General features: G+C 40.8%; 2 protein-coding genes across 2 annotated transcripts; one reads left to right on the top strand and one right to left on the bottom strand.

Moving 5' to 3' along the window:
* Positions 1-804: 804 nt before the first annotated feature.
* RPF1 (ribosome production factor 1 homolog) lies at positions 805-17,667 on the top strand. Its single transcript, XM_066268786.1, has 9 exons — positions 805-1,054; positions 2,463-2,519; positions 4,599-4,679; positions 12,014-12,109; positions 12,895-13,048; positions 15,425-15,507; positions 15,909-16,090; positions 16,277-16,403; positions 17,434-17,667. The coding sequence occupies exons 1-9, from the start codon at positions 839-841 to the stop codon at positions 17,473-17,475; spliced, it is 1,038 nt and encodes a 345-aa protein (XP_066124883.1). The 5' UTR covers positions 805-838; the 3' UTR covers positions 17,476-17,667.
* Positions 17,668-19,046: 1,379 nt separating this feature from the next.
* GNG5 (G protein subunit gamma 5) lies at positions 19,047-25,637 on the bottom strand. The gene is made up of 3 exons (XM_066268787.1): positions 25,420-25,637; positions 21,766-21,909; positions 19,047-19,360 (listed from the first exon to the last, which is right to left on the bottom strand). Exons 1-2 carry the CDS (start codon positions 25,498-25,500, stop codon positions 21,784-21,786), a joined length of 207 nt encoding a protein of 68 aa, XP_066124884.1. The 5' UTR covers positions 25,501-25,637; the 3' UTR covers positions 19,047-19,360; positions 21,766-21,783.
* Between the last annotated feature and the right edge of the window lie 35,311 nt (positions 25,638-60,948).

The raw sequence follows: 60,948 nt of genomic DNA, 5'->3' as shown, positions 1-60,948 counted from the left end.
ACATTGTCATTTCCCCCCCTCCTTTGCTTTGTCTCCCTTCAAGACTATTCTCAAAAGAAAAGTTTGAGTGAGGCTTTTTAAATGTAAGTCAGGTCATGTAATTCTTTTCCTGATCTCCTCCATGAGATCTGCATCTCAAATAAAATAAAAACCAAAGTCTTTACAAAACCCAACACAATCTGTCACTCCTAACCTCTTCCCCCACTCGCCTTTCTCATCTGACTCCTGGCCTCCATGGTGTTTCCCAAACAAGCCAGGCTTGCCACTGACCAAGCGCCTTGGAGCAGTGTGTTTCCTTTGCCTGGACAGCTTTTCTCAGATTAGCAGCTCCCCACCCCTCATAATTGCATAAGATAGTTTACTCTATTATCTCCTTCAAATATTTGCTGAACGTAAATTTCAACAAAGCCGAAATGATTTCCTATTTAAAAGCTGTACCATGTCCTTCTACTCTGACATCTTCTTTTATTCAGTTTTATTTTTTTTGATACCGTGTGTTACTTAACAGCTCACCACACTATTTGTGAGCTCATTTTAGGTCTCTAGTAGAGTGTAAACTCCCTACGGCAAAGATTTTGCCCCAATGTTTTGAGGGCTCGGCACATAGAAAACACTCAATAAAGAATTGCACTAACTCAACATCTTATGTCCATAGAGCTGGGCAACCCTCTTAACTTTGCTCAAATCTAAGTTTCAGCACCGTCTTAAACCGCGAAAGCTCTCGCTGCATTTACTTTTTTTTTCCTCTAACAACTTTCCGCCCCCGGAAGTAAAAGCCGAAGAGGGTGAGAGGAAGGAGCTACTTCCGGTTCCGTACACTCGCTAGGGAGCCAACACCATGGAGAAGACCGGCGGCAGAAGAAAGAAAGGCCTGAAACGCAAGGGCGCCACCGAAGAACCTCAGGAGGCTGCAGCCGTTGAAGATGGGGCGACGGAAAGCGGAGTCCAACCCCCGAAAAGGTCTGCCTTTCCTCCAGGCTTCAGCATTTCGGAGATTAAAAACAAACAGCGGCGACATTTAATGTTCACGCGGTGGAAACAGCAGCAGCGGAAGGTATGAGAGGGATGGAGGCGGCAGGGCGCATGTGCAGCATCCGCACGTGAGGTGGGGGCGTGGGTAGTGGTGTTGCACATGCGTGGTCACCCCTGCCTGGGGTCCCGGTTGCGGCGATCAACCCCAAGGGTTAGGCGTCGTAGGTTTTGATTCCCTTCTCCTGCCTTTTGCCTGAGCGTCTGGGATTCCCTTTCTTACCAGCTACTTGCTACTAGGGTCCTTGGCTGAGAATTTAAACAAGAGGTCCTTCTCTCCTGACTTAGGAAGCAAAAGTCTCCCTCTCCGCTTGGTCCCTTCTAGCTGTGGTTGGTTGGTAATTCCTAGAATCTAATGCAGGCAGTACATAAATTCAAAGTGATGCTTCTCTGATTCTTGCAGCAACTCTCACGAAATTAGTACTGTCGTTCCTAGTAATTGTATTTGTTTATTTGGGTTTTTTTTTTTTTACAGCGTTCTCCTCATACTGTTCTGGAAGGTAAACGAGTATGGGGAGATGAAGCCGAAAGTCACAGTGCTCATTTGTGATTAAGTTGCAATTAGAAGCAAGCGTTTGCTTATCAGTGTCAAAGTTCGCATACATAATACTGTATTTATGTACCTGCTTCCTCTTACTAAACTTTTTGAGGCCCTGGACTGAGTTTTCCTCCTTTTAAGTGCAAACGTCCTATTGGAGTACACAGAAGGAGTATCTAACCCATTCTGCTGTGCGAGTATGGGAGAAGGGTGTCCTAGAAGACTTCGTGAGACCTGATTAGGTTGAGGGTTAATGAACGCTGGGGTGGGGGTGGTGTTTTCAATTGTGTGTCAAGCATTCTGTTCAGAAATCTACAGAAGAGACATATTCACGGGTCAAACAATCTTAACCCACCTTGCAAGTTTTTAATAATTTTACTGGTATATTTTGATTATAAAATATATGGATAGCTAGTGATGCTTTTATTGGAAGCAACCTGAACCATAAAATCTCACATTCCCATTTATTTTTAGTATTTTCCCAGGGAAACTACCTGCATAACCATGATTTTCTTTAGGATGCAACTTGTTAGGAATGTAGGAAGAACACAGCAAAAATTTGTTTAGCTATACATTATGCACTTTCACTTGAGATTTTACAGTAAAAGATCAAGTTAGTGGAATTTTAAATATTCAAAAATGGCCGATTTAGACTTTTTTTGGAGAAGCAACTAGATCTTTGTTGCAGAAGTCTTATTGATTGACCAGCTCATTTGTTTTATCTTAACTTAGGTATGAAAATCTATATCAGCATTTTAATTTTAATGCATTTTGAAGATTACTCTGTAAATATTAGCAAATTGCTAAGTATAGCATTAATAATTTGTAGTTTCAGTATGTGTTTGTGATATAACTAATAATTTCTCAATATTGTTCTTTTTTTAAAACCCTTTAGGAAAAGTTGGCAGCTAAGAAAACACTTAAAAAAGAGAGAGAGGCTCTTGGTGATAAGGTAAACAAAATTTTTAGCCATCTTTCTATCTCATATTAAAGAGTGCTTCCTGATATTTTTGTTGAATGACTTTTAAAATTTATTATAATTCAGATCTATATAAAAAATGTAACAAACCCTGTTGTACACTTTTCAAGCTTAAGTAATAATGCATTAGTCAATAATGTTCAAAGCCTTTGTGGCTCCTGATTGCTTTTTTCCTCCAAAGATAACCAGTCATGAAATTGCTGTTTATTATTTCCAGGAACTTGATTATCTTTACGATGTATGTTTTTCTTCCAAAAGAAACACAATGTTTTGCATGTTTTAAAAATTTCACATAAATGGTATGTATACTTTGACTTGCTTACTTTACTCAACTTCATATGTGTTTGAGAGGCAGAGACACATCTCGTTGACTTTGGGAATGGAGGAAGCTCCCTAAATTAGGCCTAGAGCCGGAGCTCTTGTGATTTGAAGCAAAGGCAAAGATGTCAGCAGGCAAGGACAGACTCTCTTCTGTTACAGGGTTGGGTGTGTAAGAATGAGAGCTGATAATAGGATATGAATCTGTGAAGACTGAAAATGGGGAATGAAAGGAAGATAAGATTTGGATGGATTATGGCTAAGAAGAAAGCCGAGATAATGTATCAACAGAGCATTTGCCTATTTTTGTGGCATTGATCAGCAGTGAAATCTTTCTGTTGAGGATTTTTTTTTTAAGATTTTATTTATTGATTTTAAGGAGAGGAGAGAAAGGTGGTAGGGGAGTAGCAGGAAGCATCAGCTCTTAGTAGTTGCTTCCTGTATGTGAAGCAGCTTGACCCAGCAGGCCCAGGGTTTCGAACAGTGACCTCAGCATTCCAGGTTGATGCTTTATCCACTGCGCCACCTCAGGTCAGACCTGTTGAGGATTTTAAAAAGAACTAAATACTTCCACATTTTTGCACAGCTAAGTTATTTTCATTTAGTTTTATGACATTTATAGTTAGTTCTAGGTTATAATTTATACTTGCATTTAAAAATTTTAAAAAACATAACTCTTCCCCCTTCCATTTTTTAAAATGAGATACCAATTAAGGATAAGTGTTTTTGAAGAAGGGGAAAATACAGATTATAAATGAAACACTCTGCTTTTTCATGCATTCTCTTAAATAACATGGTTAGGTTAAATAACATGCAATTGCCAATATTAGACTATTTTGACATGCAAATTCTATCAAGCAATGTTAGTCTCTTTTTGGCTCTCAATCAGTCAGTTACAGCAAATTAATATGCTGATCATTGTTCTGTTTTTTGTACTGAAAGATGACTTCCTAGAACTACTTCTTTCAAAAAATTATTTAAAACTTAAGATGTTTGATAGTGTAATAAAAAATAAAATGCTAAATAGTTTGCCAGTTCACATTTCATCTCTTCTAGTGTACATATATTTTGAATTCGTTTTAGTTTATGCTTACAATTCTGTGCTTCTGCTCCTTAACCATTTTATTTACAGTTTTTGCTCTAAGCTGCATGTGCATGATTTATGATTCCAACAGTATCCCACTATGTTGAAGTGCCACAGTAGTTATTACCTTGTTTTTGGACATTTGCCCTATTTACTGTTTATTTCTATTAACAATAGTGATACTGCATCTTTCTTTGTATAAACTGTTCCCCCCTTTCATACCTTACCATAAATCCCCCAAACTAGTTCAGCAGATAGAAACAGATTCATAGCTTTTGTTATATATTTCTAAATAACTTTTTGAAAGTATTGGGGTGAAGCTACATGTATATGTGATTAAATTTTTTCCATTTTGTTTGATACTTTGATTCTTAATGTATAATTATTTTGATCTCAGTTTCTTCTCCTACGTTTGCCTGGTTTTAAGCCATTTCATCCAATGTTGGCAATTCTTTTAGTATGTGTGTGTTTCTGCTCAGAGAGTTTAAAAGCCTTTTAATCAATATTGTTAGAATTGATATAGCAGTGGGTTGAAGTGAGAAACAGATTGAATTTTTGGATTGTTGGCAAATTTGTTATTCTTCCCAACTGCAATGCAAAACTTTCTATGTAAAATGCTTCTGCAACTTTATCTGTTTTATTTTATTTAGGCTCCACCAAAGCCTATACCCAAGACCATTGACAACCAGCGAGTTTATGATGAAACTACAGTAGACCCTAATGATGAAGAGGTAACGTTAGAAGTCTTAAATAAATTTGGATTCCACACTCGATAAATTATCTGTATGTTGATGCTTCATTTAAAGTATTGGCTGGTGAATTTGTATAATGGGTTGGATTTGTATAATGGACTGACTCAGCTATCATGTTGGTATTTGATCTTATTTGCTAGAGATTGTTTAATAAGTAAATTTCCCAGTAATGCTATAGAAAAAGGCAGTGATTTATTTTCTAAAAATGTTTTACATTTTATGCCTAGGAAAACTTTTTCTCATTTTATCTCTTGTATAGTATTTCCTTTTAATATATTATTTTAAAAGTATTTCTTTATACTGTAGAACCTGTTTGTAGTACCTGTTTAACATTTTGTACTTAAGGATAATAATTTTTTGTGTGTGTCCTCATAAAACTCTTGGTTTCAAAATAATCTACTTTTCACATTTCCCCTTTAAATAGTTTGAAACAGTACAGTTGGAGAATAAGGTTTTTTAAATGTTGTATTATTTTGTAAGTTTTTGCACAGAGAACTTGTTTTTGTTATGTTGTTCGCTTTCAGATAATGCTTTTTGTCGCCGTTCTTTCACCTGTCTCCTGGTATAGTCATTCATTCATTCAGTCTTCCACCAGATGTTTACTGATTGTGTACTGTGTATTGGAATTTGTTTTAGAGACTTAGGATCCATTAGTGCACAGTACACTCTCCTGCATAAACACACAAAATTTCTGCCTACCCAGAGCTTACATTCTAGGAGGAGAATCAAACAAGGAACATAAAATAAATAATCGTATGTTAGCCAGTGATAGGTTACTAGAGTTAACAAATAGGGTAAAGGATATTCAGGACTCCTTGGAGTAGAGTTTGCAGTTTCATATGTATAGGAATTTATATGTGTGTATACATTTTATTTATATTGACAATTTCAGGCTTAATAGCAATATAGGAGTTCATATATATCCTTCACCCTGATATTCTAAATTTTAAATTGTACCACCATACTGGTGCAGGACATGACACCAATGGAGGATAAGACACTCAGACAACTTAATTGATAGAGGAAGGAGAATTTATTAGCAGCCGGTGGAGCACATAGGGCTAGTAGCACCGAAGCGTGAACTCCCCAAAGTTATATTTCTTACATATTGTATACCCCTTATAGTGTCCTTGCAAGAGGCACGTGATTCCTTTGTCTGAGGTCATGACTCAAAGTGGGGTGGGGGAGTTTCCATGGGGCAGCAAGGGGGAGGGGTTGCCGGACACCTGGTTCTGTTTATTTACAGATCCTGTTTTTCTTGTGGGTGTTGTAAGAGTCTTCAGGAGATCAGTTAGAAATCTATAGGATGTAAGTAATCTTTAACTAGCTTAGTCAGTCATTCCTGTAGGTCCCTTCTGCATTCATCTGGTTTCTCCCCTCTGACTCCCCTTTTTAAGATTCTAGAAATTACTTTTTTGTGCTGGATTCTCACATTTTTTTTTTTTTTTCAGAGACAGAGTCAGAGAGAGGGATAGACAGGGACAGACAGGAACGGAAGGATAAGAAGCATCAATCATTAGTTTTTCATTGCACATTGCAACACCTTAGTTGTTCATTGATTGCTTTCTCATATGTGCCTTTACCTCGGACCTTCAGCAGACCGAGTAACCCCTTGCTCGAGCCAGTGACCTTGGGTCCAAGCTGGTGAGCTTTTGCTCAAACCAGATGAGCCCGCGCTCAAGCTGGCAACCTCAGGGTCTTGAACCTGGGTCCTCAGCATCCCAGTCCAGCACTCTATCCACTGTGCCACTGCCTGGTCAGGCGGATTCTCACATTTTTTGTCTAACTCCTCTGGGCTTTCTTGATAGTAGTGGGTAAAGTATATATGGGCCGTAATTTGTTGCTGTACTGTGGCTTTTATCGTGCTCTTTAAGCTGTTTGTTAACAGTGGCAGCAAACATGGACCCAACAGGCAGATTCCCAGGAGTAATAAAACTACTCCTATTAAAGTTTTAAACCCACTAAAGACTGAGAACCATCCCCTTAAAAGGCTATTGAGGTCCCATCCTTGCCAAACTTGCACAAGCACACATGCCAATCTTGTCATCTTTTTAACAAGGTCCTCAACTGCCTGGCCCTGGTCATCTATCTGCAGGCAGTAATTGGTGAGATTGAATTTTCCATACACTCCTCCTTCTGCTGCTAATAGTCTAGCGCTAACCTGTTTTGGTAGATGGTATTTCTCATCTGAGGTTGCTGATGTGCAAGGAAGGTTAGGGCTCTCCTAGTCTTATTGGTAATGATTCCTAAGACTGCCTGCAGTTGAATAATCTGGTTTAATGTGTAAATGGGGGTACGGTATCCCCAAGATCCATCCTTTACCCAAGTGGCAGGTCTGTAATATTGGATTATCCATTTTGGGGGCCACTCATCATCTTTCCAGTCTCCTATCTGGAGTTCTCTTTTCACTCATTGTAAGGGCTGTGGGTCTGGGTAACCACGTAGTTCTTCTATTTTCAGAGGCAAGAGGAAGAAAGATGGTTTTATTATACCAATTATACAGCTCTCTTCCCAATTCCTGGGAAGGTGGATATAGGTCCTGTTTCCGCAGATGCGGAAGGAGAATTTAGTAGTAGCCGGCAGAGCACATGGGACTAGTAGCACCAAAGCGTGAACTCCCCAAAGTTAAGACTTTTTACATCTTATATACTTTTTATAGTGTCCATGCAAGAGGCACGTGATTCCTTTGTCTGAGGTTCTATGTGCACCTCATGACTAAATGTGGGGCAGGGGAGTTTTGGCAGGGCAGCAAGGGGGAGGGGTTGCCGGACCCCTGGTTCTATTTATTTACAGATCCTGTTTCTCTTGTGAATATTATTGTAAGAGTCTCCAGGAGATGAGTTAGAAATCTACAGGATGTGGATAATCTTTCACTGGCTGAGGCCGTCATTCCTGCTGGCCCCTTCTGCATTCTTCGGGTTTCTCCCTCTCAGTACTTTGCTTTCATTTATATTCTTTCTGAAATGCTTACAAGTTAGTGGTAGACATGAAGTCTCTTCACTCCTATATACTTTTAGTATGTTTTACCTATAAACAAGTATATTTTTTAAATAAGCACAGTGTACAGTTATTAAAATCAGACAAGTAACATTGATATACAATATTATCTAATCTATACAGCTTATTCAGATGTCACCAGCTGTCCCAGTGATGTCATTTTTAGCAAAAGAAAAAGCCAAGCTCATGCAATTTCATACCACTATAATGATTCTTTAACCTTCATTAATTTGGAACAGTTCCTCAGACATTCTTTGCTTTTAATAACATTAACATTTCTGAAGAGTACAGACCAGATTTTCTTGTAGAATGTCACTGAAAATAAATAAGTTGGAGGTTTGTTCATGGTTATATTCAGTTTATGCACTTTGACAGAAATAGTACAGATGTGATGTTCTTTTCGGTGCCTCTTACCAGGACTCACATACTGTTGCTTTTCCCATTACTGGTATGTTAACTTTTAGTTACCTGGCATAGCATTTTATGCCAGGTTTCTCCCATTTAAGCTACTATATTTCCCTTTGTTTATAATTAATAAGTTTTTTAGGGGGGGGGACATATTTTGAGAATCTATAAATAAATGTTAATCTTCAAACTTTCACTTAAGATTTTGCAATTACAAATTTTTTCCAGTCTGGAAGATGTGAAATTTGTATCTATGTAGTTCTAATTTGTTTATCTTGTTATAAATGAGGTTTGAACATCTTTTCTTTGTAATAAATTATTTGTTCATGTCTCTTGCCCATTTTTCTGTTGGCTTGGGTTGCAATTTCATATACAGTGGTCACAGGAGGCTTCTTTGAGATGACCTTAGAATGGTATGAAGAATTAGCCATCTTTAGGTAAAAAGTACTCCAGGATGGGTGACTCCCGGCTCAAGCCAGCCATCGCAGGGTTCACACTGGTGATGAGTTTCAGAATGGTGATGTTGGTACTCTGAGTCAGTGCTCTATCCATTGTGCCACCGCCAGTCAGGCAGTTCTATATACTTTCTTAGCCTTTCATAATTGTTTATCTTCGTGATAAGATTCCCCACCACTATCCTCATATCCCACTCCTCAGGAGTGTTCTCTTTCTGGATTTCTGATCCTTCATAAAAAATTTTAAATTGCATTAAGCAGATTGGTTTAGGGAGATCCATAAATACTGCTTTATTAGGTCTTTAAATACTGAAATTGGATTTCAGTGAATTTCATAATTTTCTTCATAATAAGTTTTACACATAAATCTTGTTAGAGCTCTTTAATAGTGATCTTTTAACTAGTAGTTTTCTAAATTCATGTCTAATAATTTGTAGGAATAGTGCTTTTATGTTTAGATATATCATTTCTTCAAATAAGTGTTCTTACTTTCAAACCATTAAGTTTCTTTTAATTTTTTTCCTTTTATGCTGAATAGAACCTCCAGCATGTCCAATAAATAGAAAAAGCATTGGTGGCATCCTGATTGTAAAAAGAATACTTCTTTCTATTCTAATGTATCATCATTAATATTTGTGTTAAGGATATCTTCTTATGAATTAATGAAGTTGTTTTGTTATGTTGCTGGGTTTTATCAAAAATGGATATAGAATGTTATCAGATGCTTCTGCAAATATTGAGGTTATGTACTTTTTCTGCCTATAATGAGATGAATATACATGTTTTTCCCTTTATTGCACTAGTGTAGTAAGTGAAATATTTTATAATATTAAACCTAAACATGTTTGCATTCTTCAGGTAAATCTAGCTTATTTATGGTGTTTTGTATTTTTTATACATTATTTTGTTTTTTAATCCTTTGCTTAGAAATGTATATCTATCTTCATGAGTGATACTGCAATACTATCCTCTTTTCATTCCTATATTCCTATTATTTGTTTGGGCTTTCAACCAGAGATGTATCTATTTTTGTATCTCTTTTGTTGTTTTCAAATTACTTTTTTCCTTAAGCTTCCCTGTTGAATCTTGGTATACCATTTGTTTATTTCCTTCTATCCTCTGATTGTATTTTTATTTATTTGATTTTTTTATCCTGTTTTCTAATATTTCAACCAATTTGTGTCTTTGAATTTAAAGTGTCAGACATACTTTGGTTGGATATTGCTTTTTTATTCACTCTGACAGGTAATACTTAATGTTAGTTATTGATGTAGATTTACATCTGCCAGTTAACTTTTTTTCACATCTTATATCTTTATTTTTTATTCTTCCTTCTTACTGCATCCTTTATTAAACAAATATTTTTAGTATGCTATTTTTATTCTTCGTGGTCTTTTAAGCTGTGTGTGTGTAGGGGGGGTTGTTTTAGGAAGTATAGCATGCACCATTATTACACTCTACTGACACAATTCTGGTAAAATACAGCAAATTTGGCAACAGGATAGCTTTATTTCCTCCACTGTTTGTGCTGTGATCATCATATATACTATTTCTGTTTATGTTGTAAACTCTATTGTGATTTGTGCTCAATACAGTTTTTTTTAAGTAATTAAAAGGGTACACACACACTCTTATGTGTTTACCTTCATATTTACCATTTCTTCTTTCCTTACTCTGAGTTTAAGTCGTCTAGTTTGGAAGCAAGCATAACAGCTAATTATCTCCATTTTTATCTATCTGAAAATGTGCTTATTTTACCTTCACTTTTGAAAGATGGTTTTTTAGGATATAGAATTCTTGGTTGACATTTTTTCCCTTTCAGCACTTTGAATATATGCTATTATATTTTGACCTTTATTATTTCTGATGAGAAATCAGCCATTAATCATCAATCCCCTCTACAGGATTTACTTTTCTCTTCAAAGTGTTCTCTGATTTAGCTTTTAGCAGTTTGACTCTGATGTGTTCTTTTCATCCTGTTTGGTGTTTGTTGAGCTTGGAGAGCCATGTTAGTGTTTCATCGTTTTTAGGGTGTTTTCAGCCATTATTCCTTCAAATATTTTTTATCTGCCCATTTCACTCCTCTTTTTGGTACTTTCTAACACTGTCCTTCAAGTTTCTCCTGCTTTGCTCCTTTTTCTGTGATTTGATTTCTGTATTCTTCAGATTAGATATTAATCTTTTTTTTTAGTTCATTGATTTTTCTGCCATCTCAGATCTGTTAAATCTATATATCTATTTAATTCCTTGAATATATTTATTATAGCTTTGAAATGTTTGCTAAATTCAACATTGGGCCCACTCATCATTGATTTTTATTGACTGCTTTTTTCTGATTATAGGTCATACTTTCCTGTTTCTTTGTATATCTCTGACGTTGGTTGAAAACTGGACATATTTTTTTTTTTTTTTTGCAGTAACTCTGGATTGTCTACTTCTCTTTCCCTTCCTCTTCCCCCTCTCTCTCTTCCATTTTCACAGCCAGTGGCTCAGTTGGTCCAAGCGTTTGCCCCAGTCAGGGGTTGTTGGGTAGATCCCGATCAGGGCCAATAAGGGAGTTTATCCATCTCCCATCTACTTTAAAAAAAAAAAGGTTATTAGGTTTTGTGTTGTTTTTTTAGTAACTTGTATAGAGTTAAAATGTGAAATCTGTGTACCTGACAGTTACAATGTGTCTCTACCCAGTTTTATTATTTTTAAATTGACTCTAAGGATTTCCCGATTGTGTGGTCAGCCAATGATTTGAACAGAAGTTAAGATACCTAGAGCCACTATGACATACATACATAGCTTCTGCCAACTAAACTGTGTCTGGGTTAAGGAATGTTTCAAGGTTGCAGGAGTTCTCAAGTCTCCCTTGCCTATCATTGTATGCTGGATTCTCTGGTGTCTTCCGTGTGTAGTTTAGCCATCAGCCAGGAATCTGTGGAGAGACTATGTCAGCCTTTCTATGGCTCTTTCACATCCAGAGTTATTTAAATTCATAGCTTCTTTAAATTTCCACACCTATCCTGAAGTGGGCCTGTAATTTTGGACTGGCAAAGCTGAGGTTTTCACACACACACACATACATACACACTCCTGTCCTGAATTGAGCCCAGCCTTCTGGATTCAAGATTTTTGGTTTTTGCCTACCATCAGACCTAAAGTTGTTAAGTTCCTGTTTTCACTGACCAAGTTGCCATAGGAAGGAATAGCTCTAGAATGTTCCTGATACTTTTGGCTATGGCTGTAGCTATTTTCAAGAATAAACATTTGTTTGTGCACTGAAATTGTTTTTGACAATTGTTTTCCATTTTTTATACTTGTATTTTACAGAGAGGAAATTACCCAACTTCTTTATGCTGTCTTTTCTATCAGCTAGGTAGTCACTATCATAGAATCATTCGAGAACTATTTTTAAATTTTTGGTTCAGTAGAGTATTTGATATAAAATTCTCGTTTTTCTGTTCTTAGGTTGCTTATGATGAAGCTACAGATGAATTTGCTTCTTATTTCAACAGACAAACTTCTCCCAAGATTCTCATTACAACATCAGATAGACCTCATGGGGTAATAAAAATTGATAGTTTTTGAATCCCTAATATTCTTTTTATTTGTGTGTTTTAGAGACAGAGAAACATTGATTTGTTGTTTCTCTTATTTATGCATTCATTGGTTGATTCTTGTTGATTCTTGTGTGTGCCCTGACCAGGTATTGAACCCACCAAGTTGGTATATCAGAATGATGTTCTAACCAACAAAGTTACCCAGCCAGGGTCCTAATTTTCTCTTATTACTTAGACTATTTAAATTGGTTATTTGGTGGTTGCCTTAGATAATGCCTGTGAATGAGCTAAATAAAATGTAATATTGATGATACAGTGCAGGTTCACTAAGCATGGTTCTTCAGGGTAGTTTCTCAACCTCAGCACTATAAACATTTTGGGCTGTATAATTTTTTGTTATGGGGTTGTCGTGCTCATTATAGGATGGTTAGCAGCATCCCTGGCCTCCATCCACTCGATAGCACCAGTACCAGCTACCCCCACCCTATCATAATCACCAGAAATGTTTCCAGGCATTCCTAAAGATCCCCTTCTGGAACAGAATCCACCCCCCATTGAGAACCACTGCTCTAAGATGATCAGCCTTTTTTAAAGGATGAAGACTGTACTTTCAGGGATCATTTCAACAGTTTGTTAAAGGATGCAACACTGGTCATATTTCATTCTTTTCCTAACCTTGCTCTCTATTAATAACATTATTTTATAATATTCATTATACTTTTCCTGATAAATATATATCATGTAAGACTTTTTTTTTCACTTGAGGATTTTTGTTATTTTGTTTTGCAGAGAACAGTACGACTCTGTGAACAGCTCTCCACAGTTATACCAAACTCACATGTTTATTACAGAAGAGGACTGGCTTTGAAAAAAATTATTCCACAGTGCATCTCAAGAGATTTCACAGATCTGATCGTTATTAATGAAGATCGCAAAACACCAAGTATCCTTTGTTTTTTAAGGACAGGCTCATATTTTGCATGGTTTGTGTTCAAGATTAGCAGTAACAAACATTTTTGTGCAGTATAGGTACTTAGGAATTAATATGTTTGGATCTTGTAGTTGGCTTCTGACACAAACTACATTTAGTAGGAATGTTCTAGAAGAGATTCAAGCCTTGATTTAGGTTGCAAGAAATCACCCATTAACTCTGTTAACCCCCTTAAGATTTAATTAATTTTTCAGTGTGCAAATGATACATAAATATCAAAATACTGTGAGTCAGCAAGTTGAACTTGTGGTGAATCTTTGAAAAGAGAATTCAAGCATTTACTGATAATCTGCTATGTGGTCGGCACTAGTGTCAAAAACAGATCTTTCAAGAGCTAATGAATTAGATAATAAGAAAGGCATTTTCATGACTATAACCCAGATAAGTGACAGGTGCTATATAGTGAGTTGAGAACAGATTTAGAGCTTAATTTTGAGCACATAAAAAGAGCTGTCATTTGAAGTGGGCCTTAATGTTTGAGCAAACTAGTGCAGGTATTTGAAAACATGAGTCAAGAAACAACAGAACATGCTAAGTTTTATGTGAGGGTGTGTAAGAGATTGTATCAGTGCCTACCAGTTAGGAAACAGCATGGTGAGACAGTAAGGGGAGGCAGGTTAGAAAGAGTTTGGAGCCACATTATGAGTGCCACAACTGTTTTATTCTGTACATGAACCTATGAGAGTGCCTTGAAATTAATTATAGCTGTCAAGAAGCAAGATATCTTTTTTTTCACATAGCATCTAGAAAACTGGTACAGACGGTGACACAGCTAAGTCCTATAGCTTGTCACTTGGTTTTATAACCAAAGCCTAAGTCCAGACTTGATTTACAGTCTGTATTAGAAGATGTACTTGAAATAGTAAAGATGTCAGACCAACCAAGATACTGTTTTAATAGTCTAGGTCAGTATTTTTCAACTGGCAATCCACCAGAAATTCTGTGCTAGTCCATGAAAGAGTTAATCACCCTGAAATTATATGGAAGATTAAAACACTGATCTAGGTGGGAAATCTCAAGGATGTCAACTAAGACAGTAACAGTAAGGGAGAACAGATGTAGAAGTGAGGCACATAAAACAATAAAATTTGATGGGAGAGCAGGAATGAACAGTAGGAGTGTTGATCATTATAAAAAGGTGATGATGCCTGACCAGGCAGTGGTGCAGTGGATAGAGCGTCGGACTGGGATGCGGAAGGGCCCAGGTTTGAGACTCCGGGGTTGCCAGCTTGAGCGTGGGCTCATCTGGCTTGAGCAGAAAGCTCACTAGCATGGACCCAAGGTCACTGGCTCGAGCAAGGGGTTGGTTGCTCAGTCTGCTGAAGGCCCGCGGTCAAGGCACATATGAGAAAGCAATCAATGAACAACTACAGTGTTGCAACGAAAAACTGATGATTGATGCTTCTCATCTCTCTGTTCCTGTCTGTCTGCCCCTATATATCCTTCTATCTGACTCTCTCTGTTCCTATAAAAAAAAAAATGATGTTTTGTAAAACTAATGTACAAATATTTGAAAACTGATTCTGATCTTTTAAGGTTTAATATTTCAAAGAATCAAGTTGTGATATAGACTAATAATCTATTTTGCTGATTCCAGGACTTTTAAAGTCCCTGTGCTGCTAACTCTGCTGGGTAGGTAGGTGTCTGTTTCATTCTAGTTTAGAGATTTTAGCACTATTCTGTTCATGGCAGACAGATAGTAAATAGTTACTAATTAGTTGGTTATAATTTGTGGTACAGTAACCCCAAAAATAAGAGCTTATCTCTCTCTTTTTTTTAAAAAATAAGAGCTTATCTCTTGAGAAACACTATAACCTTGATTTCAAGAAGAAAGCTTAGGAGTGTCTGGTCTTGTGGGATGATATTCAAAACTGATACCATATCCTAACCTTAAAAACATAAAAGTGTTATTTTTAGGGTTATAAGGCCTTTAATGTGGAGATAAACTTAAATTTTATCTACAATGCAAGAAACTTTAGAATCCCTTCCTGTCTTAACCATTCCTGTTAGTGGACATTAACTAGATATTTCACTTAGTTTGTTGAATACTCAAACACCTTACTGAAAGTAATAATGAACTATTATATTGTGAAAAGAGAAAAGGTAGGACAATAAGTTAATCCATTTTCCTGAAATATTTTGGTGGATGTATGCATCTTTGAGTTAGAGGTATGGTAAGAAAATTTCCATTAATCCAGAGGAATACATGGATGTTACCTATTCACCTTGCTACAGACTTTAGGAACTTTTGGGCATAGAGGACCAATTATTTAAACAGTTCAAGGTTTAAATTATTCGAGTTCACTATGTTCTTAGCTCTATGAACAGATGGATTAATTCTGAGTCACTTGCCAAATGGACCAACTGCTCACTTTAAAATGAGCAGTGTTCGTCTGCGTAAAGAAATTAAGGTAAGTTTTATGCATTCCTTGATTGGCATTGGTCTCATAGTGTATTTGCTGAAGTAGATGCTGTAATAGACCTGATTTTAATAATGGCATTTGCTCTTCTGATTAAAGCTATTGTTTTATCTGACTACTTACAGTTTTCTTGTGAGACGATCGTAATTGAGTTATAGCATGCAGGCAACAATAGCCTTCATTACTCTGAAATGTTACCTTCCTAGAACTTTAGTGCATTCACAGCGTATTAAAATACTTTTAGAACGTCTTGACAGGTTTGGTAAGCCATCTGTGCTTGTCATTAAGATAAATTTTTTAAATTTGTCATGTAAATTATAAAACTTAAAATTGCAATGATAAAGTTTTGCTAATTAACCTAATTCACTGTTATATTTTCATGATTTTTCTAGAGAAGAGGCAAGGACCCCACAGAGCACATACCTGAAATAATTCTTAATAATTTTACAACACGGCTGGGTCATTCTGTTGGACGGATGTTGGCATCTCTCTTTCCCCATAATCCTCAGTTTATTGGAAGGCAGGTTGCCACGTTCCACAATCAACGCGATTATATCTTCTTCAGGTTTCACAGGTGAGGAAGATACCTTAAGTCCTTGGACTTGAATTATGAAATACTCTTTCAGTATAAACTTGTTTTCTAAGGTATTATAACAGGTATTATAGATGACAACTTGTCTCTTGAACCCTGTCATAACATTAAATAACAGTTGGGTTTATGCAGACTTAATTTCCTCAACTGTTTTCTTTTCCTTTGAAGATACATATTCAAGAGTGAAAAGAAAGTGGGAATTCAAGAACTTGGACCACGCTTTACTTTAAAATTAAGATCTCTTCAGAAAGGAACCTTTGATTCTAAATATGGAGAATATGAATGGGTTCATAAGGTATGTGCTTAATTCTTGAAAAACCATTTAGATGATTTTAAGTATGGGATGAGAAGAGAACTATGTACTTTTTAAGTTTTGGGTTTTTATACCTTAAGTTACGCTTATGAATCTCTTCCCTCGTGAGCTAGAAAGACCCATTCTCTAATGTGGTATTTGGGTTTGGTGTAATCCTGGTTCATTTGAAGTATCCTAAAGGTCATTGGTTTTCAGACTAAGACCAGAATCATCACTAGAAACTTTATTAAGAAGGGCAAGTGCTGGGCCACAGACCTGCTGAAATGGGTCTAGCATTGTTTATAAGCCTTGTTACCCTAATTCTGGTGCATGCTTAAGAACTATTGCTATACAGGTTTTGTAGACGTTTGGAAAGTATTGTAATAACCTATACGTGAAAACTTCATTTTAAACGTTTTTTCTATCTAGAAAGCAGTATTTCACTTAAGTGTGATATATTTACTTTAAAATGGTATATATTTTACACATTCATTTATTGGAACTCTTTAACTTCCAACACCTTATATTGGACTGAAAGCCTGATACTTCAGAGAGGTGTTTTTTTTTCCACCATTATTTTCAGTTTTTTTTGTTTTGTTTTTTTCATTTTTTTTCTCAAGCTGGAAACAGGGAGACAGTCAGACAGACTCCCGCATGCTCCCGACCGGGATCTACCCGGCACGCCCACCAGGGGCGATGCTCTGCCCACCAGGGGGCGATGCTCTGCCCATCCTGGGCGTCGCCATGTTGCGACCAGAGCCACTCTAGCGCCTGGGGCAGAGGCCAAGGAGCCATCCCCAGCGCCCGGGCCATCTTTGCTCCAATGGAGCCTTGGCTGCGGGAGGGGAAGAGAGAGAGAGGAAGGCGCGGCGGAGGGGTGGAGAAGCAAATGGGCACTTCTCCTATGTGCCCTGGCCGGGAATCAAACCCGGGTCCTCCACACGCTAGGCCGACGCTCTACCGCTGAGTATTTTCAGTTTTTAAGCAGTGTTACCGATTATTTATTATAAACTTTTTACCCCCTAACTTTCAGCCCCGAGAAATGGATACAAGTAGAAGAAAATTCCATTTATAAAGTACTGAAGGAATAATACTGAACCCTACTGAACAAGCCTATCTTGAATGTATAACAGAAGAATTCCAAATGGCATTTACTGATTTCACGTATCTTCCTTCATGTCTGGACAAATTACCAGTTGCCACGAATTAAGAACTACCACTTGCTGTTTCTGTAAGATATACAAATAAAAGTCATTTTGGGTAAGAATTTAAGAAGTTGTAATTTAGATTTTCTGAAATTTAATTTTTATTTCTGGTAGCTGAATAATTAAATTTCCCATATGCACTTCCATGGAACATGTGGGCTAGAGAAAACTACAGTGCTTGGTAGATGAGTATATCCAACTGACTGGTTTTCTACCAGACTAATCTTGGGTCTGGCACATAGTTTTTAATTGTTTTCTGAATGACTGAGGCCAGGTGTTTGGGATGTTTTAACATTTCCTTAAGTCTTTCAGAAGGTTTTTTTGTGCGCCAGAGACAAAGGACAGATACAGACAGGGAGAGATGAGAAGCATCAGTTCTTCGTTGTGGCTCCTTAGTTGTTCATAGATTACTTTCTCATATGTGCCTTGACGGGGTGGGGAGCTACAGCAGAGTGAGCGACCTTGGGCTCAAGTCAGTGACCATGGGGTCATGTCTATGATCCCACACTCAAGCTGGTGAGCTCTTGCTCAAGCCAGCGACCTTGGGGTTTCAACTGGGATCTCTGCAACCCAGTCCAGCACTTTATCCATTGCACCACTGCCTGGTCAGGTCAGAAGGGTCAATTTTTTAAGCAGAATGGCTTATCAAGGACTTAAAGCAAAGTTGCAAATCACTGAACTCAATCTTCGGTTCCTTTTTTCTTGCTACATTGTACCTCACTGCACTGTATTGTAGTACTCCATTGAGGAATTCTCTCAAGCTCTGAGTTTATATGTTTCTAACAGAATTCTTACACTGTCTTTTTTTCTACTATCCTTAATAGGAGAGCCACCCTTAAGAAGTAAATAACTCCAATGTAATGCTAATAACCCCCATACAAAGGAACTTATTACAAATATTTATTATTAAAACAAAGTTAAACCTCCTGACAAGGTGGTAGTGCAGTGGATAGAGCATCAGCCTGGGATGCAGAGGACCCAGGTTCGAAACCCAAGGTTGCCAGCTTGAGCGCAGGCTTATCTCGCTTGAGCGCAGACGCATCTCGCTTGAGTGCGGGGTTGCAGACTTGAGCATGGGATCATAGACATGACCCCATGGTCGCTGGCTTGAGTGAGAGGCCACTTGCTCTGCTGTAGCCCCCTGGTCAAGGTATATATGAGAAAGCAGTCATTGCAACAAAGAATTGATGCTTCTTGTCTCTCTCCTTTCCTGTCTGTGTGTCCCTATCTGTCGCTCTCTCTGTCTGTCTTGGGGGGGGGGCACAAAAGCAAAAACAGAAAACAAAGTTAACCCTGTAATAACTCATGAATAGCAACTAGTTTTATCAGCAACTTCCTCTTGACTCCTAAAAGAATAGAAGTTTGCAAATTACCTTTATTTCTCTAGAAGTCTTGGAAATGCATGGCACTAGTTATGTGAGAGAAGTTGGTAGAACACTGAAAAAAAAAAACCCATGGTGAAAATGGAAAAATTAGCATTTAGTTGAGGTGCTCAAAAAAAATTAATATAGTATATTACCAATAATTAAGCAAAAAAACTTTTATAGGTATTTTATTTGCTGCTGCCAGTGTATATAAAATAATTACCCTTGTGAAACAGAAATTCGTGAAAATTCAGAGAGGTAGATGTTAAGGACTGACAGAAGCAGAAGTTTTGTGTAGTATGGCACGTGTTACAGGAATAAGCTTTTTGTACAGGCTTCATATTTCGGTCTCTTTGAATATTCTCCAGCCATGAAAAGTGGTTTAGAACACCTGAAATGAGAAAAAACAAATTAGGATAAAATGTCAAAGAACTATTCAATTAAGTAGAATTACCTTACAACCACTGAGCACCTCATTTACAAGTAATACAGTACTTAAGATAATTCATAATTGTTTTTTAAAGAAAATGAATAACTATATACTCTGGATCCTCGTTTTTAAAAAAACATTTCTCTTAAAGGTAAGAGCTAACTGGTTATTTCTAGGTATACTGATCATGGTAATTTGTGTTTTCCCTATACTAACTGTTGATAAATTAACTTGGTCTTTTTTTTTTTAATTATAAAAAACCATATACCGTATTTTTAGCTCCATAAGACGCACCTAGGATTTTAAAGGAGGAAAATAATAAAAAAATATTCTGAACCAAATGGTGTTAAAATATTTAATAAAATACCGTATTTTTCGCTCCATAAGACGCACGGGCTTTTCCCCCTTCCACTTTTAGGGTTAAAAGTGTCTCTTATGGAGCGAAAAATACGGTATATGCCCTAGCCCAGTGGTCAGCAAACTCATTAGTCAACAGAGCCAATTATTAACAGTACAACAATTGAAATTTCTTTTGAAAGCCAAATTTTTTAAACTTAACTATACAGGTAGGTACATTCCTTATCAAGGTAGCGCCTGCACGTGGTATTTTGTGGAAAAGCCGCATGTGGCTCACAAGCCGAGTTTGCCAACCAAGGCCCTAGCCCAGTAGCTCAGCTGGTTAGAGCCCTGTCCTGACACACCAAGGTTGCAGGTTCTATTCTCAGTCAGGGTACATACAGGTATCAACCAATGAATGCATAAATAAGTGGAACAACAAATTGATGTTTCTTTCTCTCGCTCTCTTCCTCTTTCTCTAAAAAATGTCTGAAAATCATCTTTTTAAAAGCTATGAGTATAAAGACTGAACTGTAAATTCTTTTCATGCTACTTGCTGTGGACCTGGGACCACCAGCATTAGTATAACCTAGGAGTTTGTAAGAAACAGATTATAAGGCTTCACTTCAGACCCACTGAATTAGAATTTGCATTTTAATAAAGAGATACATTAAATTTGAGAAGAAATGTTTTTACATGAAAAAATTTTTTCCTAGTCAGAAGTGTTTCAAATATTAATATCTATACCAAGCTATTTTATTATACTGCCAGGATTCATAACCATTGTTTTACTTTGAAACCTGGGTTACTGTCCCAGCAATATTTATTTATAATCTTGATCAAGTCATTTAACAGTTATCTGCAGGCTCCTGTGAAATGTACACTATTAACTGCCAGTTAAGAGCTAGGCTTCTTAACAGTATTTTATATCAAATGAAAATAAGCTATTTTGTAAAAAGCATACAACTGGGACAGAAGTTGTAAAAAGATCTTTAATAACCCATAAAAATACATAATTCCCAAAAACTGCCACGAAGAATTAATACCGCCATAAGCAAGGAACTATTAAACTTACATAGGAACTAGAGTGTTAAAAATAATTACTTCCATATTGAAAGGAAAACCTGTTATTGAAAGGTACTTTTGTTCCCCAGTGGTGTTTCAAAAGATCTTAACCAATCACTGTATTTACTGGAAAATATGTTGTACTTATACAAACTTCCTGGACACTCCCAAGTCTACAAAGCTTAATCTGGGAGGGCACAACTACGTAACAAGGTATTTTAGGAAGCAGCTTCCTGGATTTTGAAGAGTTAGAATGTTTGTAAAGGGTGTGTGCCATACAGTCTCTCTTTTTTTAAAGCACTATTAGTTTAAGGTTGCTTCTCTTCAGTCAATACTACATAGTGAGTACACACCCTGACTAAAGTACTATGGCTGTAGAAAAGGGAGCATCCTTAGGTTACATTTTAAATTGTCCACAGCATGTTTTAATCTCACACTTCTTTTGGACTAACATGTTTTTGCACACACTGACAGGCACAGATTAAAATTTGGAAGTCCGCTTATTTATCTCATTTTCTCTTGCATTCACAACTCCCAATTTTTTGATGCCCTCCCTATAGCTGAATTCTATTAGAGCAAAAACATCAGAACCAATCCAAGTCAACTGGTAGTGCTTTAAGTCATCCCCATAAACACCAGATTTTTAAAAAACTGCTACTTACACAAACTTAAACCAGTACTTAGGGACCTCAAAATACACCAATGTTTTAAAAAGTAACATGGCTTGTCACAGCAGTGGAATTTTCTAGTAACTCTCCTATATCCTTTATGGTTATTAAATAATCTATTTAACCCTTTTTATGGTAAAATGGCAACAGTACTATAAATCAGTAATTCCATCAATGCTCACTTTCTTCACAAAACACCAGAAACTTGCAGTGCGAAACAAAAGTGCAAAGGCGAAGAAAAAGACTTAACTACATACTCGTGCAAGTGCGGTTTTGTTTTACTCTAGGGAAACTTACCTTCAAAGATTAATTTCACTACAAAAAAGAACAGACTTTCTGGGGTCTGAAAGGATTTGTACTTGAAGATACTCCAGTCAGCAGGGGGTCATGTTGTGCATTCTGCAGACAGAATTGTTTCAAATCTGCAGCTGCCTGGGAAACCTATACATAAGGGGAGGGAGTGGGAGGTGGTAAGAATGTTTTAAGGAAAAGGTTTCTCAAATATTTCAAAATATTTGCAATAAACACATTAAAAAACACTAATTGAAGGTCAACAGTCAATACTGGGCTCTTAAAGCATTACATTAAATAAAACTAGCTTATATTTTCCTTTGCTTATTACAAGCATCAAATGATTCAGTACAATTCCATTTATCTGCCAAGTACAGCACATCTTGCTAGTTTACTAATAAACAGACTGTTCAAGTGCAACCTTGGGGGTAACATCTTGCTTTTTAAATGCAGTGCAAATAGCAGTACATGCCATAGTACATGTTAAGCAAAAAAGCATTAAAATTCTAGCAAACTATTACTTGTCTTGAAGGCAGAATTACTGGAAAAATGCTGGTACTGTGAATGAATGTAATGTTCTAAATCCAAATTTAGTCCATTGTTTTGGTATCAATATCATCACCTGTTTGGTATTACAAAACTGGGCAGTGACAGCGTTCTGCTCAGTGTCAGGTGACTGAAAAGCTGATAACAAACTTCAGTTACTTTTAACTTCACTGAGTAGCCTGCCTTTAAGAAACTGTATATTTATATGCCTTAAATGTGACTTAGTAATTTTCCTACATGTATGCAATGCCACTCAAACAGGACCAAAGGAACTTTTATGGCTTTACAGTTTGTTTTCTTCCTGTATCATTTAAACATCAACTATTTGTATATATTCTGGTAAGGTGATACAAAAAAAAATGAACTGAATGGTTAAGGTGTAGAACACCAGAGACTAAAAGATGCCCAAAATGAATAAAATATCCTAAGTCTGGAATTTTGGTTTAGGAAGATGGGAAAAGTAATAATTTACTCTCCATTTTAACTCTCCTCAAGAAGGGTGAGAGCAGTTGTCCAGTCCAGAAGCATCACAGATGCTCTCTATATCAAGAAAGCCCACAGATTATTGCTATACACCAAACAACCTGATAAAAGGATCCATCGTCCTGAGATGAATCTAAACTGCTCTCACAACTAATTTGTATGTTTGAGTTCCACAGGTTTATTTAGCAACTTGGTAAAGTAGTGGTTTTACATTACCTAGTACCAAGTACTATGACAAACGGCCACTCTGCTCCCTCCAAAAAGAAGGTAGATATAGAACTAAAGTACAATTTTTCACAATCTTATAACTGGATTTCATTCACATTAACCAGCAGTGAAAATACAGTCAAGTATCTGTTCACTTTCTGCCTAAAGTGTAGTAAGCTCCAAGTTAACTTCCTTTCACAAACTTCTCAGACACCACTATGTGCCAAATACTTCTAGGCACCAAGAATACGTAAAAGCAACCAGGTCCCTGCTGTTATGGAGCTCACAGTTCTCAGAAACAAAGTTCCCTGGAGAGACAACAGCGGTTTGTTAGATTGTGACTTACAGGAAGGTGTCTCTGAGGAGATGACATTTAAACAGATCTCAACGCCCCTGAAATCCAGCCCCATAACCATCAGTGTGAAATTCATGATCAATGAGAATTCCAAGGAGTGAGGAAAAGTGAGGCAAAAATTCTAAAATTCAAGCTGCTAGCCCCTAAGTCACTGTAATAAGCAACATCCAGGCGGCTGAAACCCTATAATCCTGGCATAATTATTAGTGCCCTCTTTCACTCTGAAAAGTATCCTGGGTTGGCAATCAAGTAAGTATATGGTCATCCTACACATGGGAGAATTTGTCAAGCTTCTGGGATAATTTCTATCAACTATACTCAGAACATTAAACAGTAAACTTGTGTTAGCTTAAAAATATTACTGGGGAAAAAAGCGCTTAGCACAAAGTCATGGATTTAAAAAGATGCACAAAATGAAATCAAACTAACCACATTTTGTAACTCATCTGAAAAAAAAAAAAAAAAAGCTCATTTAAGGTCCCAAGGTAGAATGCCACCCCCACCCACCCCCAGTCCTAGCATCAGACAAATTGAGAACTCTAAAACCAAGTCACTTGTGGCTTTAATGATACCAACCAGAAGCCTCCTAAAGAATTAAGTATAGGGATGAAGGCATCACGTTGGGGAGTTATTGGAGGGGCTAATAATAATAATATTTCATAATAAAGCTTTAGTAGGACTTTAGTCTGAGAACTTCATCTTATTGTCTTTGGAGACTAGGGCTAATACCCCTACTTAACACTTAAGAGCTTTCAACCAGTATTCCCCCACCCCCGTGGGCCACTCCCATCTATGACAAAGGCATACCTGAATAATGTAAAGTTTGGTTAAGATACATGATTTAAAATTTCAAAGTTAAATCCAGACAAGAGATTAGCGAAATGAATTCCAAACAGCAATGGGTTCTAGGACAGGAAGGGGAATCCCACACCAAGACGGTGGGAATTTCCCTTCCCCCTGAGGTGGACACAATTAAGTTAGATTCCCTGACATTTCTATTTAAGGAAGTAGGGTAAATGGGAGACCAACTTACTCCACAAAACATTTCTGGAGAAGTAAAGACTAATCTGATTAGCACAGAATCAAATCATCTTGGAAAATGCCTAATTTTTGGAACAGAGTGAAGATTTATAGTCTACTCTCGTTTCTTTTTTTAATTAAAAGCGTTTGACCTGTAAAATAACCTGTACCAAAAGGAAGCCAATCCTCTTGGGATTTAAAAGTCAGGAGGAACTTGGAATAGCACATGAGTATCAGGCTGTCACATCAACACACACAAAAGTCTTTTCCCCCAAAGTAAATAACCGAAGGCAAGGTCAATGCTAACCAGACGCCAAAAGAAGTGGGATTAGTCCACCCTAATCACTTTTTGGAGGTATGCAGACCTGTAGATATCCCCAAGGTCAGATCTGGGCAAACCATGCCAAGTGGACACGAAATGTACGCTTTGTACGAGGTGGGTTGTACAGGGCACCAGTGGTAACCTTACCCACCGGAAAAGTTTCAAAAACACATACTTCTTTAACCTAGAGTTCAAAGTTATGCAAGACTCCGTTCTTAAGTATATGTGAGGTGGCTGAGAGCTAGAGGGAAGAATCTATTCCTAAAGAGAGTGGGTTTGGAAAGGTCTGACACAGAAAAGGAAACAAAAGTCTGTTCTCTATCAAAAGTCGGATAAAACCCTGTCGGGTAAGGAGAGACGCGAGAGGCTGGCAGAGAGGGCGGGAAGGGTGCGGGACGGCGCGGGGCAGCAGCTGTCGGCCGCGGTCCGCCGGGAGTCAGCACGGAGGGAGGGAGCGAGGGAGGAGGGTCGGAATGCGGAAAGCCGCAGTCAGCCCAGGGGCCAGCCCGCTTTGAGAAGTTATGGGGCGGAAGGTCGCAGCAGCCGCCCCCTAACCACAGCGCCGATCCACACCGCTAAGCCTCTAAAGCTGGCGGCCCGGGTCGCTGCGGCCACCGAGCTCGCGTCTTCCCCAAGGGAAGCGAGTCCCGCCCGCCCCAGCCAGCTCGGCCGCCGGCGGCCGCCCTCCGTCGCCTTCCCCTCCCCCTCGCCGCCCGCCCCCGCTCACCTTCACGCGGTTGAGCCCGGCCTCCAGCCGGAGCTGTTGAACTACTTTCTTCATAGCGGTGACACTGGAGGAACCAGACATGGTGAACGCGAGAGTCGGGCAGATTTGTTGGTAGTGGGTCGGTGGATGGCGAGTCCGCGAGGCCAGACGGCTGGGCAACTAGGCGAGAGGCGGGGCTCGGAACTTTGTCTCTAAGTTTCCGGTTCTTTGCCCAGCGGCTCCACCCTCGGCGCGCATGCGCGCCCCCCTCCGCCCCAGCCCTTCACGCCCGCGGGACACGAACCTGAAGGAGGCGGAGCAAGGGAAGAGAAGGGGCGGGGGCGGGCGGGGGGCGCGGCCGCTGCGGGACGCGAGCGCAGGCCACGCCCAGCGTCCCCCCCTCCTTCTCCCCAGAGGCGGATTTGAGAGTTAGGGAAGGGCTGTCCTTGGCCGCCAAGATCCGAGAGGGACTGTTAACAGGACGGGGGAGCAAAAGTCAAGCGCTTGAGGGAGTTTATGAAAGGCCTGGTGGCGGGGTGACAAAGAGGTTCGTCTTCCTGACAGAGGTGGCGGCAGAAGTTGAGGGGAGGCATGGGGAGAGCTGGGCCGAAGGGTGGGAGCTGGAAGCGCTGGGCGAGTCACGAGAAGGCGGCCCCACAGAGATGTATCTGTCTCTAAGTGACCCGACTTGGTCCTGTGGGTGACACATCCAGCAGCCGCCTTCCCAGCGCCTCACCCCTGAGGCCGCAAGAGGGCGCGGAGATCGCTCTAACTGACCGAGGGACCAGCCTGGTGGCGGGGAGCGGGGCTGCCGGTTCCCTGGAGAAAAGAGGAGCTTCTCACGGTTGGGCTTCTGTTGCCTCTTACTCTTGGTTTTCTGAAAGAGGTTGTGAAAAATCCAAGGAGCTCGTTAAAGATTACACTGTTTTCACCTGACCAGGCGGTGGCCCAGTCGATAGAGCGTCGGACTGGGATGCGGAGGACCCAGGTTCGAGACACTAAGGTCGCCAGCTTAAGTGCAGGCTCACCTGGTTTGAGCAAAGCTCACCAGCTTGAACCCAAGGTCGCTGGCACAAGCAAAGAGTTACTCGGTCTGCTGAAGGCCTGCGGTCAAGGCACATATGAGAAAGCAATCAATGAACAACTAAGGTGTCAACGAAAAACTGATGATTGATGCTTCTCATCTCTCTCCATTCCTGTCTGTCGCCATCTATCCCTCTGACTCTCTCTCTCTCTCTCTCTAAAAAAAAAAAAAAAGATTACACCTGTTTCCTGGTGTTACCTATTTCATTTGGGGGAGAGGGGTAACCTTATTTTACTTTAAAAAATAAAACTATTTTTTTGTTTAGGAAAAATTTGCTCTTTGTATTTCAGTTGTAACTTATTACCTGCTGCTTAAAATGGATCTTCAAAGGGCTTTTCTGAAGAGATAAAAGGATCAAATCAAACAAAATAGGCTTCGTTTCACCCAATGGGAAAGTATGTATTATGTCACAGCATTTAGGACATATGTCTCCTATTCTGTTGGGATAGCCCATTAACAAATATACTAATGGTTTCTGTGAATATGATCACTTCATTATTAATGCATTTCAAATTATTTGTACACTGAAAAACTTCATATATAATTTGCTCCATGTCAACAAAACCTGACTTATATACTGAACAATTTAAATTATTTCACAGAAATGTACAGTGTATTTTAGCATTATATATTTCTAATTTTTTTTTAAATTTTAGTGAGAGGAAGGGAGGCAGAGAGACTCTCACATGCGCCCAACCAGGATCCACCTGGCAAGCCCACTAGGAGGCGATGCTCTGCCTATCTGGGAGCCTAGTTCTGTTGCAGCAGGAGCCATTTTTTAGCACCTGAAGCGGAGACCATGAAGCCATCCTCAGCACCAGGACCAACTCTCTCTAATCACGCCATAGCTGCAGGAGGGGAGGAGAAGAGAGAGAGAGAGAAGCAAGAGGGGTAAGAGTGGAGAAGCAGATGGGTGCTTCTGTGTGCCATGACCGGAAATCAAACCTGGAACTTCCACATGCCTGGCCAATGCTCTACCATTCAGCCAACCAGCCAGGGCCAGCATTGTATTTAATTCATACACAATGGATGTAATGACTATGGTTATAAACCAAAGTTTGAATTCTGGCCCTATCTGCTGTTGATGTCACTGGACAAGCCACTTAAACTTTGCTGAGACTGCCGCCTCATTTAAAAGTGAAATAATAAAACTTCCCAGAGTTGTTTTGGAAGATGAAATGAAATTACATAAGTAATATCAAGTATCTAAGTAAATGTCACCTCTCCTTCTCCAGCAACATTTTAAGTTATACTTTTACGGGTTTGTTGAATAATCTCATTCATAGTTTACAGATTTGAAAAATTAAAAATAAATACCTTTACTCAAAGAATGTTTTATTTCATTTCACAGTAGCTGTAGACTATGCCTCTAAATTCTAAGTCAAGAACCATGGAATGTTAGTGTTATAAGGGATTGCAGGAAATATATAGTTCAACTTCCTCTTCTGTGAGGAAGAGTACTGAGGAATAAGCAAAGCCTGTGTTGTTTTAGGCTTAAATATTCTCAGAAAAAAGTTATGTGGTTTTTTGTTGTTCATTTTTAGTTACTGTAGGAACTGACCACAGAGTTTGGATTGCTATCTCAAATAAAGGTATTACATAAGTTTATGTAGTGTCCATCTAAAAAGGATCCAAGGCCTGACCTGTGGTGGCGCAGTGGATAAAGCATTGACCTGGAAATGCTGAGGTCGCTGGTTCAAAACCCTGGGCTTGCCTGGTCAAGGCACATATGGGAGTTGATGCTTCCAGCTCCTCCCCCCTTCTCTCTCTCTGTCTCTCCTCTCTCTCTCTCTCTGTCTCTCCCTCTCCTCTCTAAAAAAATGAATAAATAAATTTTTAAAAATAAATAAATAAATAAAAAGGATCCAAGTTTGGATAGGAAAGAAGAAAACACTTGAGTTCATTTTAAATTCAGTTGCCTCCTCAGTGATTAGCAATAAATACAGTTTATGAACTACCAATATCTCTTAAACAAGCTGTGTTTTTTGACCTAGCATTACCCTTATCAGCCTTGCAGACAGAAGGCTGTCTGCAATTTCAGATAAAGACAACCCCTGTAGTAAAAAACAATTTGACACAAAGAGAATCCTTATAACAATGAATGGCAAGAAAACACAACCAAGAAAGCTGTCATTTTTTGTTTTGTCAGCAGAGCATAGTCAATTGAAATTTACCTGAACTCTTCTTCACTTTATTCAATTAGTATGCTAAGTTTTTCAGTTTACTGGGTCTATACTCAGTATTTGCATAAGTAAAATACTTTATTCAAGTGTCTTGATTTATAGTTTAAAAGCTGAATCTCTTTTTTTATATAAATAAATTTTTATTTTAATGGGGTGACATCAATAAATCAGGATACATATATTCAAAGAAAACATTTCCAGGTTATCTTGTCATTTAGTTCTGTTGCATACTCATCACCCAAAGAGAGATCGTCCTCCGTCACCCTCTATCCAGTTTTCTTTGTACCCCTCCCCTTCCCCCTCTCTCTCCTCTCCTCCCCCTACCCCCCGTAACCATCCCATGTCTGTCCATGTCTCTTAGTCTCGTTTTTATGTCCCACCAATGTATGGAATCCTGCAGTTCTTGTTTTTTTCTGATTCGCTTATTTCACTCCGCATAATGTTTATCAAGACTCCACCATTCTGCTGTAAGTGATCCGATGTCATCATTTCTTCTAGCTGAATAATATACCATGGTGTATATGTGCCCCATCTTCTTTATCCAGTCTTCTATATTTTTTTTACAGTGATTAAAAGCCTTTAAGCAAACTCTTGGCCAATACAGCAAGAATCCATAAAAGAGTAGTGTCTTTAACATGTTCACCAAGTCCAAGTTGGCCCCATCACCATACCAAATTCCTGAAAAATGCAACCCAACCACAGTTCAGTCTGTTAGGAGCTGTCACAGGGAGCAGGAGTCCGGGAAAAGTCCACATCCAGGAAAAGTCCTTATGGCACTGGAATTGTTGTCACCATTCTATACTTTGCAGCTCATGTCCAAGTCCCAATGACCGCTGCTTCTAGCTGGTAATGATTCAGATAGACGGGAAAAGCCATCTGCAGCTTGTGTGGATATGGAGCTTCTGTTCTCCTCTGCCTGGACAGATGAGACCAGGTTGCTTTTCCCTGGGGCTCTGCGACTGTGGCGTGTTAAAGAGAACCTTGGGATACACTAAGCTGGGTGGCAAAGGTAGATTCATAATAGAAGTTGGCAAAAGGGGGAAAGAGAGCTCTAAATTAGGAGTAGGTCCCAGCCTGAAATATGAGTGGGGCATTGAGGTAGGAGGGATAAAGGAAACACTATATATTAAGCAAAGAGGCAGAAAATAGGACTATCAACACCCACAACAGAGATCTTTGAGGGAAGAATAAAAAACCTGACTATTCAGGCAAAACATAGTTAAGTGGCCCTTTCTCACTCTTTTTTTTTTAACATCTTTATTTTATTTTATTTTTTTGTGGCAGACACAGAAAGAGTCAGAGAGAGGGACAGATAGGGACAGACAGACAGGAAGGGAGAAAGATGAGAAACATCAATTCTTCATTGCAGCTCCTTAGTTGTTCATTGATTGATTTCTTATATGTGCCTTAACCAGGGGGCTATAGCAGACCGAGTGACCCCTTCTTCGAGCCAGTGACCTTGGGCTCAAGTTGGTGAGCCTTGCTCAAACCCGATGAGCCCACGTTCAAGCTGGCAACCTCGGGGTTTTGAACCTGGGTCCTCCTCATCCCACTCCAACACTCTATCCACTGCACCAATGCCCGGTCAGGCTCTCACTCTCTTTTTTTAAGGGAAAACTCACAATTCTGATTTTTTCTCAAAGAGAGACTTTATACTACGGTTTTTACAGTCACTAAGCATATTGGGGTTTGGAGAGTGTGGGTGATGTGCCCACCAATATTAAGCAAGTTTGTGACAGAGACAAGACTGGATCTTAGATCTCTTGGTTTTTAATCCATTATATGTAGGTAATATATTTGTTTCGATGGAGCTGCTCATGTATTGGAGCAGTAATTAGTTTTTATAATTGTGTATGGATCTAAAAGGAAATTCACTTTGTTGGGCATATAAAATAGATTATGTGACCAGGCGGTGGCGCAGTGGATAGAGCGTCAGACTGGGATGCCGAGGACCCAGGTTCGAGACCCCGAGGTTGCCATCTTGAGCACGGGCTCATCTGGTTTGAGCAAAAGCTCACCAGCTTGGACTCAGGGCCGCTGGCTCAAGCAAGGGGTTACTCAGTCTGCTGAAGGCCCGCGGTCAGGTCACGTGTGAGAGAGCAATCAGTGAACAACTAAGGTGTCGCAATGTGCAACGAAAAACTAATGATTGATGCTTCTCATCTCTCTGTTCCTGTCTGTCTGTCTCTGTCTGTCCCTCTCTCTGACTCTCTGTCTCTGTAAAAAAAATAAAATAAAAAATAAAATAGATTATGCTCACTTTGTTAAAGATGGTGTTGCCCACATGGAAGCCATCGCCCAGGTGATGGTATTGGTTGCCCTTCTTGCTTGGGATGGGCGTGATTATATTAATGTGTGTTGGGGGCGGGCTGTGGGCAGGCAGGATCCTTGTGGCCTGGGGCTTGGTTTTGGGCATAAGCCTTTCCTACCTTTTTGATGTGGGGTGGTGCACTCATGAGCAGGGGTCCCCAAACTTTTTACACAGGGGGCCAGTTCACTGTCCCTCAGATCGTTGAAGGGCCGGACTATAAAAAAATCTATGAACAAATCCCTATGCATACTGCACATATCTTATTTTAAAGTAAAAAAACAAAATGGGAACAAAAACAAATACAATATTTATTAATTTATTTCATTTATTTATTTTTTACAGAGAGAGAGTCAGAGAGAGGGATAGACAGGGACAGACAGACAGGAATGGAGAGATGAGAAGCATCAGTCATTAGTTTTTAGTTGTGCATTGCGACACCTTAGTTGTTCAGTGATTACTTTCTCATATGTGCATCGACCACGGGCCTTCAGCAGACCAAGTAACTCCTTGCTCGAGCCAGCGACCTTGGGTCCAAGCTGGTGAACTTTTGTTCAAACCAGATGAGCCTGTGGTCAAGCTGGCAACCTTGGGGTCTCGAACCTGGGTCCTCCGCATCCCAGTCCGACGCTCTATTCACTGTGCCATCCGCCTGGTCAGGCAACAAATACAATATTTAAAATAAAGAATGATAGATACGTGAATTCCAAACTGCCCTCTTGATGTTCCGCTTATCTGTCAGACCTCACCCTTACTGGACTATCGCCCCTGAGACAAAGGAATTCCAAAAAGTTGACAACCCGCCCCAAGGAGGGGTTCCGGACACACCAGGACTTTTGATTCAACACCCACATGCTCCAAACCCCCAAGGAGGAGCATTCTGGACATAGCAAGACCTTTGCCTCAGTATCTCCTCAGGCTCTCCCAAACACTATATAACTCTCCCCTAGTCTGTAACCGGCACTCTTCTCCCCCAGGAGAAGTGCCTGGCAGGGTTCCTTTCTTCCTTTCAATAAAGCCTGTTACTCTGGTCTTTCGGACTCCCGTGGATTCTAACAAAGAACGAGTAAATTTAAATCAACAAACTGACCAGTATTTCAATGGGAACTATGGGCCTGCTTTTGACTAATGAGATAGTCAATGTCCGGTTCCATATTTGTCACTGCTAGCCATAACAAGAGATATGACGCGCTTCCAGAGCTGTGACGCATGCGTCCGTGTCACCAGAAGTAGTACTGTACATGAGTGATGCTGCACCTTGCAGCGCTGCCACATACAGTACTCCAGGCGCACAGGATGTGGATGCTGACTTCACTGACCACCAATGAAAGAGGTGACCCTTCCGGAAGTGCGGCGGAGGCTGGATAAATGGCCTCAGGGGGCCACATGTAGTTTGGGGACTCCTGCTCATGAGGAATCCCATTATGCCTCAGATAAGTGACTTTGTATCAGAGATTTCCTTGCTTGTATATTGGATTAAAGGTTTTGTTTTCTACACTATAAAGTGGGACAGACCAGAAGCTTGCTTGCTCTCAGTTCCTGGGATTAGCATTAAAGAAGAGAGCAGAGAAAGTAGAGCAGAGAAAGGCCACACGGAGGAGGCCAAGAGAAGCAGCCAGGATGGCAGAATGCTAAAGGAGAAGCCAGTTTGTGCAGAGTTTGTGCAGGGAGAAGGAAGGAGATGGGGAACAGAGGTTGTTGGGCAGATAAAATATATAATGCTCACTTTGTTAAAGATGGCGCTGCCCATGAGGAGGCCGTTGCCCAGGTGATATTAATGTGTGTTGGGGGTGGGCTAAAGGCAGGCAGAATCCTTGTAGCCTGGGGCTTGATTTTGGGATTAAGCCTTTCCCACCCTTTTTGATGTGGGGTGGTACAATCCAATCATGCCTCAGAGAAGTGACTTTGTATTAGAGACTTCCCTATTTTGTATATTGGATTAAGAGTTTTGAATCTACACTATAAAATGGGGGCAGAACGAGAGCTTGCTCACTTGGTTCCTGAGATTAGCATTAAAGAGGAGAGCAGAGAGGAGAGAGCAGAGAAAGGCCACGTGGAAGAGGCCAGGAGAGGCAGCCAAGATGGCGGAGTGTTGAGTGAGAAGCCAGTTTGTGCAGTTTGTGCAGGGAGAAGGAAGTTGATGGGGAACAGAGGTGAATAAGTCTGGTGAGCTAGAAACCTTTGATTCTAGGAAACTTGAATAAGTCAGTAGCTTTGTGAGCACTGAATGTGAGTGGGTTTTGGAGCCCAGTGTGTGTTTTACTTGCCCGCTGGGTGCAAGCTAGGATTAAAGATGATGGCCCACCAGTTCTTGGCTCCGTTGCTTCATTACTGTGTCAGAATCTAATGAGAACCTGCATGGGCCAGGCAGCTGTGATGGTGGCCGTGTCTACTGGCTTTACACACTTACAAGAAATAACAAAAAAACTTAATTTAGGTATCCAGTATAAATGTCATAAGACATTGTATTTGTAAATTAATATTTATGGATATGTGGGGGTATCATTAAATACCCTTTCATTTTAAAATACAGTTTTTCCTATTACATTTACTTTCAGTAATAATTCTGGTCCAGCCTGACCAGGTGGTGGCGCAGTGGATAGAGCATCTGACTGGGATGCAGAAGACCCAGGTTTGAGACCCCGAGGTCGCCAGCTTGAGCGCAGGCTCATCTGATTTGAGCAAAATCCCACCAGCTTGAACCCAAGGTCACTGGCTCCAGCAAGAGGTTACTCAGTCCGCTGAAGGTCCACAGTCAAGGCACATATGAGAAAGCAATCAATGAACAACTAAGGTGTTGCAACACACAATGAAAAACTAATGATTGATGCTTCTCATCTCTCTCTGTTCCTGTCTGTCTGTCCCTGTCTATCCCTCTCTCTGACTCACTCTCTGTCTCTGTAAAAAAATAAAATAAATAAATAAATAAATAAATTCTGGTCCAAAAAATACAGAAACAATTATCTCTGTGCTTTGTCCCCTCTTGGGAAGTTTCCCAGAAGGTACTGTTGTAAGATACCAAAGAGCTGCAAAATTAATATTGATATTCTAGGAGGAAAAGGTCAGGCTTTCCTGTCTTTTCTTTGGAGAATGGAGGAAAAAGAGTATGGGTTCTCCTGACTTACAAGGACTAGAATCATTTGGTTTTAAGTTCTCTGAAAGGATTAAGGTTATCTGAAGAACTCCCTTTTGCTTTCAATAAGAGGCAAATTTTACATACCATCTTACACTGATCTTAGCTCTCCCTCCCTTCCTGGAATCTGAGATTAACATGTACCTCTAGGCCAGCGATTCTCAACCTGTGGGTTGCAACCCCGGTGGAGGTTGAACGACCAAAACACAAATATGTATTTCCAATGGCTTTAGGCGACCCCTGTATTTTGGTCATTCGACCTCCACCGGGGTTGCGACTCACAGATTGAGAACCGCTGCTCTAGGCAAAGGATGAGAGATAGGTACTAAAAATAATTGTGAATATCTTTGATTATATTACCTTGAAAGTTTTAATGTTCTTTGTATATCCCCTACACAAATGTTATAATCTTGTTAATGATTTTGTCATGCTGTCAAGACCTCCTAACCTGTATGTAGTCAAAGGGTATATAACCAGCCTCTGATACTTGGCGCACATGATTTGGGTCTGCTATGCCCCATGTCAGCCATATGTGGCCGGCATATTTAACTAATCTCCTCCTTCAATAAAACTCTTCAAACATCATCTGGACTTGGTGTGTCTACGTAAACCCAATGAAGTGAGGTACAGTGCTTTTCAGAATCTGGGGTACGGTACTTTACAACAGTACATGGAGAAATGAAAGAATAGTCTTTCATCATGGGATATGTACATAGTTCAGAAATTATATATTCTTTTATAGGAAAGAATTATTACCAGCTTTAGGGTTTTGGGATCCCCAAGATATAAGTCAAGAGGAAACCCCAGAGAAATGTCCAGACAGATTTTATTAAGCTTATGCCTGGAGCACAAGGGAGGCACACAGAGGAAAGGAAGGTCTTCTTAAGTGGACTGGGGCTAGCTTTGCTCTGGTGCTTTTATAAGTTGGGGAAAAGCAGGTTTTTTGGAAAAGGCAGTCTTGTGGAATTTTCCATTAGGGTTGTGTGACTTCCTTTCTCACTGTTGTGTGGTCACTTTAAGTTTTTAAAGAGAATAAAACTTGATGTCAGATGTGTTACTAGAAACAACGTCCATGCTAAACAAATGTCCATGCCCTGTTGGACTAAGGTGGCAAACTGCTCATTACCACCACCCTGGGAAGGTGTATAATGGTCAAATCATGATAGACTTTGCTTGTGCTTTAGGGTCAGTAGAGTAAGCAGGAAGTTAGAAAGATAAAATCAGCTACTTCTGGGGGGGGTTGGGTTTTTTTTGTCTGAAGTTGGAAACGGGGAGGCAGTCAGACTCTTGCATGCACTCGACTGGGATCCACCCTGTACGCCCACCAGGGGGCGATGCTCTGCCCATCTGGGGCGTCGGTCTGTTGCAACCAGAGCCATTCTAGCACCTGAGGCAGAGGCCACAGAGCCATCCTCAGCGCCCGGGCAAACTTTGCTCCAATGGAGCCTCAGCTGCGGGAGGGGAAGAGAGAAACAGAGAGGAAGCAGAGCGGGAGGGGTGGAGAAACAGATGGGCGCTTCTCCTGTGTGCCCTGGCCGGGAATCAAACCTGGGACTCCTGCACGCCAGGCTGATGCTCTACCACTGAGCCAACCGGCCAGGGCCTTCTGTGGGTTTTGAACAAGGAGTGGAGGAGTTTTTTTGTTGTTTTTTTTTATAGTGACAGAGAGTCAGAGAGAGGGATAGATAGGGACAGACAGACAGGAACGGAGAGAGATGAGAAGCATCAATCATTAGTTTTTCGTTTCGACACCTTAGTTGTTCATTGATTGCTTTCTCATATGTGCCTTGACCATGGGCCTTAAGCAGACCCAGTAACCCCTTGCTTGAGCCAGCGAACTTGGGTCCAAGCTGGTGAGCTTTTGCTCATGCCAGATGAGCCCGCGCTCAAGCTGGCGACCTCAGGGTCTCGAACCTGGGTCTTCTGCATCCCAATCCGATGCTCTATTCACTGCACCACCGCCTGGTCAGGCTGGAGGAGTTTTTGTGTACAGCTTATCTGAGCTCCTTCTGACCACCTATTCCTAACATGGCTTCCTAGCATCTCTGTATTTTCCATTCCTGGGCCCAAGTCCCTACGCTGTCTCAGAAAGAGATGAAGGTGAGGGTATGTATTCTTTTTACCTCTTATAAACCCATGCTATACTCTCATTTTGTGTCAGTGATTTCATATTTATTGGTACCGACAATCAAGAAGAATGAGACAAGATTTTGTTTTTTATATGTTTTTATCAACTCTAAAATATTTGAAGCTCAATTAGTTAAATCATTTCAATCTGAACTCTCTGTTTTCAGAAATTAAACTTTGAGATTCCCTATAACCACACATTCAATTACCATTTATCAAGACAACCATCATTATAATGTGCATTTCTTACCGAACATGGGTTTGGCTTCCTGCTGCGACAATATTTGTGGGACAAGCGCTGGTGCAAAGGAAAGGGGTTTATTCAAGAGCTGGCAGCCTGAGAAGATGAGGAGACTCCTGTCTCAAACACCTATCTTAATCTTTTGATGCAGGCAGGGCGTTTTCATAAGGAGGGAGAAGGAGAGGGAATAAACAAAAAATAGAACAAAGGAATCAAAAGGAGGGGATTGAGAGTTCTTTGCTGGGTGGACTGAGTGTAAGCCCGCACAATTTGTTACTGAAGGTCAGCACATCTCCTGGAGCTGGGATATCTGAAGATCAGAGCCTGCTGCTTTGGTTGTTACAGGAACTGAAGCTAGCAAGTAACTTACAAGCTAGAGTTACGTTCTCTGAATCAGGTGCCCACATATCTTTGCAGTCAGGTTGTTCTCTTGGCCTTGCGTGAGAATCAGAACTGCAAGCCTCAGTGTGGTGGGAGTGAGGAGGAAGGGGCTGAGGTACCTCTTGTAGCTCCTGCTTATGATGTTAATTAACTTTTTTTTTTTTTTTTTTACAGAGACAGAGAGAGAGTCGGAGAGAGGGACAGACAGGGACAGACAGACAGGAAGGAAGAGATGAGAAGCATCAATCATTGGTTTTTCATTTTGACACCTTAGTTGTTCATTGATTGCTTTCTCATATGTGCCTTGACCATGGGGCTGCAGCAGACCGAGTAACCCCTTGCTCAAGCCAGTGATCTTGGGTGCAAGCTGGTGAGCTTTGCTCAAACCAGATGAGCCTGCACTCAAGCTGGCGATCTCGAGGTCTCGAACCTGGGTCCTCCGCATCCCAGTTCGCTTCTCTATCCACTGCGCCACTGCCTGGACAGGTGTTAATTAACTTTTGATGTGCACCAGCCAGAGGAGAACAGACCTTTGAACTGTAATGAGCATTTAGCCAGAGTTGAAACCACAGAATTGATTATATATTTTTGACTTGTTATAGAATATGTAACTTTGATCACTTAACTGGTAATACTGAATCATTGTAAGAGTAACAAATTGGATTAGTTGTACATTCCTATTTAGCTCTATCCTGTGGCTAGTCAGACTAATTATCAGTAATATTTATTTCTAGTAACACATCTGACATCAAGTTTTATTCTGGGTAAGAGGTATTTCTATCTCTTTAAAAACTTAATAGTTTTTTAGCCTGACCAGGTGGTGGCGCAGTGGATAGAACTTCGAACTGGGATGCGGAAGACCTAGGTTCGAGACCCCGAGGTCGCCAGCTTGAGCGCGGGCTCATCTGGTTTGAGCAAAAGCTCACCAGCTTGGACCCAAGGTCGCTGGCTCCAGCAAGGGGTTATTCGGTCTCCTGAAGGCCCACGGTCAAGGCACATATGAGAAAGCAATCAATGAACAACTAAGGTGTTGCAACGCGCAATGAAAAACTAATGATTGATGCTTCTCATCTCTCTGTTCCTGTCTGTCTGTCCCTGTCTATCCCTCTCTCTGTCTCTGGAAAAAAAAATTTTTAATAGTTTTTTAACATAACAATTTTGTTTAAATGTTTTTATAGTTATGAAAACTACACTTCCTTAAAAGACCTTGAAAGGACATATGAATAGAAAACAATCTATAATTCCTTTTCAAACATAGATTGCAATTTTTTATTATTCTGTCACTCTCTGGGAGATGGTTCCCCACCTTAAAATGCCCCCATATATCCTGTTAATGTAAAAAAAAAAGTCCAAACCTGTACACACCTTTTATGAGTGTTTTAAAACCAAACTGAGGACATATACTGGGGAGCAAAATCACAAATGTTTCCCAGAATAATTATTTTGCAGTTTGATTTATGCATTAGAAAATAAGGGAACCAGAGGATGATTACATGAGGCTGAGAGAAAGGTGGGGAATGAGTTACAGAAGAGTTAAGATTATTTGCTCTCTTGAAGATGGTTACATCTTGGAGATGTGTGAAAAGAGGCTTTACAAAGATATGATAACCTAAATCAGTGATTTTCAATCTTTTTCATCTTTTGGCACACAGACTAATTACTAAAATTCTATGGAACATCAAGATATATACACACACACACACACACACATATATTTTATTGTTGCTGATCTGACAAAAATATGCATAATTCTTTGATTTACAAAAAATAATAATAGTAATAATTACCTATCCTTTTTGCTCCAAAGTGACTTTTTAAAAAATTAGGTGCCTATATTTGGATATAAGGATTTCTAGTACCAAGAAGTAACCTATCAGATGCAACCTTATTATGAGACATAACCAATAAGATGCAACTCTATTTTATGACTTATTTATGGTTTAATACAGGGCATTCACACTGGATGGCTCTTGGGTTTTTTTGCCATTGTTATTTTTTAATTTGACAACCTAAGGGAAAAGAGGTCAGTGCATCTAACTAAATAGTCAGGTATTGCATGTTTTAAAAATTCTTGTGACACAGCCCTGGCCGGTTGGCTTAGTGGTAGAGCATTGGCCTGGCGTGCAGGAGTCCCGGGTTCGATTTCCAGCCAGGGCACACAGGAGAAGCGCCCATTTGCTTCTCCACCCCTCCCCCTCTCCTTCCTCTCTGTCTCCCTCTCCCCCCCCCCCCCCCGCGCCCCAAGGCTCCATTGGAGCAAAGTTGGCCCAGGCCCTGGGGATGGCTCCATGGCCTCCGCCTCAGGTGCTAGAATGGCTCTGGTTGCAACAGAGCAACGCCCCAGATGGGCAGAGCATCACCCCCTGGTGGGCATGCTGGGTGGATCCCGGTCAGGCGCATGCAGGAGTATGTCTGACTGCCTCCCCATTTCCAACTTCAGAAAAATACACACATACACACACACACAAAAATTCTTGTGACAGCAGTTGAAATCACAGACCTAGATGTACAGAAACAATGAAGAGTGATTGCTTAAGGCAAAGATAAACCTTTTTCTTAAAAGTTATATGCTTAGTGTGTACTACCCACCATAACCTACCCAGATGAAATCTATGATCATACCATCCTATGAGGTTACTTTCTGTAGAACCCACTTAAAAAAAAATTTATTGATTTTAGAGAGAGAGGAAAGGGGAGAGACGGAAACAGGAATATCAGTCTGTTCCTGTATGTACCCTGACTGGATCGAACCAGCAACCTCTGTGCTTCCAGACGATGCTCTAACCCAAGGGTAGTCAACCTTTTATACCTACCGCCCACTTTTGTATCCCTGTTAGTAGTAAAATTTTCTAACGACCCACCAGTTCCACAGTAATGGTGATTTATAAAGTAGGGAAGTAACTTTACTTTATAAAATTTATAAAGTAGAGTTACAGCAAGTTAAAGCATATAATAATAATTATTTACCAAGTACTTTATGTCAGATTTTCGCTAAGTTTGGCAGAATAAATCTTTATAAAACAACTTACTATAGTTAAATTTATCTTTTTATTTATACTTTGGTTGCTTCACTACCACCCACCATGAAAGCTGGAACGCCCATTAGTGGGCGGTAGGGACCAGGTTGACTACCACTGCTCTAACCAACCAAGCTATCTGGCCAGGGTCGTAGAACCCATTTTAGTCCACAATGCTGAGAATATCCTAAACCAAGAAAATAGGCCATTTTTTTCTACACTATAATCTATGTGGAAAACAAACTTCATTCCTCTATTGGTCTTACAGGTGCCTCAAACATATAAACTTTTCAGGGGGTTAGAGAATTTTATTTACATTTTAACCTTGATAAACTTGATAGATAGTGCTCTATGTCTGGCCTGTGGTGATGCAGTGGATCAGGGGTCCCCAAACTTTTTACACAAGGGGCTAGTTCACTGTCCCTCAGACCATTGGAGGGCCAGACTATAAAAAAAACTATGAAAAAATCCCTATGCACACTGCACATATCTTATTTTAAAGTAAAAAAAAAAAACGGGAACAAATACAATATTTAAAATAAAGAACAAGTAAATTTAAATCAACAAACTGACCAGTATTTCAATGGGAACTATAGGCCTGCTTTTGGCTAATGAGATGGTCAATGTCTGGTTCCATATTTGTCACTGCTAGCCGTAACAAGTGATATGATGCGCTTCCGGAGCGTCACCAGAGGTAGTACTGTACGTGAGCGATGCCGTGCTTTGCAGCGCCGCCACATACAGTACTCCAGGATGCATACACATCCTGTGCTCCTCTCACTGACCACCAATGAAAGAGGTGCCCCTTCTGGAAGTGTGGCAGGGGCCGGATAAATGGCCTCAGGAGGCCGCATGCGGCCTGTGGGCTGTAGTTTGAAGACCCCTCAGTGGATAGAGCTTGACCAGGAAACCTTGAGGTCGCCAGTTTGAAACCCTGGGCTTGCCCAATCAAGGCACATAAAACAAGCAACAAGCAAGCAATGAACAACTAAAATGAAGCAACTGAGTTTACAATTCTTGTCCTCCCCTTCTCTGTAAAATCAATAAAAAGAATCTTTAAAAAAAAAAAAAAGCTTAATAGATAGCACTGTAACAACATATTGTTGTGAAGTGACCAGTGAGCTCCCCAAAGACACTGTTGGGCAGATAAAATATATTATGCTCACTTTGTTAAAGATGGCGGTCCCCACGTGGAAGCCCATCACCCAGATGATATTAGTGTGTGTAGGGGGTGGGCTGTGGGCAGATAGGATTTTTATAGCCTGGGGCTTGGTTTTAGAACTAAGCCTTTCCCACCCTTTTTGATGTGGGGTGGTGCAGTCCCATCATGCCTCAGAGAAGTGACTTTGTATTAGAGACTTCCCTATTTTGTATATTGGATTAAATGTTTTGATTTCTGCACTATACAGTGGGGCAGACCGGGAGCATGCTCTCTCGGTTCCTGAGATTAGCATTAGAGCAGAGAGCAGTTTGGAGAGCAGAGAAAGGCCATATGGAGGAGAGGAGAGGTAGCCAAGATGGTGGAGTGCTGAAAGAGAAGCCAGTTAGTGCAGAGTTTGTGTAGAGAGAAGGAGATGGGGAACAAAGGAGAATGAGACTAGTGAGCTAGAAACCTTTGATTCTAGGAAACTCGGATAAGTCAGTAGCTTTGTGAGCGCAGAATGAGTGGGTTTTGGAGCCCAGTGTGTGTTTTTACTTGCCCATTGGGTGCAAGCTAGGATTAAAGATGATGGCCCACTAGTTCATGGCTCTGTTGTTTCATTGCCATCTGTCCGAATCCAATGAGAACCTGCATGGGCCGGGCGGCTATGATGGTGGCCCTGGCTACTGGCTTTACAGACACCAAGTCCAGACGAATTTTTGAGGAATTTATTGGCCAGTGACTATAGGGGGGTAAAACAAACCTGATAGATACGTGAATTCCAAACTGCCCTCTTGATGTTCCGCTTATCTGTCAGACCTCACCCTTACTGGACTATCGCCCCTGAGACAAAGGAATTCCAAAAAGTTGACAACCTGCCCCAAGGAGGGGCTCCCGACATACCAGGACTTTTGGTTCAACACCCACATGTTCAAAGCCCCCCAAGGAGGAGCATTCCGGACAGACCAGGACTTTTGCCTCAGTATCCCCTCAGGCTCTCCCAAACACTATATAACTCGCCCCTAGTCTGTAACCGGTGCTCTTCTCCCCCAGGAGAAGTGCCTGGCAGGGTTCCTTTCTTCCTTTCAATAAAGCCTGTTACTCTGGTCTTTCGGACTCCCATGGATTCCAACAAAACCCAAATCCTGCAACCCTGTAAAGCCAGTAGCCACGGCCATCATCACAGCCACCTGGCCCATGCAGGTTCACATTTGATTCAGACAGATGGTAATGAAACAATGAAGCCAAGAACTGGTGGGCCATTAGCTTTAATCCTAGCTTGCACTTGGCGGGCAAGAAATACACACAGTGGGAAAACACTTCCCTTTCCATTCAGAGCTCCCAAAGCCACTGACTTATCCAAGTTTTCCTAGAATCAAAGGTTTGTACCTCTCCAGTCTTATTCACCTCTGTTCCCCATCTCCTCTTCTCTGCACAAATTGCAGAAACTGGCTTCTCCTTCAGCACTCTGCCATCTTGGTTGCTTCTCCACGTGGCCTTTCTCTACTCTCCTCCAGCATTTTATAGTGTAGAAATCAAAACCTTTAATCCAATATACAAAAAAGGAAGTCTATGATACAAAGTCATTTATCTAAGGTATAAATGGGATTCCTTATAAGAGTGCACCACCCCCTATCATGCAACAGTCAAGGGTGTGTGGGAAAGCTTAGTCTTAAAACTAAGCCTTAGCTATAAGGACCCTGACTGCTTACAACCTGTCTCCCACACCCAATGCAAACTATAAGTGAGCAAACATATATATCATATTTACAAACTTATTTGACCAACAAGCCTCCAACACAGCTCTGAGGCCCCTTTTTATAATAAAGACCAAATTACACACTGACTGGGCTTGGGAGGAAGGGGAGCATGGTACAAAAGTCATTAATGTCATTAACAAGCTCATTGAATTTTACCCCCTTGTCACAGTTTATCTATAAGATTTATCAAAAGGAGAACATTGCTACACCCTAAAGGCTTTTAAGAAAAGGGAAGTGAAGGAATTCTCAGATAAATTCCATCTTCTTTGCTCTGTAGTTACATTATGGCTTATCTGACCCAGTTGCCCTTGCAAGCCCTGAATTCTTCTCTTTCCTTTCCCACAGAAAAAAAAGGGGGTAAGAGGCCTGACATTTTCTTTTTTTTTTTTTTTTGTATTTTTCTGAAGTTGGAAATGGGGAGGCAGTCAGACTCCCGCATGTGCCCGACCAGGATCCACTCAGCATGCCCACCAGGGGGCGATGCTCTGCCCCTCTGGGGCGTTACTCTGTTGTAACCAGAGCCATTCTAGCACCTGAGGCAGAGGCCATGGAGCCATCCCCAGCGCCCGGGCCAACTTTGCTCCAATGGAGCCTTGGCTGCGGGAGGGGAAGAGAGAGACAGAGAGGAAGGAGAGGGTGTTGGGCAGATGAAATATATTATGCTCACTTTGTTAAAGATGGCACTGCCCACAAGGAGGCCGTCGCCCAGGTGATATTAATGTGTGTTGGGGGTGGGCTAAAGGCAGGCAGGATCCTTGTAGCCTGGGGCTTGGTTTTGGGATTAAGCCTTTCCCACCCTTTTTGATGTGGGGTGGTACAATCCCATCATGCCCCAGATAAATGACTTTGTATTAGAGACTTCCCTATTTTGTATATTGGATTAAAGGTTTGGATTTCTACACTATAAAATGGGGACAGAACGGGAGCTTGCTCTCTTGGTTCCTGAGATTATCATTAGAGGAGAGAGCAGAGAGCAGAGAAAGGCCACATAGAGGAGGCCAGGAGAAGCAGCCAAGATGGCAGAGTGTTGAGTGAGAAGTCAGTTTGTGCAGAGTTTGTGCAGGGAGAAGGAAGAAGATGGGGAACAGAGGTGAATAAGTATGGTGAGCTAGGAACCTTTGATTCTAGGAAACTCGGATAAGTCAGTAGCTTTGTGAGCACTGAATGTGAATGGGTTTTGCAGCCCAGTGTGTTTTTGCTTGCCCGCCGGGTGCAAGCTAGGATTAAAGACTATGGCCCATCAGTTTTTGGCTCCGTTGTTTCTTTACCGACTGTCCGAATCCAATGCGAACCTGCATGGGCCAGGCTGCTGTGATGGTGGCCTTGTATACTGGCTTTACAGAGGGGGAGGGGTGGAGAAGCAGATGGGCGCTTCTCCTGTGTTCCCTAGCCGGGAATCAAACCTGGGTCTCCTGCACGCCAGGCCGATGCTCTACCACTGAGCCAATTGGCCAGGGCTGACTTTTTCTTTTTCTTTCTTTCTTTTTTTTTTTTTACAGAGACACAGAGAGGGAGAGTCAGGGAGAGGGATAGATAGGGACAGACAGACAGGAACGGAGAGATGAGAAGCATCAATCATTAGTTTTTCATTGTGACACCTTAGTTGTTCATCGATTGCTTTCTCTTATGTGCATTGACCGCGGGCCTTCAGCAGACCGAGTAACCCCTTGCTTGAGCCAACGACCTTGGGCTCAAGCTGGTGAGCCTTGCTCAAACCAGATGAGCCCACGCTCAAGCTGGTGACCTCGGGGTCTCGAACCTGGGTCCTTCTGCCTCCCAATTCGACGCTCTATCCTCTGCGCCACTTCCTGGTCAGGCTGACTTTTTCTTTTTAAAATGGCATTCCTAATGCTAAGCTTTATAGTTTCTTGGCACCTTATCACATTCCCCACTAGCTTTATATGATGAATCAAATCATTGACACATTTTAACAAGGTGCATGAGGCTGTTGAGTAGACAGGGGCCTAATGTTAAGGTTAGGATTAGTGGTCTGCAGACCCTTTAAGTAGGAACATTAACCTATAACATGTAACAGAAAGGAGATGCCTTTTGTACATATTTAACAGATAGACTTGATGTTATCATTAACAGCAATAGTCTACTGAAGAAATAAATGCAACTGATTAACTTTCTGTAAACTGTACAAACCTTCTGCAACTTATATAAACCCTTAACTTTTAGGAACTTTAACTAGCTTTTATAACAACTTTTTTCCCTTTTTTTTCTTTTAAAAGTATCTCTATACCTTATACCTTTTATTATTTAAATTATACAATTCCTTTTTAATCAGAAGTCTTAATTTTAAAAATTTTAACCTTCAGTGACAACCAAGCTGGCAACAAGCAATTTTTTAAAAATACACTTCTTTTTGGAGGTGTCCTCCCTCTAAATAGGTAATATTTATAGGTTACTTTATAGGAGAGGCTATAAGCACATATATACTTTTATTTACCTTGTAGCTTCCCTACCAGCAATGGGACTTATATCTCCCTTGTGTATGACTTACAACGACACATGCATCAAACCTTAAGATCACTTGCTCTGGCCCTGGCCGGTTGGCTCAGCGGTAGAGCGTCAGCCTGGCGTGCGGGGGACCCGGGTTCGATTCCCGGCCAGGGCACATAGGAGAGGCGCCCATTTGCTTCTCCACCCCCCCCCCTTCCTCTCTGTCTCTCTCTTCCCCTCCCGCAGCCAAGGCTTCATTGGAGCAAAGATGGCCTGGGCGCTAGGGATGGCTCCTTGGCCTAGGCCCCAGGCGCTAGAGTGGCTCTGGTCGCGGCAGAGCGACGCCCCGGAGGGGCAGAGCATCGCCCCTTGTGGGCAGAGCGTCGCCCCTGGTGGGCGTGCCGGGTGGATCCCGGTCGGGCGCATGCGGGAGTCTGTCTGACTCTCTCTCCCCGTTTCCAGCTTCAGAAAAATACAAAAAATAAAAATAAAAATAAAAAAAAGATCACTTGCTCTGGCCTTTCTCAGATTTTAGTTTCCCTCCCTTGCCAAAGTTCAATTATTAGGAGTCCCACAGCGAGGTTCCTTAAGCTTCTGTAGTAAATAGACCAGCCAGCTTCCAGTTTGTGGCTGGAGTGGGGCATGTTGTCCTTCTCAAGGTCAACTTACAGGGGTTAGTGTGATCTGTTTGCATCTTCTTTGAGGGGGTCTCCAAGGGAGCTTAGGGAGAAGGGGTCTTGCCCTGCCTAGTACAATTTTATATAGGGTGAATTCTACTTGGTAAGGGGTGCATTGTGTTTTCAAAATAACAAAGAGAAGGAGGTTGACTCAGTTTTCACCTGTTTCTAAAATGAATTTTGTTAGAACTTCTTTCAGAGTTCAGTTCATTCTTTCCACCTGTCCCGAACTGTGAGGCCTGTAAGCACAATGTAATTTCCAATTAATATTGAGTGCCTTTCCTACTAGCTGTGAGATCTTGGATACAAATTCAAGCCCATTATTAGACCCAATATTAATGGGCAAGCCAAATCTGGGAATAATTTCATATAGCAATTTCTTAACAAGTGTTACTGCAGTCTCATTTCTAGTAGGAAAAGCTTCTACCTATCCTAAAAAGATGTCAATTACTTTAGTAAAATCTATTTCTAAATGTTCACCTGGGAAAATTCCTCTCTCTCTGTTTCTCTTTATAATTTCTTTTTTATTTTATTTTTTGTATTTTTCTGAAGTTGGAAATGGGAAGGCAGTCAGACTCCCACATGCGCCCAACCAAGATCCACCTGGCATGCCCACCAGAGGGCGATGCTCTCCCCATCTGGGGCATTCCTCTGTTGCAACCAGAACCATTCTAGCACCTGAGGCAGAGGCCATGGAGCCATCTTCAGCGCTCGGGCCAACTTTGCTCCAATGGAGCCTTGGCTGCAAGAGGGGAAGAGAGAGACAGAGAGGAAGAAGAGGGGGAGGGGTGAAGAAGCAGATGGGCGCCTCTCCTGTGTGCCCTGGCCAGGAATCGAACCCAGGACTCCCGCATGCCAGGCCCATGCTCTACCACTGAGCAAACTGGCCAGGGCTCTTTATAATTTCTTTACTTTGCTTAGTATTTATTTGGGCACAGACTAACCCAGGGGTCCCCAAACTATGGCCCATGGGCTGCATGCGGCCCCCTGAGGCTGTTTATCCGGCCCCCACCGCACTTCTGGAAGGGGCACCTCTTTCATTGGTGGTCAGTGAGAGGCCCATAGTTCCCATTGAAATACCAGTCAGTTTGTTGATTTTAATTTACTTGTTCTTTATTTTAAATATTGTATTTGTTCTCGTTTTTTTTGGTTTTTTTGTTTTTTTTTTTTACTCTAAAATAAGATATGAGCAGTGTGCATAGAGATTTGTTCATAGTTTTGTTTTTTTTGTTGTTTTTGTTTTAATTTTTTTTATTTATTTATTCATTTTTAGAGAGGAGAGGGGGGGGAGAGAGAGAGAGGGAGAGGAGAGACAGAGAGAGAGAAGGGGGGAGGAGCTGGAAGCATCAACTCCCATATGTGCCTTGACCAGGCAAGCCCAGGGTTTCGAACCGGCGACCTCAGCATTTCCAGGTCAACGCTTTATCCACTGCGCCACCACAGGTCAGGCTCATAGTTTTTTTTATAGTCCGGCCCTCCAATGGTCTGAGGGACAGTGAACTGGCCCCCTGTGTAAAATGTTTGGGGACCCCTCGACTAAACACTCAAATATTATGCCTTCTGCAATAGATTCTAAGCCTGGCTTTTCTAATTATTTCTTTTTATTCTTAGTTGTCCCTTTCCTGCAGGCAAAATATTTTTCTAACTGGTTGCAAAAAAAACCCTTGCAAACAAGGGTTCTAATAAAATTACTAAAATTTCTTAAAACCCCACTGGTGGTGCAGTGGATAGAGCATTGGACTGGGATGTGGAAGGACCCAGCTTCGAGACCCCGAGGTCACCAGCTTGAGCGCGGGTTCATCTGGTGTGAGCAAAAAGCTCACCAGCTTGGACCCAAGGTCGCTGACTTGAGCAAGGGGTCACTCGGTCTACTGAAGGCCCATGGTCAAGGCACATATGAGAGAGCAATCAGTGAACAACTAAAGTGTTGTAACGAAAAACTGATGATTGATGCTTCTCATCTCTTTCCGTTCCTGTCTGTCTGTCCCTGTCTATTCCTTTCTCTGACTCTCGCTCTGTCTCTGAAATAAATAAATAAAAATAAATAAAAAACCCACTGGTTTTAGGGCTATTTTATTGGTAGTATCATCAGCTGCTTGGTGTTTTGTTTTGTTTTGTTTTTAGTTTCTAGGGAGTCCCCCCTCTTTTGGTGCCCTGGACAGTGGGTGAAAGCCACTATTTCAGGGGAGCAGGCTCCTGCATTGTTGGGGTGAGGGTTTGAGCCTCACCTTTGTTAGTTCTTAAGCCTTATCCTGATGGCCCCTCTTCAGTTGTGCCTGTCTTGGGCTTTTCTTGCCTTAAGGAATCTTACCTGTCTTTGGCTAACCAGCCATCTTAGGGGCCCGAGTTAAGTGAGTGAGGGAGGAGCAATGTCCCTTCTGAAATGCTTAGTTTTTTTAGCAACTAATGTTTCTACCTTTTTAAAAATTTATCTTGTGGAAGTTTTCTAATTTTTGTAATACATTTCCTTTTTAATTTCTAGAGCTGAATGCTATGTAAAGGCTAAATTGACTGCCTTAGTATTTTCTGGTGCCTCTGGGTCTAGAGGTGCATAAACTCTGTAAGATTTTCATAGACTAAGAAAGCTACAGGGGTCTTCTGAGAATCCTGAATAACTTCTGACACCTTAGAAAAATTTATGGTTTTTTTTCTTAGTATCTTCCCTGATCCTGGCTAACAGAAACTGGTGGAAAGTATCCAAAATTTCTTCTCCTGCTTGGGTGTTAGGGTCCCGCTTAGGCCAGGAAACCAGAAACATTTTCTCAAGGTGGTCTCAGTTGTCCTAAGTGGGGTGGTGTATGTACAGTACAGATTCTAACAGTCCTGATGGGCTTGAGGCTTCCCCGAGAAAGGAGATTCTGAACTTTCTAATTCTATAGGTCACTTGGGAAAAAAGGGATTTAAACTATATTCTATTACATCCATGCCTCAAATTCTAACGGTCTAATTAAAAGCATCAACTGAAATGACCTATACTTTATAAAATAAATCTTATACTCAATCATAAATCTCTTTTACATTCTAAGCAAACATACTTTATTTATGCTGTAACTTTATGCACCCTAACAGATAATGTCTAAAAAGCTCAAGAGAAACAGATTTCTGTTCACATCCTTTAGCCCTTTTAATCTGAGCTCAAAACTTAAATGTTTCCTACTACCACAATTAGTCATCTATTTTCTTCTTTCCACCTACTCTGTTGAGAATTGTACCATTAAGCTAATCAATAATAATATTTGTCACTCTGGGTTTGGTGACTTAGCATTGAACAATACTGCTTCCATGGTCCACAGCTCATGAGTAGACTGGACCTTACCCCTTTAGCTGCTTCAGAAATGATAATAAGGGGAACATTATACACTGTATAAAAAGATATCATTAATAATCATTACATATCTCCTAATTTAAACCAAGATTTCAACATCACAGGGCTATGAAATTGCCAATAAAAAGGTGAATTAATAAAAGACTCTTGAAATAACATATACATTTCTAACATAGAAAATATTTTTTCCACAACAACAGATCCATGGTACAAAAGGAAATCTTCATATTTGGCAGACTACACAATTTTATATGACTCATCATTAGTACAAATTTAGTACATTTTACAATAAGAGGATTATAAACTATTACCCCCCAATGAACCACTGATTTACTGAGAAAAATAAGAAAAGGTCAAAATGCACTCACTTTTTCACAGCTATCCAGCTGGCATAAGAGATGCTAACCCTCTTTTTGACCTACAGTGATTTACACCATCGAGTCAATATAAGAGTTAGGGTGCCTGGGATTCCTGGTGCCTAAGGGGGAGCAGGCGCTGGGAGCTGTGCGAGGAGTCGCCCCTTGGCACTTCTCCTTGGAGCATAAGTGAGCACAGCATGGGCCCTGAACACTATGGAGGCGGCACTATCCCTGCTGCTGCTTCTCTCCTCTTTTTTTCTTTCTTTTTGCAAACATGGCTTCTTTCTCTGCCTCTTCTCCAGCAAACATTAGAAAAACAATGACCCCTCCCAAGCAGGAACGCAACCCACAATTTGCCATCAACTGCCCTGCTCTGAGGGCAAGCAAACATGTGGCTGCCCAGCACCATTTTTAACAATAAAAGTAGCAAACTTCAAAAAATACAAATTTCACAAACTCATTTTCCCAACTATTCTAGCTTACACGAGGTCCTCAATTTCCCAGGGGACATAGTAACCCCATAAACCCTTAAGAACCTTTTCTTACAATTCTTGACCATCAAGGCTAAAACAGTGGGTTTCCCCTGTGAATCTCCTATGCCTCCCATGTCAGACAACAATTACACCACACAAAGGAATTGGGGAAGGGTAGAGGAAATTTGGAAGGGACCCAACACTCGCTTTGGCCCTGTGGGAGAAAGTCGAAACCCTCTCCTAGTGTGAGTCTCATTCATTCCACACTCATTCTCTTTCACACAACTTCCCACACACCATGGAGGGCGACAAGTCACTACTCCTAACCCAGTGGTTCTCAAACTTTTTGAAGTCGGGGCTCATTTAAAATCTATATTTAGATTAAAATCTATATTGCACTATATACAAATTTCTGAGAAATATGTTATAATAATTAAGTCAAATATTAAAGAAAAAATATAAAGTCCAAACGTGCTTTTATGGTAATTAAACAAAATAAATATGACAAAATTAAATTTATTCTGACATTAAAAAACATTTTTGTGTTCATTTTTTGAGTTATGCTTTTTAGAATTCATAAAAAAGGAATTAAAAAATAAAAAATGACAAAAAAGTTATCTTTTTATATATATAAATACATTCTTAGTAAGATTTAGTAAATTCGACAGGTCCTGGCGTGAACGTGTTAAGTTTTTTCAGTCTTGTGTTTATGAGAAACATGAGCCTGATGTGTCCTAGCAATTTCTTTAATGTTTGGGCATATATTTGAAAGGCAAACTCTCATTTCCTTGCTAACACATTGAAGAATTCCTCTTCTTTTACTCTGAATTCTGTTGAGGATAGAAAATCCTAATTCACAACAAATAGGATGTTGAAAATTGTAGTAAAATGTTCAAAGCTTTTTTAGATATTGCCACATATTCTTCTTTTATAGAAAGCCAAAAGGCTTTAAGAGACAATTCCTTATGATCAATCAATGATCAGTGGTTATAGTTGCCAGTTCTTCTTCTTCTGTTAATGTTAAATCAAAATCACTTGAAGCTTCCATGAATGAGTTTCTAATCCAATTGTATTATACAGTGTTAAGTGATGGAAAATGGTATAAATTAAATTCTGTGTGTCAGCCTTTAAGTCCTATTTTATTTACACTTAACTTTTGCTCACTTCCAGAATCAAATTCTTTAATATCATGCTTCTTTTTGAGAAACCTATCCATTTTATTAGGGTGTATTTATCTAAAAATAATATAATGTGTTGACAAAAAAAGCAGTATTTCTGTAATGAAATGGCATAATAGAGTAACTATATTTATTTATTTATTTATTTTACAGGGACAGAGAGAGAGTCAGAGAGAGGGATAGATAGGGACAGACAGACAGGAACAGAAAGAGATGAGAAGCATCAATCATCAGTTTTTCGTTGCGACATCTTAGTTGTTCATTGATTGCTTTCTCATATGTGCCTTGACCGTGACCTTCAGCAGACCAAGTAACCCCTTGCTCTAGCCAGAGACCTTGGGTCCAAGCTGGTGAGTTTTTGCTCAAACCAGATGAGCCCGCACTCAAGCTGGCAACCTCAGGGTCTCGAACCTGGGTCCTCCGCATTCCAGTCTGACGCTCTATCCACTGTGCCACCACCTGGTCAGGCTCTTTACAATTCTTTTAAAGAAAAGTTCTAATCTTTTCTATTTTCATTCTTAATACTATTTCTACCCCATATCTTCCAAATGGGTAAAACTTCTTTGGGTCAGTATGTGAATATCTGAAGCTAGTTTCTACTCTACTTCCTCAAGCACTCTCTTAGGTCTTTAGTTAGTTTTAGCTTTAATCAATATATTTCTATGAATTTTGCTTTGCTATTTTTTTTATAATTTGTGGGCTTTAGAACGGTTTTCTCAGAGTTGCCTTTCAAAAGTGACAAGCATCTGCTGAGTCCACTTTGGGATATTCACTCTCCTTAGTATAGGCTGGTCAGTATACACCCCTGACTAGGTCAGACCCAGAGATGGAAGAGGTTTCCCTCAGCTTCCAGTGGACAGCCACTAAACCATATGGAGTTTACAGATTTCCCTTCACTTCTGCCCTCTGGTTTTAAGCCAGAAATTTCCAATTGAAATTGCACCAGAGATTTTCCTGAAAAACAAAGAGAACCTACAAAAGAGACAATTAACTATTTATATTTACACTTGACTTTTCAACACAGTCTAATGAACAAGAAAAAGGAGTGCACCATGAGGGGCTACTCAGGTGCCCGCTTTGCAGCATCCCTCGCGGGAGCTTAGGAATCTCATAGCATTGGTGGAGCCACAAATGGGAAACGCAGGTGCAGACACCAGAGATCCGCATTCACACACCAATCACTCAGGGGTTTTTAGACAGAAACAATAAGAGCAAAGAATGAGATTTCGGCATAGACAGAGAACACAAATAGACGTGTCCGGGGGAAGCCCAAGGCAGGACTTACTCAGTCCCCAATAATATCTTCCATGAGAACACATTAATTCTCTGCCAACGTCTTGACCCTGGAGAGCCCATTGCATGAGTCTGATCGCGTCTGATCCTCAGTCACAACAATTCCAGATTGACTAGTCCCAGAGAACCAGAATATAGTAAAGCAAAAGATCTACTTTATTTACCTCCGGAGGTCAGAATTGATAAATATGTATATTCCAAACTGCCTTCTTGATGTTCTGCTTATCTGCCAGACCTCACCCTTACTGGACTATCGCCCCTGAGTTAGAGGAATTCCAAGAAGCTGGCTGTAAAGCCAGTAGCCAGGGCCAGGGCCACTATCACAGCAGCCTGGTCCATGCAGGTTCGCATTGGATTCGGACAGTCGGTAAAGAAACCATGGAGCCAAAAACTGATGGGCCATAGCCTTTAATCCTACCTTGCACCCGGCAGGCAAGTAAAAATACACAGTGGGCTCCAAAACCCAATCACACTCAGTGCTCACAAAGCCACTGACTTATCCGAGTTTCCTAGAATCAAAGGTTTCTAGCTCACCAGCCTTATTCTCCTCAGTTCCCCATCTCCTTCCTTATCCCAGATACAAACTCTACACAAACTGGCATCTCACTCAGCACTCCACCATCTTGGCTGCTTCTCCTGGCCTCCTCCACGTGGCCTCCTTCTGCTGCTGGCTCTACTCTCTCTGCCCTCTCATGCTAACCTCAGGAACCAAGAGAGCCAACTCCGGTTTTGCCCCCACTTTATACTGTAGCTTCACAACCTCTAATCCAATATACAAAGTAGGGAAGTCTCTAATACAAAGTCACCTCTGAGGCATGATTGGATTGTACCACCCTACATCAAAAAAGGGTGGGAAAGGCTTAATCCCAAAACCAAGCCCCAGGCTACAATTCTCAACACACATTAATATCACCTGGGCAACAGCCTCTTTAACAAAGTGAGCATAATACATTTTATCTGCCCAACACTGGCAAGCCCCCCAAGGAGGAACATTCCAGACATACTAGAACTTTTGCCTCAGTATCCCCTTAGGATCTCCCTGGGAGAAGTGCCCAGCAGGGTTCCTTTCTTCCTTTCAATAAAGCCTGTTACTCTGGTCTTTTGGAGTCCCCTGGGTTCCAACAAGAATTTACACTCCTTGATTTCTCTGCCAAATTGCCGAATTTTAGGGACCTTTGGTATCTGCTGAGAAGTTGTCCGAGACCCACAGGAAAACTTGAGCCCTAAAATGTCTCAGGAGGCGCCCCTCCTAGAGATCCAGTGGGATCAGGGAAGCTCCTGAAAAGGCCATCCGCTCGAGGTGTCTCTACCCGGTGACACAGAACACTGGAATCTCACTGGAGCCTCCAGATGTTGTAATGTGTAAAGCCAGGAGCCACCATCGTGGCCATTCACATGCAGGTTCGCATTGGATTCAGACAGTTGGTAAAGAAACAACGGAGCCAAAAACTGGTGGGCCATCATCTTTAATCCTAGCTTGCACCCGGCGGGCAAGTAAAAACACACACTGGGCTCCAAAACCCACTCACATTCAGCGCTCACAAAGCTACTGACTTATCCGAGTTTCCTAGAATCAAAGGTTTCTAGCTCACCAGACTTATTCACCTCTGTTCCCCATCTCCTTCCTTCTCCCTTTACAAACTCTGCACAAACTGGCTTCTCACTCAACACTCTGCCATCTTAGCTGCTTCTCCTGGTCTCCTCCATGTGGCCTCTTTCTGCTCTCCTCTCTGCTCTCTCCTCTAATGCTAATCTCAGGAACCAAGAGAGCAAGCTCCTGTTCTGCTCCCATTTTATAGTGTAGATTCATAACCTTTAATCCAATATACACAATAGGAAAGCCTCTAATACAAAGTCACTTATCTGAGGCATAATTGGATTGTACCACCCCACATCAAAAAGGGTGGGAAAGGCTTAATCCTAAAACCAAGCCCCAGGCTACAAGGATCCTGCCTGCCCACAGCCCACAGAGACACACATTAATATCTCGTGGGCAACGGCCTCCACGTGGGCAGCGCCATCTTTAACAAAGTGAGCATAATTTATTTTATCTGCCCAACATAATGTAACCAGTGAGTTCCCCAAAGACACCAGAATAATATTTGAGGAGTTTATTGGCCAGTGACTACAGGGGGGTAAAACAAACCCAAATCCTGCAGCCCTGTAAAGCCAGTAGGCACTGCCACCATCACAGCAGCCTGGCCCATACAGGTTCGCATTGGATTCAGACAGTCAGTAAAGAAACAATGGAGCCAAAAACTGGTGGGCCATCATCTTTAATTCTAGCTTGCACCTGATGGGCAAATAAAAACACACACTGGGCTCCAAAACCCACTCACATTCAGTACTCACAAAGCTACTGACTTACCCGAGTTTCCTAGAATCAAAGGTTTCTAGCTCACCAGACTTATTCACCTCTGTTCCCCATCTCCTTCCTTCTCCCTGCACAAACTCTGCACAAACCCGCTTCTCACTCAGCACTTCACTATCTTGGCTGCTTCTCCTGGCCTCCTCCACATGGCCTTTCTCTACTCTACTCTCTAATGCTAATCCGAGGAACTGAGGGAGCAAGCTCCCATTCTGCCCCCATTATATCGTGTAGAAATCAAAACCTTTAATCCAATATACAAAATAGAAAAGTCTCTAATACAAAGTCACTTATCTGGGGCATGATGGGATCCCACCACCCCACATCAAAAAGGGTGAGAAAGGCTTAATCCTAAAACCAAGCCCCAGGCTACAAGGATTCTGCCTGCCCACAGCCCGCCCCCAACACACATTAATATCACCTGGGCGATGGCTTCCACATGGGCAGCACCATCTTTAACAAAGTGAGCATAATATATTTTATCTGCCCAACAAGCCCCCAACACAGCTCTGAGGCCCCTTTTTATAATAAAGACCAAATTACACACTGACTGGGCTTGGGAGGAGGGGGAGCATGTTACAAAAGTCATTAATCTCATTAACAAGCTCACTGAATTTTACCCCCTTGTTACAATGTTTATCTATAAGATCTATCAAAAGGAGAACATTGCTACACCCTAAAGGCTTTTTAAAAAAGGGAAATGAAGGGATTCTCAGATAAATTCCATCTTCTTTGCTCTGTAGTTACATTATGACTTATCTGACCCTGTTCCCCTTGGAAGCCCCTCCTCCTGCATTCTTCTCTTTCCTTTCTCCACAGAAAGGAGGGGGGTAAGAGGCCTGACTTTTCCTGTTTAAAATGGTGTTGCTAATGCTAAGTTTTATAGTTTCTCTGCACCTTATCACAATATATGTAAACTGAGTTAATTCTGAACAAGCAGACCTCATACCTTGGTGATTTAAGAATCAGGAATTACACACTTCTCCTGGAGGAGTGCCCCGGCAGGTCTTTCCCTTCTAATAAAGCCTGCACATCTGGGGGAAAAAAAAAAAAAAGAATCAGGAATTATGCCCCAGAGCTGTTGTTGGGCAGATAAAATGTATTATGCTCACTTTGTTAAAGATGGCGCTGCCCACGAGGAGGCCGTTGTCCAGGTGATATTAATGTGTGTTGGGGTGGGCTAAAGGCAGGCAGAATCCTTGTAGCCTGGGGCTTGGTTTTGGGATTAAGCCTTTCCTACCCTTTTTTGATGTGGGGTGGTACAATCCGATCATGCCTCAGAGAAGTGACTTTGTATTAGAGACTTCCCTATTTTGTATATTGGATTAAGAGTTTGGATTTCTACACTATAAAATGGGGATGGAGCAGGAGCTTGCGCTCTTGGTTCCTGAGATTATCATTAGAGGGGAGAGCAGAGCAGAGAGCAGAAGGAGGCCACATGGAGCAGGCCAGGAGAGGCAGCCAAGATGGTGGAGTGCTGAATGAGATGCCAGTTTGTGCAGAGTTTGTATCTGGGATAAGGAAGGAGATGGGGAACTGAGGAGAATAAGGCTGGTGAGCTAGAAACCTTTGATTCTAGGAAACTCGGATAAGTCAGTGGCTTTGTGAGCACTGAATGTGAGTGGGTTTTGGAGCCCAGTGTGTGTTTTTACTTGCCCGCCGGGTGCAAGCTAGGATTAAAGACTATGGCCCACCAGTTTTTGGCTCCATTGTTTCTTTACCGACTGTCCGAATCCAATGCGAACCTGCATGGGCCAGGTGGCTGCTCTGATAGTGGCTCTGGCCCTGGCTTCTGGCTTTACAGCTGTTCTATAGAAGTGCTGTTCTGTGCTATTCTGCGAAATATTATTCAGCTGTTTGCACTGAGTAAAGTTTCCTTCACTGCAGCCCTCCTTCCAATACCACCACCTCACAAAATAAGGAATTATGTCAAGAATGTTAGAGCTGAAATGGTCTAAGTCACTTTCTTTACAGACTAAGGCTTAGAGTGAATTTAAATGTGCAGAAACTTCATTTCTTTAATAAGACCTTTTTTCTTTCCTCTTGATTCAAACTGGACTCATTTCGTCTAATAGCACCATGACTCACCTACCTCTCACCTTCCTTATAGATCCACTCCCTTAATCATTAAGCCCTTACAGGGGTCTCCAAACTTTTTACACAGGGGGCCAGTTCACTGTCCCTCAGACCATTGGAGGGCTGCCAAATACAGTGGTCCTCTCACTGACCACCAGTGAAAGAGGTGCCCCTTCCAGAAGTGCAGTGGGGGCTGGATAAATGGCCTCAGGGGCCCGCGGGCCGTAGTTTGGGGACGCCTGCAGGATATCAGATTCTGGTCAGCATCAAACTATTTTAAGAATAAAGCCTCAGGCCTGTTGACACTGAGAACAAAGTTTCAGTGAAATTAAAGATAACAGTTTGACCTCAGTTGTCTTTTAGCCCCAGACCCATAAGGGCAGAGGACCCTACTAGCCACGCCCTTATGAAACCAGACTGAATGATGCCATGGCTGACATCAAGACTTGGTATAAAGATTAACTACTCCTACCCTGGATCCAACCAATCAGTAAAGTACACAACTCCACTCCCTTAATCACCATGATTAATCATAACCCAACCACCACTACTACCACCATCTGTTCCTGTGCAGGCCATTTGGGAGCCAGTTCTTAGGGTAGTCAACCTTTTTATACCTTACCGCCCACTTTTGTATCTCTGTTAGTAGTAAAATTTTCTAACCACTCACCGGTTCCACAGTAATGGTGATTTATAAAGTAGGGAAGTAACTTTACTTTATAAAATTTATAAAGCAGAGTTACAGAAAATTAAAGCATATAATAATAATTACTTACCAAGTAATTTATGTTGGATTTTCGCTAAGTTTGGCAGAATAAATCTTTATAAAACAACTTACTATAGTTAAATTATCTTATTATTTATATGTTGGTTGCTCTGCTACTGCCCACCATGAAAGCTGGAATGCCCACTAGGGGGCGGTAGGGACCAGGTTGACTACCACTGTCTTAGAGTAATAGCTCACCTGTGACTCCTCATTTGGTGCCATTTCCTTAAATAAACCTTTACTTTCTTGCTACAAACTAATGCTCATTTCATGCATGCAGTCAAATGAATCCCTGTAGTCTGGTAACATAAATGAATGTCTTATAGATTATACAGGAATACAAACCTTCTCTGCCTCTCAATCCATTTAATTACTTTCTATGAGATTCTACTATTTTGGTATGTTTAAATGTAATTCATTTCAGGTTTCCAATTTTAGTATGTTTTTAGGATTTTCTAAAGTCCATTGAGCATCTCTTTGTATACCTTGTTATCAAATCAGACAGAAAATAAAAATCACCAGAATCCTTATTGCTAGGTACTGAACAGAATATCAGAAATTTTAAAGCTTCCCTAAAGATTTCACCATAAAACATTATAAGAACTGATAATTGAATTCAGTAAAGTAGCAGGATACAAAATAAATATACAGAAACTAGTTGCATTTTATAATCAATAATGAACTATCAAAAAGGGAAACTAAGAAAACAATCTCATGTACAATTACATCAAAAAAATTACCCAGGAATAAATTCAATGAAGGCTGGAAAAGACCTGTATTTGGAAAATTATAAAACAGTGAAGAAAGAAATTGAAGAAGATACAAATAAATGGAAGCATATACCATATTCATGGATAGGAAGAATTAATGTCATTAAAATGTCCACACTACTCAAAACAATCTATAGATTCGACATAATTCCTATCAAGATACCAATGTCTTACTTCACAGAGCTAGAAAAAAATATTCCAAAAATTTATATGGAACCACAAAAGACCTCAACCACAGCAATTTTGAGAAAGAAAAAGAAAGTTGGACAAATCATACTACCTGATATCAAACTATACTACAAGGCCATAGCAATTAATACAGCATGGTTCTATCATATAACAGACATATAGCCTGACCAGGCAGTGACACAGTGGATAGAGCATCAGCCTGGGACACAGGACCCAGGTTCAAAAATCCAAGGTCACCAGCTTGAGTGTGGGATCATAGACATGACCCCATGGTTACTGGCTTGAGCCCAAAGATCACTGATTTGAAGTCCAAGGTCACCGGCTTGAGCAAGGGGACACTAGCCCAGCTGGAGCCCTCAGTCAAGGCACATATGAGAAAGCAATCAATGAACAACTAAGGTACCACAACTATGAGTTGATGCTTCTTATCTCTTTCCCCTCCTTTCTGTCTATCTCTGTCTGTCTGTCTGTCTCTCTCTCTCTCTCTCTCTATATATATATATATATTAAATAAATAAACAGACATATAAATCTATAGAACAGAATAGAGATCCCAGAAATGAACCCATGTCTTTATGGTCAATTAATACAGTGGTACCTTGAGATATGAGTTTAATTCATTCTGTAACTGAGCTTGTAAGTCAGTCAACTCATATATCAAACAAATTTCTCTCATTTAAAATAACTGAAATAGATTTAATTCGTTCCAGCCCTGTGAAACATTTCCAAACCATCCTAAATTATGAAAAAGACATGTTTTTAATTAAGAAACACCCATGTATACTTTACCAGTGCATAACAAAATATCTGAAATTAAAAAAAATGTTATTTAGTACTGTATTCTTACCTTGGAGACAGACGAGTGTGGCTAACGGACATGAATGGCGGAGGAGAGAGGGAGGAAGAGATGCAGGCACTGTAAACTGAAACTGCACTTTCTTAACACTAAAATGTAAACTAAAACTGCATTTTTACTTTAAACAAAACTAAAACTGCACTTTCTTTACTTAAAATGAAACTACAAAAACTTAATTGTAAAAAAAATGCACTTTCTTAACTTTAAACTTAACCTAAGCTTAACATTACATATTTTTCATTGAATCATCACCTGTTTTTGCCTTTTTGGCTGCACTTTTGGCACCTTCACTTGCAGGACTTTTGAATAAATACTGTCCAAAGAGGATTGCTTTTGCCTGCCTTTTAAAGTGTTATGGAAATGTGCCAAAAAAGTGTCATTAAAAAGTGCTGAAGCACGACCAGTTGAAACTTTTTCTGGGTGTTTCTTTTCAATGAAACTTGAAAGCTTCTCCCACATTGCCAGCATGTCTTTAATTTCACTTGTAGAAATCACTTCCTCCAACTCTACCTCCTCCTCACTACTAATCTCTTGCAAAAGCTCCGTATGTTGCATCATCTGTAGCTCCTTCAACTTTTCAGTTGAGAGTTCCTCCTCATGTTCTTCAACGAGATCATTTATCTCACCCTCATCTACCTCCAGACCCATCGACTTTCCGAGGGACACAATCTCCTCCAACGCTTCTACCTTGGTCTGGGTCTCTGATTCGAATCCTTCAAAGTCCCTGTCTGCAACAACATCAGGCCATAACTTTTTCCATGCTGAGTTCAAGGTTCTTCTTGTAACTTCTTGACATGCCAAGTCAATAATGTGTAAACATATCACGATGTTGTAGTGATCTTTCCAAAACTCTCAAAGGGTTAGATTTGTATTCTTAGTCATCTCAAAGCAGCGGCAGAACAAGTGCTTTGTGTAAAGCTTTTTAAAGTTGGAAATGACCTGCTGATCCATAGGTTGCAAAATTGAAGTCGTGTTGGGTGGGAGGTAGAGGACTTTCATAAATTTGAACTCATCGAGAATGTCATCTTCAAGACCAGGTGGGTGGGCTGGAGCATTTTCAAGGATTAGTAATGCTTTCATCGGGAGTTTATTTTCTTGAAGATATTTCTTCACTGCAGGACCCAAGATGAGATTTACCCATTCAATAAAAAACTGCCATGTAACCCATGCCCTAGCATTGGCGCGCCACATAACATGCAGTTTTTCTTTAAGAATCTTGTGATACTTAAAGGCTCGAGGATTTTCGGAATGATACACTAGCAGTGGCTTTACTTTATAGTCACCACTAGCATTTGCACACAATGCAGGGGTCAGATGGTCCTTCATGGGTTTATGGCCTGGCAGCTTCTCCTCTGAGGTGATGAAAGTCCTCTGGGGCATTTTTTTCCAGAACAATCCTG

This window comes from Saccopteryx bilineata, chromosome 3, assembly GCF_036850765.1.
Source record: "Saccopteryx bilineata isolate mSacBil1 chromosome 3, mSacBil1_pri_phased_curated, whole genome shotgun sequence".
Classification (NCBI taxonomy): domain Eukaryota; kingdom Metazoa; phylum Chordata; class Mammalia; order Chiroptera; family Emballonuridae; genus Saccopteryx; species Saccopteryx bilineata.
This window is presented reverse-complemented; position numbering and strand designations above follow the sequence as displayed.

What these genes read in the sequence shown, in the direction of transcription:
- RPF1 (XM_066268786.1), top strand. Translation starts at nt 839, where the DNA reads ATGGAGAAGACCGGCGGCAGAAGAAAGAAAGGCCTGAAACGCAAGGGC. An exon ending in TGAAGATCGCAAAACACCAA is followed by an intron (nt 13,049 to 15,424) that starts GTATCCTTTGTT and finishes CTCTATGAACAG; the next exon opens with ATGGATTAATTCTGAGTCAC. An exon ending in GTCTGCGTAAAGAAATTAAG is followed by an intron (nt 15,508 to 15,908) that starts GTAAGTTTTATG and finishes TGATTTTTCTAG; the next exon opens with AGAAGAGGCAAGGACCCCAC.
- GNG5 (XM_066268787.1), bottom strand. Translation starts at nt 25,500, where the DNA reads ATGTCTGGTTCCTCCAGTGTCACCGCTATGAAGAAAGTAGTTCAACAG. An exon ending in CCGGGCTCAACCGCGTGAAG is followed by an intron (nt 21,910 to 25,419) that starts GTGAGCGGGGGC and finishes CCTTATGTATAG; the next exon opens with GTTTCCCAGGCAGCTGCAGA.